The 60,200-nt window shown below is 49.1% G+C and overlaps 1 protein-coding gene across 1 annotated transcript; it reads left to right on the top strand.

The window, feature by feature from the left end:
- Positions 1-6,690: 6,690 nt before the first annotated feature.
- On the top strand, positions 6,691-29,167 carry XKR5 (XK related 5). Its single transcript, XM_029226729.1, has 7 exons — positions 6,691-6,748; positions 8,761-8,944; positions 15,951-16,135; positions 17,004-17,213; positions 19,504-19,673; positions 23,899-24,010; positions 27,546-29,167. Exons 1-7 carry the CDS (start codon positions 6,691-6,693, stop codon positions 28,673-28,675), a joined length of 2,049 nt encoding a protein of 682 aa, XP_029082562.1. The 3' UTR covers positions 28,676-29,167.
- The last annotated feature ends 31,033 nt before the right edge of the window (positions 29,168-60,200 follow it).

The raw sequence follows: 60,200 nt of genomic DNA, 5'->3' as shown, positions 1-60,200 counted from the left end.
TAAGTCCTTGGAAACACCAAATGAAAGTTTTATGAAGTGAGCGATATGTTCTAAACTGGAAGTGAGGACATTGGGCTGAAATTCTTCATGTTGTTATCACTCTTTGCATCTAGCAATGAAAATTCATATTACTTCCTGCCATTTCTATTCTTTAGGGAAAAGGGTGCTCGTGGACTCACTGCAGTTAAACTTTCACACAGTGATTTTGTCCTGATCGCCCCATTTAATGTGTTTTCCATCATTTGCTGACCCAATGTCTCTCCACCACATTACATTTTTATATTTTAATCCTCTTTTTTTCTAATAGACAATGACTTTTAAAGTATTTCTATTACCTTGAGTATTTCTTTATTATACACACTCTCTCCATCAGAGTGCCAATTTTTGAAAGATACTCACATGGACCTTGGTGTTTGTTTACATTTTTATTTCCCTAATTTCATTTTAAAACTTATATTTTTTCCATTTCTTTAGGCAGTGAAAGTCCGCTTATACAACAAGAAATGATATTCATGCAACAAGTGTACAGGAAGCACATATCTCACACCATGCCAATGGTAAGTTTCATGGGTGGAACACCAGTCATCCAAATGAAAGACCTGGCAGTGAGATAAGTTGGTAATTGAGCAAAATTTGCCTGTATGTAATTAAGTGGAGATTGAGCTCCTTCTGGGAATATTTTTGGATAGGCTGAAGTCAGTTGAAAAATTAATATGAGCACAAAACCACAACATGAGACCTAAGAAAAAGTCAGTTGCACAAACATTGCTCATCTCCTAGTCTTTAGAACAAACTGAAGTCTTCAAAATTAATCTGATATCTGGGTTGGGAAACTGTAAAAGAGAATGTTTGTGCCTGTAGAGGAGTAACACAACATGTGTATGCAACTGACACAGGAAACATTTTAACAAGAGACTATAACTGGCTGATCCTATAGGGTGTAAATGTAGAGGAATGAGTGTCTGTGTAGACGTGGGCAACCAGAAACAGCCTCCTATCTTTTTCCCAAAGCAGGTTTCTCACACACGAGGGGATCCTGTTGGATGGACTGATTTGAGTGATGAATTTACTCCTAGATCTTCACCTCAACATTCACCAATTCCCTTAGGAAGGAAATGTAATGTCAGCAAACAGCATGGAAAATCACTTAGTCAAGGGTCATCCCTTGACAAACAGGATCACATTCACATTAGAGCTAAATCATATGAATGTCCTCTATGTGGGAAAGTCTTTAGTAGATGCTCTACACTCATAAGACACAAGATGATTCACACTGGAGAGAAACCATTCAAATGCAATCTGTGTGGGAAAGTCTTCAATCAAAGTTCCTCCTTGAAACAACATGAGAAAACTCACACAGGAGAGAAGTGCTATGAATGTCATCAGTGTGGTAAAGCCTTTCTTCAAAGCTCTGGCCTTAGTTCGCACAAGAAAATCCACACTGGAGAGAAACCACACGTATGTCTTGAGTGTGGGAAGGCCTTCAGTCACAGTTCAGGGCTTAGTTCGCACAAGAGAATCCACACTGGAGAGAAACCACATGTATGCCTTCTGTGTGGGAAGGCCTTCAGTGAACATGCTAAACTGAGAGAACATGAGAGAACCCACACTGGAGAGAGGCCCTATGAATGTCAGTGGTGTGGGAAATGCTTCAGTCGAGGCTCTTCCCTGAGACGACATGAGGGAACTCAGCACTGGAGAGAAAGTCAGGAGGGCCCTCAGTATACATCCTGACCCGAGATGACATGGCATCATACATGTGAGGAATGTGGACGGAACACCAGCATAGCTTTAGCATTTAACCACACCAAGGTTCACACCCAGTAAAGACACTCTGTCTGTAATCAATATGGACACTTGTTCAGGCATCACACTCCTCAGTCCAGAAAGGCATCACCTGTGGACGTGGATCCATATGTGCCCTGTCTCTGTGGCAAAGCCTTTAGTCATTGGCCTGACCTCAGGTAACTTAGCAGAACTCACTCTGTAAATACAATATGGGTATTTTTAGCAACAGCTCCCAACTCTAAAGACCCTAGAGGACTTGAGCAGAGGATAACCAACCCCTAGTTCTTCTTTGATAATTATTGTTCAACACGAGCCATCTTCAGGTAGAGAACCACTAAGACTGTAATGACTGTTAACAAACATTCAGCTGATCACCAGGCTTGATGTGCACGAGAAACTCAGCGAAAAAAATAAACACTAAAACAAGAACAAAGATGTGAACTCTTGAGAAATACCCAAGTATGTTGAGCAACACCAAAGCATACTTATAAATAATTCATCCTGAAGAAGTGAATCAATGTAAAGTCATGAGAAATTCTTTCTTCATAGAGCAACCTCTCTGGAACACGTGTGCTCAGACTGTACAACACACCCTCAGTGTCGTGAAGGTAGGGAAGTCTTCAGTGATCACTTATTTCTTAGTCAACATTAAATTCTCACACTGAGGATGTAGCAATCCTAAAAATCAAAGTGGAGCTACAGCTAGATTTCATATCAGAAAAAACTGACCCTCTGAGTGGGAGGGGGAGCCTCTAAAAGAATCCTTTAACACACATTCAGGCAAATTGTGATTTACGGAAATACCTCTTCATGAAAATGTGGCATAAAATGGAGAGTGAAGTGATCTAGCAATATAGAATGTAGAGTTTGGAAGAAATTAAAATTTGTGTATAGAATAATAGTTGCAAATATTCAAACAATAAAGTCTGTGGCTAAAGGAGCTAAGTATTGGTGTCTGGTTCTCTTTGTGCCCCTGTAAGCACAGGGATTCAGGTCTGCACCCTCGGAAAGTGGGCGGAGACTCAGCCCCACTCTCTGAGTGTCCGCTTTCTCCATAGCTCTTTCCACACAACTCAGCTCCACTCATTCCAACATCCCTCAACCCCATCTACCCTTTCAGGCCCTGGTGGTGACACAGCTCTGATCTTCAGCTCCACTGGTCATGTTTCCCAGAATGTCACGACCCTGGTCAGGCAAGGTTATGGGAAAGTCTCAAAGACACCTAGTCCTACACTTTTTGAGTTCCCTCAACATATTTCTGCAGATGGAAACCACCGGGGGCTAAAGAGACAGGCAACTCTGCCTTCCCAGACCTCAGAAATCTCTTGTTATTTTGTCCCAAAACCTCTGAATTGAGCTAAGTGGATGAAGAGTTCCTTCCAGGATTGTACTCTCTATCTTATTCAGCTGATTCCTGAATTATGCACCCAGCAGTCTCACTAAAGAGGAACACATACCCCTGCATAAGCTCATGGAATAAATCTCCAGGAATGAAACTATCATCGATAACACATTCCAATTTTTAAAATACTTAGTGCAATATACTTTCCGCTAAGAAAAAATGAATGTTCTCACAAAGCGGATCTCCCTACTTTGTCTGCAGGACTTGGAGTGTTATCCTTTGACACACATCAATATTGAACCTAAATCTCGAGGGAAATTCTTCCAGGATATCCACTGGGATGACTTGTGTTCTCGTAGCACAAAGTAGCACAATTCCCAAACCACAGGCCTTAGTCTCCTTACAGGAACACACACAAGGATGATATTGATCCATCATTACTTTTGAAATTCCCCACAAGGGATGCTGGGGGGCAGTCAGGGTGGAAAAACACATCCTGTGTGAAGAGGATACGCAACCAATTCTATTGTCGGCCTAAGAAAAAACGTGGTTTACCCACAAGCTGTATTCGAATTTAGCCATAATTATGGGCAACCACCTTATCTGAGACCTATGTGGTAGCTTAGCCAGGAATGCCCTCTTCTGCCCAATGTGTCTCCAGGAGGGAAGGGCCCAGTGCTGCTGGGGGTGAGGCCTGTGCAGGTGCTGGGACCCCCAGGAATGGTGATGTGCACACTCCCTTCCCAGAGGAGTGCACGTCCCACTGGGATTTATCTACGCTGACCTATACATGTGCCTGTGCTCGGCATTCCTAGCTAGACAAGGGATTTCAGAGCTGTTCCCCTACAATGGTGACCACAGGGGGGCAGCATCTCACAAGGAGGTGTGTTTGGGGGCACCTTGGCAGCTTGTCTGAGTGGCGGAGGGGCCTGGAGTCGGGAAGAAACCTCTCTGAAGCTTAGTCACTGGGGGGAACTCAGGGCTCTCTTGGTCGGGCTGACCCAGGCTTCTTCACAGGCTCGGGTGCTAAGAGTGACAGGCCCACAGAGACAAAGTGAGAGGCAGAGGCAGAGAAACTCCCAGAGAGAGAGAGACAGAGACAGAGACAGAGAAGTAGTTGCAGGGCCACTGGGCTCGGCTTAGAACTCCTACCACATAACTTCTCCCACATTCTGTTGCTCAGAGCAAATGGCAGGCTGGCCAAATTCTGGGGGTGAAGAGAAAGGTCCAGCCCTTAATGAGAGAAGTGGCAAAGTCACACGGCAGAGCCGTGGGCCCGAGAAGGTGGAAGGAATCTGTGGGGATTTGTTTCAATCGAACTCAAAAGGCTTAGATATGGGGTCAGGTGTTTACACTTTAGTGATACATGATTCTCTAGTTTCCAAGATTTCTGCAGATTCCTCCCCCTCACACCACATCATGATATCTTTCATCCCATGGCTCTGATGCAGAGTGGGAACCACTATTTTCTGAGCTGAGGCTATTCTCCTGGGACAGTATAAACCCCTTTCTCCATGAAGTTTTCTATTTTCTACCTTTCCTTCCAAAAACCCTCCCATAGGTTCGAGGCAGAAGACATCGACTGTAGCTCCTATTCAAACTGCTGCTGTCCCAGGAGAAAGACCCTCCTCCTAACCTTTAAATCACTGGGTTCTTTTTTAACATATGAAAATGGGATACATGTTTATTCTTCAAAGATACCTAGGGGGCTTCCCTGGTGGCGCAGTGGTTGAGGGTCCGCCTGCTGACGCAGGGGACACGGGTTCGTGCCCCGGTCCGGGAAGATCCCACACGCCGCAGAGCGGCTGGGCCCGTGAGCCATGGCCGCTGAGCCTGCGCGTCTGGAGCCTGTGCTCTGCAACGAGAGAGGCCACAACAGTGAGAGGCCTGCGTACCAAAAAAAAAAAAAAACCCCAAAAACCTAGGAATTCAGGAAACATTTTTTTCTAAAACTTGAAACTTTGAGCAAAGTGTGGAATACCACAACGATTCCCCCTTTACTCTCAATCGCAATTTCTGTATGTGACTTCAATTTTCTATTCCTTTACTAGTGGAGGAGGGTCCTTCTCCCAGTGGGTCCACGTTATGATGTACTCTCTTTGCAGGACAACCAGGAGAAGAGGGTCTGGGGACTGGAAGTCAGTAAAAATGGAGGTTCTAGTACACCAGAGGGAGTGGGCCTCTTAACAATGAGGTATGAACCCCTGAAGGTATGGAAACCCAGACCTTAAACCTGCTTCCTGGTATTGATATAGAGGGAAGAGACTCAAAAGGTTTACAGAGGGTTTGATCATCTGTATCACAGAACTGGGACTCTGAAATGGGGAGAGACGTAGAAGATCAGAATTCAAAGTTCTGACCAGAAAACCAGAAATGCATTGAAAAGTGAGTGGAAAATTGGTCGTGGGGAAGGGAGGGAAGGAAGCCTCTTAGGATAAATCAACATTACCTTCAATGAAATAAAGCATTTTGTAAGAATCACATCGAAAATGCAGGGAAGAGCCAAAGATGTCTGACTTTGAGGTTTTACTTTGGTAAATGAAAAATAATCATGAGTTTTGTAGCTTCACTTGATTTATAGGGTCACCCAACTCTATATATTTTCCTTCAAGATGTAAGTTCTTCAACTGTGGCTCTTTCTCCTGCAGGGCTTTTGTAGGGAAGGAGGGGGTACTCCATCTCATTAAACTAGTGGGATCAGCGCAGCAAGGTGGTTTGGACGTGGCAAATCCTTGATGGAGGTGGAAAACTCCCCCCAAATCAAAAGGAGGAATAGTTTGGATAATTGTCTGCTTTAAAAGTTAAAGATCTCAACTTCATCTCAGCATCACCATGACTAAATACCACTTCTCCTTTACACCATAGTTAGATAGGTGGATGGATAGATAGATAGATAGATAGATAGATAGATAGATAGATAGATAGATGTATGTTCTGGAAGAAGGTTTTCCAGTGGGCAGGTTTACTTCTTGTGCATGGGAATCTTGATTAACCCTGAAGCCCAGGTGGAAAAAAACCTTTTGTGAGGACAGAGATTGGGATGGAGTTGAGAGTGAGATACAGGAGAAGATATCAGTTTACATGCTCTCTAAGATTTTGAAAAGACTAATGAACGGTTCTAACTCAACTCCTTCCATAGACCTACATGTGCTCTCTGCCTAGTGGTTGACCAGACTGCCTTTCAGCGGCTCCGGAGGCGGTGGCCAATTTAACTTCCTGCTGACCACCGACCTGCGGTCCTAAGGTTCACGTAGTACTTTTCCAGGGCCCGTTATAAGGTTGGGGGACGGCACAGGAACTGCTTTTGCACACATCTAGAGGCCGGGTGTAATCGGTACTTTCCCTGCTTAGGAAGCAGACAACTCTGCCCCCCTCCCTGCCTCCCTCCGACCCGTCTAGCTACTCGGGAAAACCCAGGACGAGACACTCTGCGCCTAAAGGCTCAGCCGAAATGCATCCTGCAGTCGGGTCTCCGGCCGGAACCCTCCCCGACTCGGGGCGGCCGGAGGGGAAGGGGCGGGGGCCCGGCAGGCAGGCCAGCGGCGCGGCGGGCGCAGAGGATGCACGCGGGGGTCCTGGGCCTCTCCGCCCTGCTGCTGGCGGCCGAGCAGAGCGCGCGTGAGTGCCGGGCAGGCCACGCTCACCCCTCCCACCCATCCTGACGCCCGGGGACCCACACGCCACCCCGGCCACGGCGACGGCCTCTCCCCGCCTGCGCCCAGCACTGCGCGCCAGTGCACGCACGGTGGCACCCCACCCGCCCAGTCCCTGGTAGATCCCCGCGAATGCACGACCCTCCCGGGGATGCGTGATTGCCCCCGAGGATGAATGCCGCACCCCCTCCGCCCCCTCCCCCTTGCATGCGTGGTCCCCGTGTATCTGAGGCCACTCCGCGGCGGGTGCACGATCCTTCCCCCTCCCCCTTGCATGCATGGTCCCCTTGTATCTGAGGCCCCTCCGCGGCGGGTGCACGATCCTCCCCCCCTCCCCCTTGCATGCATGGTCCCCTTGTATCTGAGGCCCCTCCGCGGCGGGTGCACGATCCTCCCCCCTCCCCCTCCAGCGGGTGCATGATCCTCTGCAGGAGTCGCGGCACACGTGGCCCCCCCCCCTTCCCTCCAGAGAGGCCTCCAGGCAAAGTGCCGCAGGTGCCCGAGGCGCTGCACGCGGGCCTGGGGGCGCCCTGCTCTCCCCACTATCCGGCCGGCCTGGGGGTCTGGGCGGCGGGGGAAGCCGCTTGGGGCCAGGTTGTGGTGGGACTGGGCTCGGCTTCCGCGGAGCTCTGGAGGGAGGGCCGTCTACAGCTGGACCGGAGGCGGCGGGCGCGGGACGCGGTGGTCGAGTAGGGAGCGCGGTCCGCCGGCACAGGCGGGGCCAGAGGGCGGGGCGGTTCAGCGCCTTTCCAGTTTGAACTTGTAACTCCTTCGGTGCCGGAGCGGAGGCCTCCGCCCGCTGCCGCCCGGCTCCCTGCAGCCGCTTCTTCCTCGCGGGGCCCCCGCAGATGGGGGGAGGGGTGGGAGGAGTGGAATTCACGGGGCTTCAGCATCCAGACCCCCCCAGCGTTCCTCGCCACTCCCCAGCTCGCAGGCACTTGGGGACCCCGGCGGGCTCTGGCTCTGCACTTTTTCCTGGGAGGGAGTTGCCCCCGCGCCGCGTCGGCGGGTCCCTTGTTTGAACCGCGGTCCACGAAGGCCCCCCGGGGTCGTCCCCGCCATGAGGTTTCAGAGGCGCCCAGAGGAGGTCCCACGTTGAGATCGGCTCCAGAGCTCCGGGATCCAGCGCCGCCACTGAGCAGGGCTAAGATGAGACAGGACTCCGGGTCTCAGCACCCACCCCAGGTGGCCCCGCGGACGTGGGGTCCTCCTTCCCTCCCAGCTAGGAACGCCTGGGCCTCAGCGTTCCTCAGACTGGGCAGGGCGGTGACTCCCCCAGAGGCTTCTGGTGCCTGGGGCTCCTGGTTTGCCTTGTGTGCCGGGTGATTAGAGCAAGAGACAGAGCCTGGGCACCAAGGAATGGCTGCCCAAGCCCTGGCTTCTCCGGGAACCTGCAGGGTTCCTGTCTGTACCTGGGGCAGCGCTCTCTTACCGCTGCAGTTCACAGCTTTACGTGCCCATAAATCCATGTTAAACTCTAACAGTGGGAAACCCAAGCGATAGTCCTGTAAAACAATTACTGTGAGTCCCGAGCACCTGCTAGTACTGGACAGAGGTAAGCACCCACGTCTATTGTCATTCATCAGGGAGGGCAGATCCTAACCTAGATTTATCAAGCTCTTTCCATTCTCTGACCCTATCCTACAACCCTCAAAAATAAAATAAATGAAGCCGCCCCCAGAGAGGAGGTTTTACATTTTTGAGCCCATACTAAGTGCCAGGTGTTTGTGGGTTTTTTTGCACGCTGTCCTATGCGATCCAACAGCCCCTTTGTACAGCCATGGTGTCTGGGCCTTTGGGATCCTTTGGGAAGCTCTGGCCCTTTCATTCGACCTCATTCCGGTCTAGACTGCCCGCGGGCTCTGCCCACTCCAGGCTAGGTGTAGCAGGCAGCACTGCTGGCTGTAGGGACACAGCGTTTGCTGGTCCCTCCCTCCTGCCTTCCACTAACCCTCTGGTCCTTCCTCTGGTCCCCAGGCCTCTGCACCGTGGTTTACTACTTCACCACAGGCCGGCTTCTCTGGGGGTGGCTGGCTCTTTCTGTGCTACTACCTGGCTTCTTGGTCCAGGGCCTGAGCTACCTTTGGTTCCGAGAAGATGGACATCAAAGTCACTGCTCGTTGGTGGTGCTACACCTCCTCCAGCTTGGCGTGTGGAAGCGGTAAGGCAGCCCCTTTCAACCCTGAAACGTGATTTCACACGTGCGATAGGAGGGTTCTTCTGCGCATACGTATTCCATCCTTAGGGTCACAAAAGTGCAGGCTTGGGAGAACGTTGGAAGCCACCTCTTTGAACATTTGCTCTGATATTGGTCACCTCACTTCCTTGAGCATCCTCAAGGGACTCCTACCGGAAGGAGCCGTGACCCTTCAAAAGTTTTTCTTGACTTGGGCCAAATCCTATGTGCTCGTGTTTAATTCAGTTGGTCTCGCCTTTAGAGCCATGGAAAGTGACTCAGTTAGGGCTGGTCCATGTAAACACCTACTCCCTCACTCCAGGAGGGTGACACAGATTTAAGCAGAAGCAGCAGTGGGGTCGGCCTGGTAACATTTGCATTAAGCTTTTATTGCAAGAAGAAGCCATTTGGGTGCCAGGGCCACATTTTTCCATAAAAAGGCATCCTGGGCAGGCCTAGTGTTCAGCAGGCTCGGCTTTGGCCCACCAGTGCAGCAGGTAAGGTGTTGTTTTCCCTGGGATACCTGGATTCCCAGAGGGTCAGGAGAGATGCGGCAGTGAGCTTACACTGGGGCAAATTTCAGCTCTCAGCTGCCTCATAATCCCATAGAGTTGCCAGGAATTTTAAAAGGGAGAAAATTGGGAGATCAGATCGGTGACGGCCTCCGGCTCAAGAGCACATGAACTTGTAGACGCTGAGGATAGAAAGGCTCTCAGGAGTCACGGCCAAGTCTCAGATCTCGGGCTGCGCTGCTGGCTGTCCTGGTTTATGCCTTCAAGCCATGCCCAAGGCTTTCTTTGGAGGCGCTGAAGCGAGTTTTCTGATTTCCCAGCTGCGTCTGAGACAGAGGGCTTGGAGACAGAGGGTACTTCTGATAAAGACATCACCCAACCACCCGAATTTCTCCTGGCCCCTCGGAGCTGGGACCCTACATCTCTAAAGGCACCAGAAGCGTTTTCAGCTACAGCAGTTTTGCCTAAAGCTGAGCCTTTGTGTTTAAGCCATGTGGTTCCTCTGAAACGATAGGACTCCGACCAGTGGGAGGAGAGCAGAGCTGGCTTTCCTGTTGGACTCGGAGGATCGGAGCCTGTACTGGGCGCTACCCACATGCACTGACCCTTCTGTCTGCCCAACTTGGTATGAAAACCATTAAGGGCTCCGGTCCTTCCAGGGACCACGTGGTACGTTATAGTCATCAAGTTTGCGACCTCAGGGACAGAGCACCTATTGAAAAAAAATGAATCAACTCTCCCCTAAGGGAACATGTCATAGCTCAAAAGAAGATTGAAGTCAGGGCCGGTCGCTTGAGAGAAGCCTCCTGTATAACTGTCAGATAGATCTGTCTTCTGGGGCTCCGGGGGGACCCTTGGTCCCATTTGATCCAGTGCCTTCTTCAGAGATGGGGCAGCGTCAGGCTCACATGTATCCACTTCCATGCTGGTGTCCAACACTGACCCCCGCTCATCTTCCCCAAGTTTCTCAGATGATGTCATGAATACTAAATATATTTTTTTTAAAAACTAAAATGGGTAAATGAAGAGAGACAGGAAAATTAGAAATTAGGAAAAACGACTAGTCATCTATATCTCTTCTTATTTAAAAACAGAAGTTAGTGGGACTTCCCTGGCAGTCCAGTGTTTAAGACTGCGCTCCCACTGCAGGAGACACAGGTTCGATCCCTGGTCAGGGAACTAAGATTCCATATGCTGCTCTGTGCGGCCAAAAAAAAGTTAAGGTGACTAAAAATATATATGTATGATTTAAAAGGACAAAAAAAAAAAAAAAAGGCACGAAAAAAGAAAAGAAGTGAAAAAAGTCAGGAAACGGAAGGGAATGTCGGAAAAGAAGGTAACGCCAGAATGTACTCTTGCTTACGGTGAACCACAGATTTGTCTCTCAGTTTTGTAACAAGCATAAGAAGCTACATGGTTTTGCAATTCTTCTGCGATAGAAAATAAACCAAACAAATGGAAATCTACTTCCTTAGAAGAAAACTTTGAAAGTTAAAGTAGAAAACAAGAAATCTATTCCTTATCCTGCAACCAGCTTATTGGGCTTTCACAAAGAAGACACTGGGTAATGGAGTGTCTTTCAGCACATCCACACGGAACTTCGCAAGACTGATTCCCAGTCAGGGCCAGCAAAGAAGCCGCTCAGAAAACTGCAGTTCAGCGAAAGCACCTGTAGGAGGAGCCAAAACAGTTCTGTTTGCACAGCCCTATACAAACAGCATTTAGAAAAGGGTCGTAACGCGATGCAGAAGAATCTACTGACAACAAAAAACCAATTAAACGCAAACCTCGTGAAGTGGCTTGTTAAAAAGGCAAGGACTAAAAACATAAACGTAGGGCTTCCCTGGTGGCGCAGTGGTTGAGAATCCACCTGCCAATGCAGGGGACAGAGGTTCGAGCCCTGGTCCGGGAAGATCCCACATACTGTGGTGCAACTAAGCCCGTGCGCCACTACTACTGAGCCTGCGCTCTCGAGCCCGCGAGCCACAACTACTGAGCCCACGAGCCACAACTACTGAGCCCACACGCCTAGAGCCCGTGCTCCGCAACAAGAGAAGCCACTGCAATGAGAAGCCCGTGCACCACAAGGAAGAGCAGCCCCCGCTCGCAGCAACTAGAGAAAGCCCCTGGGCAGCAACGAAGACCCAACACAGCCAAAAATAAATAAATTTTTAAAAAAAAAACAAAAAAAATAAACCACAGGGCTTCCCTGGTGGCGCACTGGTTGAGAACCTGCCTGCTAATGTAGGAGACACGGGTTCGAGCCCTGGTCTGGGAGGATCCCACGTGCCGCGGAGCAACTAGGCCCGTGAGCCACAACTGCTGAGCCTGCGCGTCTGGAGCCTGTGCTCCGCAACGGGAGAGGCCGCGATGGTGAGAGGCCCGCGCACCGTGATGAGGAGTGGACCCCCGCTTGCCACAACTGGAGAAAGACCTCGCGCAGAAACGAAGACCCAACACAGCAAAAATAAATAAATTAATTAAATAGGTACTGGAATGATTGCATAATCTAAGTTCCAGATAACAACAACAACAAAAAAAGTTCTATTCAACATCAATCTGTTTAAAAAAAAAAAAAACCCCAGGAAACAAGTGTTGGCAAGGATGTGGAGAAATTGGAACCCTTGCACACTGACGGTAGAAATGTAAAATGGTGCAGCCACTGTGGAAAACAGAATGGTAGTTCCTCACAAAATTAAACATAGAAGTACCATATAATCCAGCAATTCCACTTCTGGGTATATATCCAAACAAGTTGAAAGCAGGGTCTGGAAGAGGTCTTTGTACACCCATGTTCCTGGCAGCATTACTCACAGTAGCCAAAACATGAAACAAACCACATGTCTATTAACAGATGATGGGTAAGCAAAATGTGGTCTGTACATACAACGGAAAAAAGGAATGAAATTCTGTAATATGCTACAACGTGGATGACTCTGGAGGACATGATGCAGTAAGCCATGCAATAAGACAAATACATAATTCCACTTACATGCGGCACCTAGAGTAGTCAAGTTCATAGAGTCAAGTTCATAGAGACAGAAAGTAGGATGGGGGGTGCCAGGGGCCGGGGGAGGAGGGAACGGGGACTTATTGTTTAATGGGGACAGAGTTTCAGTTTTATAAGATGAAAAGAGTTACAGAGGACGATGGTGGTGATGGTTGCACACCGTTATGAATTATTGCAAATTGTCAATAATCTATTCAATTATGGAATTTAAATTATTAACGTCACTGAACTGTACTCATAAAACGGTAAAGATGGTACGTTTTATGTTATGTGCATTTTACCGCAATTTTAAAAAGTTGAAAAAAATGTACAGTCCTAGCGGAAACCTCCACCGTTCACTGTCTCAGCTTTCACGTCACCATAAAGTGTTAAGATGGAGAGGAGCATCACTAATTCTTCACCTTGTGGGGCTACGATAGACTATTCCGGGGGAAGCGGATACGTTTGGTTTTTTATTTAAGCTGTTCAGTGGAGCTTGCTGAGAGACATCATTCCAAACACCAAGTTAGTATAATTAAACGTGTTAACAGACATCAATTTTTAGTGCATGTTGTCCTTAGTGCAACGAGAAATCTTAGACCATCATCAACACAGCTCAATATGCTCGGTATTTATTCGTTCATGTTTACTAACCTTGTGTGACCAAAGGGACTGGAGACACGTGATTAAGGCACAGTCTGAGGCCAAATTGTGAACAAAGCTGGAACAGTGAATTAGAAGAAGAGAGAGATGTTCACAGGATGCTGGGAGCCCCAGGGTTTGCCACGGTGCATCTCTGGACCAGAGACGTCTTCATCACCCGAAACTCGTTAAAAATGCAAATTCTCGAGCTTCACCGGGACCCACATGGCATCACGGCAAACTCCTCATAATTCTCCAAACGCGTCTGTTTAATCAGAAATTCTAGGCCTGGGCCCGGGCAACCTGTCTTTCAACAGCCCACCTGGTGACCCTGATGGTGCTCACGTCTGGAACCGCCATCCGGACACAGGAGCCGTCGTGGGAGGGCTGAAGAATGAGGTGGACTTGGAAGCACGTGGGAAGGGGAGGCACTTCGGACCCAGGCAGCAGCAAGGCCGCTGCAGAAGGAACCGCTGGAAGCGGGGGTTGGGAAACTAGAAGTCTGTTTTGCTGTGAATGCGGGGTAAGGATTTTCTGGACGAGAGCAATGTGGACGGAGACAGACTGGGCTGGACCATGAAGGAGCTTGTCCAGCAGGTAAGGGGTTTGAGAGCCACTGGAAAGGTTTAAGTAAAGGAGCAAACTGGTCAGATAAGGCCCTTAGAGACGGCACAGGAAAGGAACTGAGAAGGGAGAGTCCAAGGGCCAGGCGGGCGGCCAGAAATCCGGGCAGGAGCTGGTGAGTACCTGGAAGGAGAGCATCCATTCCCACCTCCGCCCTCCTCCTCCCACTCACCGCCCCGTACCTCCGCTTTCACCTGGGCCCCCCGAAGCCCCCTACCAGCGATCTCAGCCTGAGTCCCTCCCCCTGCAGCAGGTTCCAGAAACGCGATTCCGAAAACCAGGTGGATCGCATTCCCACTGGTTCTCCATTTCCCACTGGTCTAGGAGGGACACCCAACTCCTCAGCTGGGCTAGAAGAGGCTTCTGCTGCCCCAGGATGGACCGCCGTTTCAGTGGCCCTTCTCCTGCCCCGCTGGTGCCACCGTGCTCCCTCAGGCTTTGTCCCTGTCCTGAGTATGCCCGTCCCTCCTTTCCCTGAATATGTTTTCCTCTCTCCCCGGGACCCCTTCCGCCCCTCTCGTTTTCACACGTCTTTCTTCCTGCTTAAAACTTTTCGCGTGTGTATGGCTTGTTTTCCACAACTGAATCTTGGGCTTCCGGAGAAGGTCTTCAATTTCGTTTGCACCCTCTGCAGTCTCCAGCAGGTGGGAGCAGCCCAATAAGGATGCACATGGAATGAATGGAGGCGGCTGGGAGGGTAGGAAGGGAGATTGGCACGTCCCCAGAATGGAGGATTCAGGACTGAAAGGGAAGCTACCGTATTCAGCTTTATATGCTTTTTTTTAAAAAAATAAATTTATTTATTTTTGGCTACGTTGGGTCTTCGTTGCTGCACGCAGGCTTTCTCTAGTTGCGGCGAGCGGGGGCTACTCTTCGTTGCGGTGCGCGGTCTTCTCATTGCGGTGGCTTCTCTTGTTGTAGAGCACGGGCTCTAGGCGCGCGGGCTCAGTAGTTGTGGCTCACAGGCTCTAGAGCTCAGGCTCAGTAGTTGTGGCTCGTGGGCTCTAGAGCTCAGGCTCAGTAGTTGTGACACACGGGCTTAGCTGCTCCGCGGCATATGGGATCCTCTGGGACCAGGGCTCGAACCCGTGTCCCCTGCCTTGGCAGGTGGATTCTTAACCACTGCGCCACCAGGGAAGCCCCATGTGCTTTTTCTTAACATTATATTTGGGTCAGAGATCACGGCTTCAAAGACTCAGTAAGAAATCAGTTCACTCCAGGATCCAAATCATGAAAGAGGAAAGCTGTCTTTCTTAAGTGTCTTTCCTGGGCCCTGTGTACCCTGAACAAAGCCATTTCAAAGAGGACCCCCTTCTGCTCTGGCCGTAGAAATGTTGGCCGGAGATCAGAGGTGGGGGCGTTCGGGGTAACTTGAAAGGCGCACTCAGCTCTCTTTCAGGAGTCGGTAAATTAAAACGATTCCTAGTTTTTCTGAACTTGGACAGGACAGAAGTTCGCAATTGCATGTGGACTTGGCAGGCATGCCAGCCCCTGCTGCAGGCAGGTGTAGGGATCACTGTGTTCCTGCTTCTGGGCGCGTGAGTGGGAAACTGCTGTGAAAACCCGAAGTCCCCAGAGCCCACACGTGCCTGGGGAACAGTGTCCTTTTTATACGTGCACGACCCTCCTGGGGGCGCAGGACAGCGACCCATGGCACCTCCAGATGGCTTTCATAAGATGGAAGCATCAGAAAGGTTTCTAGGGTGGGTTTTGGGGGAAGTGGAATGAAACAGGCGCATTTCCTCCTTTTTCTTCTCTTGCACTTACTCCTGTTCCTGGATGTGTGTCCCTGCAGCCAGGGCAGCCCGTCCTGCACACCCCACGATGGCGCCCCGCCCTTCCCGCTGTCCAGCAGGTGTGGATTAATTCCCCTCCCGAGAGGCCCTGGGGCCAGGGAGGTAGTTCAGGGTTAGCTCTAAACTGTGAAGGGCGCAGAGAGAGCCCACAGCCAACCTGTGTGGTCCAGGCTCCCGGCCTAGCACCCCTTCCACATGTGGCCAGAGGTGTTCCGCTGGCCGGGCCTTGCTGGGCAAGGTCACCTGCTGCAGCACTTGGGTCAGACGTGCCACCTTCACTCTGGAGTCAGAGCTCAGGGACTTGGGGTGTAGCTGCGATCAGTTAACCCCTGGAAAGCTATCGGTCTCTACGCGATAAGCCAGAGAAGGGGGTTCCTGTTTAAGCTATCACGGTGTGGTTCTGAGTCCTGGGCTCTCCTCTTCCTCAGGCACTGGGACGCCGTGGCCCCTGTTCTCCGGAAGGAAGGGGAGGCCTCCGCCTGGGGCCAGCTGCGGATGCAGGAGGCCGACCTGTCGGCCCTGCGCCTCCTGGAAGCCCTGCTGCAGGTCGGGCCCCACCTGCTGCTTCAAACATACGTCTTTCTCGCCTCGGACTTCACTGGTATCGTGCCGGGTGAGTGTCTCCTACCACTGACCTCAGACCGTCCGACTTCTCAAGGCGGACAGAAGGAAACCCCTTATTTAGCAAAACCCGGCAACCTAAGATTTCCTGTTTGGGAGAATTAGGGCAGCCCAAGGGAATGGTTAATACTGGCTTTTGTTTGGGGCGATGAGTTCCCGGGGGTCGGCTTCCTTCATGGGGCTCAGTCCATGGGACAGAAATAGTCAGATGACCCTGAAAGCACCTTGGGAAGGTACTGCGTGCTGCCTCTTGTGAAATCAGTGTGTCTGTTTCCCCCGGGACTAACTCAGCGCAGTCTGAGCCTCACACCTCGAGAGCCATGGAAACAGAGCAACTCAGGCCCCAGCAAATGTGCGTCTTCTGCTGACTCTCCCTCCAGGGTGCAGGCTCTCTCCTATGGGCTGGAACCATTGGAGGTCCTGGTCTCATTTCTCTGATTGAACCTCCTTTATGTGGATTGAATGGCAAAGCAGGCTCTCTCCTATGGGCTGGAACCATTGCATGTCCTGGTCTCATTTCTCTGATTAAACCTCCTTTATGTGGATTGAATGGCAAAGTGTGTTTGGGATGAAATAGCACGTTCAGAGCCGTTAGGAGCTGCTTCGTCATAAACCAGAGGTGCTGGAGGAGCAGTGACTGGGATGCTTTTCTTAAAGGGTGAACACGGAGAGCCCAGCCCACCTGAGGGGGCAAGCGCCCATGTGTTAAGCAGAGGAAAGCTCTCCTGCACGCCCTCATTTCTTCAGAGCGGAGAAAGATGTGCGTTTGCACGGGGGTGACGATGCCCTCTGAGAAGTCAGATTTTGTTAAGGGTTAACGTCCTGTAAATACTAGGTTGTCCTGTGCGCTTCGCTTCCAGGGATGAGTGCGCTGTGCTCCTGGCCTGTGCTGTCCTGGGCCCTGGTGTGCTATGCTCGTGCCATGGGCGCCATGAAGCCGGGTCACCTCTCCATGCCGTGGACGGCCCTCGGCTGCCAGCTGCTCTGGAGGATGGGCATGGTGGGAGCCCGCGTTCTGAGTCTGGTTCTGTTCTTCCAAGTTTACCGCGTCTGGGTTCTGGTTGTTGCAGGTGAGCTGAGCGTACGTTCCGACTATCTATTGGGGCCTGACAAACCACCCCGAACTTAATGCCTTACAAGAACCATTCATGGGGCTTCCCTGGTGGCACAGTGGTTGAGAGTCCGCCTGCTGATGCAGGGGACGCGGGTTCGTGCCCCGGTCCGGGAAGATCCCACATGCCGCGGAGCGGCTGGGCCCGTGAGCCATGGCCGCTGAGCCTGCGCGTCCGGAGCCTGTGCTCCGCAACGGGAGAGGCCACGACAGTGAGAGGCCCCCGTACCGCAAAAAAAAAAAAAAAGAAAAAAAAAATATATATATATATATAACCATCACGTTTGTTTTAGAAATTGTTGCGCATTTCTTGTTACCAGAGTCTAAAGACGGGTTTTTGGGTTTTCTAACATAAGAATGTGATCGTTCCTTCTATTTATCGAGCGCTTATATTGAGCACAATATAACTCATTTATTATAATTATTGAATGTTTTTAAATTATAAAATATTTGCTAAAATTACAGATGATAATGTAGCAGACCACCATGTAGTTTTCACCTAAAACCGACGTAGACTTGACTTTCTTATTCAATCTTTTACTTAATCGTACTTTGCATGTGTCTATAAAAACAAATCAATAGGGCTTCCCTGGTGGCGCAGTGGTTGAGAGTCCGCCTGCCGATGCAGGGGACACGGGTTCGTGCCCTGGTCCGGGAGGATCCCACATGCCGCGGAGCGGCTGGGCCCGTGAGCCATGGCCACTGAGCCTGCGCGTCCGGAGCCTGTGCTCCGCAACGGGAGAGGCCACAACAGTGAGAGGCCCACATACCGCAAAAAAAAAGAACCATTCATGATCAATAGCCCCGGTTCTGAGGGCTGACTGGACTCCGCTGGGGGTTTCTTGCCTGGGGCAGGGCGTCCTCGCACCATCGCAGTAGGTTAGCAGGTGTCTGGATTCATAGGGAGGCTCCACTGGGCTGGCTGTACAGACGTCTGGCACCCAGGGCTCCTCCACCCTTTCTCTTCGGCAAAGTCATCTGGATTCGGACATGTCAGCTGAGCATTCCAAGAGAAAGGGGGTGGAATGGCCCGGAACTGGATCAGCATGGCTTCTGCTGCATTCTGCCTGGCAAAGCGGTCTCGGCCAGCCCAAGTTCAAGAATGTGGAGGAAAAGATTCAGCCCACGAGTGTCCAGGGAGAGGAGGAATGCATGCAGGGTCTCTTTGGAGAAATGCGCCCGCAGCTCAGAGAGCCCAGCGCTCACAGGACCAGCCAGCCCCAGAGCGCAGCTTTAGCTGCTGTGAGGGCTCCACATTCTGTATCATGGGCTGAAAATCCTTAGTAAAACTGACACTTAAACAGGAGGGAGGCACAGGGTCCCACGTGCCCTGACGCAATACAGAAACGTGCAGTACATACTGTGCTGTTACTCATAGCCTCCCAAAGCCCTCCATGTTATTCAAATGCTGAGTTTTAGCCGTCTTCTCTGTTTCAAACAGGACATCTCCACTGAATCCAAAGCCCCCCTCAGCCCTCAGTCTAGCTGCACCTGGTTTGACCAGTGATGACAGGGAGTCTGCTTGATGATGCAGGATGCCTGCAGGGGGCCTGTGTGGCCCTGCCCAGAGAGGAATCTCTTCCGGTCATCAGGGAACACCCTCTACAAGAAGGAACAAGAAGCACTGAGAGATATTTAGACTTGAGCCTAGAACAAGCACGGGTACATTTATTGGCAGAAAGCAGACATCTATGAAAGAAATTGTGTTCCTAAAGAGACATTAGCTTTTTTTTAATTCGTTTTTTTAAAAAATTTCTGTTCAAACGCCAGTATGACATTATTCCTCCTAAACTATAGGAACAAATATCACAGCTGGACTGCATACAGATCTTTCCCTTGGATGTGGAGGGTTTTAGCCCTTCGAGCAGGGATTAAAAAACAGTGAGCAATCAGTTTTGTCACTGCCTCTTTAAACACTTTCTGGAACTAAAAAGGCCTAAGTACGCAATATTTAGTGAGTGTTACTGAAGCTAGTTTTTGTTTGCTCATCCCCAAATTAGGTCAGCTACCCTTTATGAGGATCAAGTGAGATAATACTTGCAAAAATAAAAAGTGTGGGTTTTCTGTGACCCTTGAATCTCTTCTGGGTTTTCATTTGTTTTCTTGGGTGCCGAGTCAGATGCAGTCAGAACAGAGAGGAGGGCTACAAGCCCTGGTTTCCGAGTTCCTGCCCTACCCCCTCCCCGTCTCCTCCCTCAGCCCCCCCCCCCCCCCCCGAGGACCCTGACTTCCAAGGCCACTCTCTGCAGGTGCCCACTGGCTGGTGATGACGTTCTGGCTCGTGGCTCAGCAGAGTGACATCGTGGAGAGCACCTGCCGCTGGAGGCTGTTCAACCTGCTCATGGGTGCCGTGTACATCCTCTGCTACCTCAACTTCTGGGACAGCCCTTCCCGAAGCCGGATGGCCACGTTCTACACGGCAAGTGGCGATGACGGTTTTGTTTAATCCCAGCTTTTCCTGTATACGTAGAATGTGTGCGTGCATGCGTGTGTGTGTGTGTGTGTGCACTTGTGCACACATATCTATTAAGAAGGAATAGCTTAATTTTAGGAAAAAATCTAAAGGGCATTATAGTCTTGAACAGAGATGATGGGCTCTGAAAATAGCAACCTGACGTCCAGTCGTTTCCACGTAGTTACTGTGGCAAGGATTGTGGCGCCTTTGGCAATGTTTTTCAGCCACTCTCTACGTCAGCCCGTCTGATAAATACGATCACAGTTCTATTCTGGGTCATATATGCGATGCCCTTGTTAGTCAGCTCAGTCACTGAGTTACAGCTGTGGTCCTAGATAGTGTGAAAAACACAAAGATGACGTAATGCCTGTCTGCAGGCCGCTTCTGGTCCCATGGAGGAGATAAGCTTCTACCCAAACAAGTTTTAAAAAGAGGCAGAATGTGGACAAATGCTGGCAGAGAAAGCAGCGTCTGAATTCCACAGGAGTGTCACTTCCCACTGGGATGACCGGGGACACTTTTGATGAGAAGGGGGAAGTTGAACTGCATTGCAAACGGCAAAGGAGAGAGGACCAGCCAGGGCTTCGGAGCACAGGCTCTGGAATCAGACGGGCTTACGTGGGACCCTGGCTGTGCCATTAACTGTCACCAAATGTTGTGGCCAAGAATTTAAACTCTCTGGACCTATTTTTTCATCAGCACATCAGGACATAGCCACCCACCTCTCGGTGTCCCTGTGACAGTGATGTAAGACCTACCTGCTTTTCAGGGTCCCTGGGAAGATTAAATAATAAACACCTTGGGCTGAAATAACGAGCAAATAGTGGCTGTTACTGATACAAAAAGTTGAAGAGACTTTCAGGGGTGCAGGCGCTCTAGGATGGAGGGGGGAACAAAGAGAAGAGCCCGGAGGTGCAGCTCCTGTCTAGCAGCAGGTGGGCGGCGTTGGTCATCTCCTGGTTTTAGGAGAGCACCGTAGAGCTTGGTGACCCCATAGACCACAGGGCCCACAGACCAAAGAGGACCTGTGATGTTGAACGAGTCACAGAGCCCCACCAAGCCTCAGTTTCCACATCTGGAAACCGGGAGTAACAAGGCCCATCTCACTGCGGGGGGTGAGGGCTGAGTGTGTGGCAGGGCCCCGCCCCCATGCGCCGTGAATAAACCTGAGGGTCACTTCTCCATCGTCCGTTCGCCGGAGCAGTGTGTTCACGTGCCGATGCCCATGGGCGCCCTGAGAAGCAGTACTACGTAAGGAGACGTTTCACAGTTGCTGCTTTTCTTTCTTTGTTTTTGGCACGTTCACACCCCTTGTGCCAGGAGTTCTGGGGGCTGTTACATAAGGAAGGGAAACAAATGCTTAATTCTTTGCAGCTGTCCTAGTCACCGGACCACTGAGTTCAGAGTGATTGAATAGGAAAAGACAGAACTTAGACGCTACGGAAGTTTCAAGTGTGGACTGGCAAAGATGCAGAAGCACAATGAAGGCCACAGGGTGCGGGGAGGCCATAGGAAAGCCAGTGTGGACGGTACTGAGTTAAACACACCCGGACGCCAGTTGACGGCGATGAAAACAGATTCTATTAAGTCAGTCGCAACAAGGAAAGGGGTCCAGCGTGGACTGACCCCGACCTCATTTTGTGCAGAGGTGACTGCATATTTTAAAGGGAGAATGGCGTGGGACAGCGTGTGCTCCAGCGGAGTCGGGGAGTGAAGGGGTGTGGTCAGTGCGACCTCACCATCTGGGGTGTTAGTTGGTGCTTTCGGGATGAGAAACACACTTCCCGTCTCTGTCGTGAAGAGTGTTCACACACCTTAGAGCAAGGAGCTCACAGGCTGGGAGAGTCGTCTCCTGGGATGTGTGGGTTTCAGAGAGATGGTCCTCAGGTCCTGGAGAAGACAGCTCTGGGTGGTAAAAGATGTACATTTCAAAGGGACAGAGAAAGGATTTATAATCGCAGACTTTCTGAGGTAACGCCCCCTAAGAGGAGGTTCAGGGCCTATCTGCCTGTGACCAGATGTTGGCTGGAATGAACGGTAAGTTCTCCTGGCAGCCCTGAGCTTTCTTAAGCAGGGACTTAACTGCTGCTGGGGTCATCGTGCTAGGGGTGCAGCCTTGAGCTGTTAGAAACTATGGTAGTGTTGCTTCGGGTCTCTTAATGTGCAGAGGTGGGCAAAATCGTTTCCGCTACGAGTCTGCAGTTTTTATAGGCCAAGGCTGAGGCCTTGTCCAGAAGAGGGCTTAGGGGAGCCTGTCTGAGTCGTTTGGTCAAGAAGAGGGTCTTTGTCAGTGGAAAGTCATTGCATTTGTTAGCGTCCTCCAGACAAACAGAACCAATGGGATGTGTATGGATGCGTAAGAGCAGATTTGTTATAGGAATTCGCTCATGCAATTATGGAAGCTGAGAAGTCCCACGGTCTGCCATCCACAAGCTGGAGAACCAGGGAAGCCCGTGGTAATCTAGTCCAAGTCCAGAAGACCAAGAACCAGGAGGTCGGTGTCCAAGGACAGGAGAAGATGGATGTCTTAGCTCAAGAAGAGAAGGAGAATTCCCTCTTCCTCTCTTTTGTTCTATTGGGACCCTCAACAGATTGGATGGAGCCCACCTGCATGGGTGAAGGTGATGTTTACTCAGACTACTGATTCAAATGCTAATCTCTTCCCATCCTCACGGACACACCCAGCAGTAATGTGTTACCAGCATCTGAGCATTCCTTGATCCCGTCAAGTAGACACATAACATCAACAGTCACAGTCCTTTAGGGGGCAGCCTGTAGGAAGGTGACCCTGGACCAGAGAGTCAGGACACGCTGCCAAGAGGACCGCTGCGTTGTCAAGGAGTGGACACTCGACACTGGGTGGAGGTGGGGCTGTTTCCAGGTGTGTTAGGGAGGATGACAAGGCCTGATGTGCAGGTGAAATGGGTCACCCCGACAATGGTGGGGAAGAGAGACTGCAGTAGAACTCTGACAGGAAGTAGCAAGTTAAGAACTGTGAAATGACAGTAAGGACGGGAAAAAGGAGATGGATTTTTTTTTTTCCACAGTCTGCACTACCAGTTTTTTTGTTTTGTTTTGTTTTGACATATACAAACTTAAGAGGGCCAGACAGGTGATGAGATGTGGTTGATTTGAGGAGAGAGAGTACCTCCAAGTTCTGCAGGCTGGGCTGCTGGGCAGTGCCGTTTAGAACCGAAATAACACCTGCTGGACCCTTGAAACACAGCTGCCCAGAGCCTAAGGATGGGGAGGTGGGTATTCTTAGGATTTTTAAGCAGCCCCTAATATCATTTTTTATTCTCTCCTTATTTGACCTTTCTAGAGTTAAAATGATGCCAGTGAATGGCTATGGCAAACCTTGGAAGACTTTTAGCATAATAGTATGACAATTCAGGGGTTTTAAAACATGTCTCCTACACAGTGTTTAAATACATCATCTTTGAATTACGTCCCGTTTATTTACTTATTTTAAGAAATATATTTTGTATTATATTGATATATTTCATATTAAAATATTTTTATATTAATTTATATTTAAAATTATTAGCTTTGGAAACCTTAGCTAATAAGCCCGCCTGGACGGGAGATACGGAGAGCCTTCTGTAAGAGCTGTCCTTATTTCAGGCCCGGGAGGAAGGCTCCCTGTTCGGCCAGCAAGAGTACCTCCCCTGCTGCCACCTGGTGGCCAGGGGCCAGATTTACCTTTAAAGAGGTAAATATTCGAAAAAGAAATTCTGAAGTTGTTACGAAAGTGTGTTGAGTATGGCTTACTGGAATTCAGTGTCACTGTGAGCTCTGCAGATACTTTTAATTATTGCATGGTAAAGCCAACAGGTGCATACAGTTAATTTAACATGAGAATGTGGAGCATATAAAGCAGGAAATAAAAGTCGCTATCAGCCCCACCTGAGTCACCGAAGGGAGCCCCCCCAAGCCTCGCGAGCTGTGCCCTTACATTTCCTGTGCGTTTATGATCCTGCAGACATTTTAGTGAGCTGCACTGAGAACAGGGAGAACACCCCGCTGCTAGAGAGGCTCACTCGACCCTGACCCTGCTTCCAGGAGGGCCCCGTGGGCACGAGGACAGAGCCCCCAACCCTGAAGGGAGCTGCGGCAGATCGCAGGATGGGAGCGTCCCGAGGCCGCCTGCACCCGACCAAGCGTGCTGACTCTCCTTCTGGTGCCCTAGGTCATGCTGCTTGAGAACACCATCCTCGTGCTGCTGGCCACGGATTTTCTCCAGGGAGCGTCGCGGACCAGCCTGTGGACGGTAGCCGGAGTCTTGTCTGGATTTCTGATCGGTAAGACCCCACATCTCCTTCCTAGCCCCTCCCTCCCTACCCCAACTTGCTTCTTTACAATAAGCGCCCTCCAAGGGTAGGAAACGGTGCTCAGAAGCAGCTGGATGGAGACCAGGGAAGCTCCCTGCCCTGCGGGCGGCAAGGCCACTCCCATAGGGGCGCAAGAAACCGGATCAGCCTCCGTCTGCCTTGCTTGGCTGTGCTCAGAGGAACTGCTGGTGAGGCAGGGGCTGCCTCGGGGGTGGGACCCTCTCTGGTGCGCTGGCAGGGGTCAAGGACGTAAGCTCCCGCTCTTTTCCCAGCATCGAGGCACTGGGTGCGGAGAGGGCAGAGCAGGGGCCTTCCTGGCTCTACACACGTGCGGTGTCTCGACGAGAACCCTAGGAGAGGGGCTGAGCTCCCCCCAGCCTGGGGTGAGGCAAAGGCGAGGTTAAGCGATGCCGCGAGGTCAGGCGGTCTGGGAGTGGCAGAGCCACAGGGCCTGGCGGTTTAAGATGATCGGTTACGTCTCGTGATGAGGGAACGGCTCCAAGGTCCACGCTGTGCCCACCACGCTGACCCTTAGCAGATTAGCAGATCGGGTGTGAGATCCTCTCCTGCACTTGGAAAATAACAGAAGACGCACCCCTGCTGTCGGCCTCCTCCCCGCACTCCTGCCCCAGCACGCGCTGGCCCGGCGATGGCGGCGCCCTCATTCTGCAGCCTTTGCCAGAGCTTCCAGGACAACACCCGAATGTCCCACGCGGGTCCTTGCGCTTCTGAAACACGGTCCAGGGCAGAGGCTTCTCCTGCTGTTCGCAACAACTCGGGGCCCGAGCTCCCGCGCGCCCCAAGGCCTTGCCTCTGGCCACCCACGTCCCGGGGGGAGCGCGTGGGGGTCGGGGCACCACCGGGCAGCCCTGACCCCTGACGCAGGAGGATGGGTGGCGGGGAGTAGGGTCCTTTTACTGGCCAGCAGCCGGGGCTTGGACTGACCCGTCGGGGTAGAACTGACCAGGGAGAGGAAACGCCCCGGAGCTTCCAGCGTTTGGAGACATGAAGATGACTCTTCCAGGGACGGAGCAGATTCATAAACGTGGCCATAAAACAAGTATTTGAGGGCCACGAACCAGAGGTGGCCTTTAAACTCGACCCCCTCCGTTGTCAGGAACCAAGGCTCGTTAGAGATGCCGGTGGCCAAGTCAGCCCTTCTTTTTCAAATTAAACTTTTACCTTTGAGATGACTGAAGTTTTCAGAAATAATACAGAGATCTCCACATCAATAACTGTTTTTTAAAAAACATTTTAAAGAGTGTAAAGTGAGAAATGATGCAAGGATGGCTAATGTGGCTGGAGATGCATGAAAATAATTCACCGAGAAGATAACTTGAGAGTCGGATCTAGGAGGATGGATGGAAGGTATTATAGTAAAGAACAGGGAAAATTTTCAAAATTGTGCATGAAAGAGAGAGTAAAGAATAGAAGGAAGGAAGGAAAGAAGGAAGAAAGGAAGGGTAGCAGGGAGGGAGGGAGGGGAAAGAAAGAACGCAGAGAGATCCCTGCATCCCTCCCCAGTCCCCCCAGTGGTGGCTTCCCGCAAAACTACAAGCAGAACATCAGAACCAGGATGTTGACGTGACACATTCAACATGCAGAGAGAACCCTTCCGTGGCCATAAGGACCCTTGTGTTACTCTTTTAAAACCATATCCACTTCCTCTTATCTCCACCTCCTCTGTAAGCCCCGGTGACCGCTAACCTGTCCTCCATTTCTATGATTTGGTCACTGCAACGATGTTATGCAACTGGAATTGTACAATGTGTGGCTTTGGGCATTGGTTTGGTTCACTGAGCGCCATTCCCCGGCAGTTCTTCTGAGCCCTCGTGTGTATCAATATCCCTTCCTTTGTTGCTGAGGACTGGTCCGTGGTGTGGATGAAGCTCATTGTGCCAACCATTTGCCTATCGTAGGACAGCTGGTTGGTCCTTTTTAAAATAATAATATCTATGCCAGGCGCCAGGGTGCAGGGAAGTGCCCGGGGTGCCCAGGCATGAAGCGGCCGGGCTCTCTCACATGGCAGCTCCCAGCACTGCTCGAGCCATCCTTCCTGGGGGCGTGGGCACCGTGACACTTGGGATGAAGGGACGGTGAAGCTGGGCAACCCAACCACTCATTCGGATTTTCCAGTTCTCACTGAGTCCTGTGAGCACAGCGGGGGTGGACGTAAAAAGGTCCCCCCCGGCCAATCTGCTTCACGCTCCAGTTGGAAAAGAGATGTCGGACACCATTCCTAAAATGTGTGGGGCTCCTGGGGCAGCCTGAACTGATTCCCCTGTGGTGCTGGAGGGAGTCCTCAGTGGGAACATGGGGCGTGAATTATAGTCAGCGGAGCACAGGCTATACAGCAGCAACTCTGGCTGCCGTCTTGAACTCCCTTGATAAGCATTTATTGAGTACCTACTGCATGCCAGCCTGGGGCTGCAACCAGGAACCCGGTGAAACACGCTGCCTCAAGGAAAGTCTACCTTCGCTGAACACATGTACCTGGGACTTGCAGGGTGGGGGGGAAGGGGGTCAGCTCCCATTTCTTGGCCTCGGGTGGCTCACTGTAGAAGGAGAGTGACAATACCTCCCTCACGCTGGCTGTGAGAACTTGGAACAACGTATAGAAACGGCCGGAGCCGTGCCCCCTGCAGAAACAACACTCGGTCACATCCCATAGGAATTCTGTCTCCATTCCCCCAAAGGTACCCTGAGAGGATGCAAGGGGACGTCTGTTAGGCTCCTTCTAGCTCCATCCTTGCTGCGATTTCCTGACCCCTCTGATGCTCTCCCCCCTCCTTCCCCGCCTATGTCAGGTTTCATGCTGTTTATACCCAGCGCCCTGAAACCAGGCGCTTGGTCCAGTACAACAGGAAGCTGGAAATAACGTGGGAGGATTACTGGAAAGCTCTGTTAAATGAATTATTGCCGTAGCCAACACTTCTGATCAAAATAAATGAACCTGACAACAATGTGATTAAGATGTTTATGCACAAAGGAAGTATTGTTGCTGTTCGTGGAAATTCCTTGATACGAGGTTTTTGATGCGTATGTTTAACCTCTGCTTGGGTCTTGTTTTTGAAATGATTCCTTACCTCCCCCTCCCCTCGCTTTGGAATCCATCAACCGGTGAGTAGATGGTTGAGTTCTGAGTATCTGACCCAGTTTTCTGAGAGTAAAATGATCATTTCTACCAAACCTCTCTGTCTCTCTCTCTCTCACACACACATCTAGAGGACTCAGTTGGAGCATCCCTCAAGGAAGAAGCCATAGAATCCACAGGACTTAGACTTTGTTCTTAGATTTTCAAGTGTAGACACAGTTGCAGCTTATGGGAGCTGGAGAAGACTTAAATTCCCCCCAAATATCCAGTTCTGATGCTCCAACGAGTCCTGTTTTGGATCCCAAGTTGTATGACTCCACTCAGAATTCCAGAACCTGGATTTCTGCAAACCACAGCGAGGACGCAGGACTTCAAAGAAGATAACCTTGTACTCTTTTTCTTCTTTTTCAGGCAGCGCCTCGCTGGTCATTTATTACAGCCTGCTACATCCTAAATCCACAGACATCTGGCAGGGCTTTGTAAGGAAGTTCTGTGGCGTTGCAGGGGGTGATAAAGCAGAGGGAGACTCTCCTCCCCGGGCCTCGGGGCCTGCTGGGGAGGGGCCGGAGAGCCTGGGGACCTGCCAAGAGGAAAGTGATGTGCTAACAAGCCTGGGGAAGCCCCCCAGCCCACAGTGGGGTCCCCCACAGTCTGGGATGGAAAGCCAGATGGCTGGGGAGGCCTCTTTCCTCAACCATCACCACTGGCTATTGGTGAAACTTGCCCTGAAAACGGGAAATGTGTCAAAGATCAACGCAGTCTTTGGAGAAGACAATCCTGGCTTCTTTTGTTCCCCTCCATGGGGGTTGAGCCAACACTGCAACCAGGAGAGGAAGCCCCCATCCTCCCAGCAAGAGCCCCCATCGTCACCCCGCAAACCCCTAACCTCAGAGGAAGGCTCTGAGCTTCGAGTTGTCCCCAGAGCAGAGGCTGACGAAACTTCAAATTACGTCTCTTTTGCCAGCGATAATCATGACAAAACTCCTGCCCAGAAGCCGTCAGCCATGCAGCAGGAGGGCAGCCCGAAGGAGGGAGACGGCGCTGCTTCTGGGGTGCAGGGGAGGGGTGCAGGTTGGTGGCTGGGTGGAGGGGAAGGACAGGAGAGCTCCACACTCTACTTCAGTGCCACCACTGAAGGGGCCATATCCTCACACCAAGACGGTGGGAGGGCAACTCTGACGATGTCCCTCTCTGGGAGGAGATTGGGGGAAGGCAGCCTTGCCCGGCCTGCCTCACCTCTGCCGGCCACCAAGCCCTTTCCCGCCACCATGGCCAACATCAGCCCGATCTTAGGCACCGGCCCAGGTAGAAGCTTCCATCCTAGTGGCAGAGCCCTGGGTGGCTCAGGGCATGGGGCTCAGCAGGAATCCACGAGGGACCAGAACCATTCTGCCACTGATGGCACACAGATGCCATGGCCGAAGGTGAGCCCGAGGCCCGCTGTGGAGCCCTGCCTCACGTCCACCCCCAAGTCTGAGTCCACCCACAGGGACAGCAGCTGGAGGGAAAGGCTGAAGACCGAGACAAGTTTCTTCATCTGACCACAGTCACTGTGAGATAAAGCAACAGACCAGCTAATCAAGCTGGTCATTGGCGTCGGGATAGGAGGAATCCCACTTCTGACACCTACACCCTTGCGTACATCACATCCCCTCTGGACTTCTGTCCACACAGCTAGAGAATGAGAGAACCAGATTAGATTAGATAAGATCCCCTGCAAACACCACATGCCACACATATACACAGGAGTCATTCTCTAACACAGTGTAGAAGGTGGTAGAGATAAAACTTCCAATCAAAATTGACTGCTGGGCTTCCCTGGTGGCACAGTGGTTGAGAGTCCGCCTGCCGATGCAGGGGACACGGGTTCGTGCCCCGGTCCGGGAAGATCCCACATGCCGCGGAGCAGCTGGGCCCGTGAGCCATGGACGCTGGGCCTGCGTGTCTGGAGCCTGTTGCTCCGCAGCGGGAGAGGCCACGGCAGTGAGAGGCCTGCGTACCGCAAAAAAAAAAAAAAAACGGGAAAAAAAAAATGTGACTGCTTCCATTTACAAACTCTATGATCCTTTTGTGTCTCCCACTGTGGTTCCTAGGAAGCTCAAAGGTAAAACCCAGAGTCCTATTTTTTTCTGGGTTTTCATGATACACCAAGCTCCTGACACTGGTTATTAATCCAGTTTTTTAAAATGTATTTTAACTGCATTATTTTATGAAATTCCTTGGTAAACTTCAGGACATCTCAGGCCTCTGCCCAGTGGAAGGAGAGCCAGAGAAAAACCAGAGCTGGACAGAGTTAAAGTGGTGAAAACAGATTTTATTCAGGAGCTATTGCAATAGAGAAAGAGACCTCAGTATAAAACCAGCACAACTCTGAACTCATCGTGGACAAGTGGGGGTTTATAGCCAAGGAGCAGGTGGAGCTTAGTGGATGGAAATTACTAAGAAGAAGCATCGGGGTAAAGGGGGATTCCGGCTAAACTGACCTAACAGATTCTCTCTGAAGGCAGGCCAGGAAGGTCAGACATCACCTGCGGGCTGGAAAAGGGTGAGGAACCTGATCAGATATGGAAGGTAATCAGATACGGAGGGTGAGGGTTTCTGGTTAAAATTGACTTAACAGAATTCCTGCTAAAGTTGGACAATGCAGGGAGGAACATGGAAGTAGACTTGGTTGAAAAGTTCAAGGGAGCCTGAGCAGGGTTTGGTCAAGGAGAGACTCTGTCAGGAGGACGTGGAGAACGGCATCGGTGGCTCTGACCAGGGCAGGAGAAGAGCCTTGTCTGACCAGGACGTCTGGCCTTTCCCGTCCACGCCAAAGGCTCACCAGGAACTGCATGCTCACTGCAACCTTGAGAAAATGGTTATGGGATGAAGCATCTACATTACTCCTTGTCTGAATCTCCATGGCCGGGACCCTCGGAGCACAAGGGTGACATTTGGAGATGACAGTGCCAGTGACCACTGGGAACCCACTGAACTTGAACCAGTTGGGTTTATGACATCACAGCGAGGGAGAACGCACCCACGGGGCGTCTCAGGACGAGGCTGTGAGGAAGGTCCGAGGATGGGGACAGTGGGGGGTGAAATTGGAGAGGACCTCGGGCAGCCGGGGCTCGCTCTGGATTGGGTGCAATTCTGTGACTGAGCCTCACAGTCATTCTCACCTGCAGAGGGCGGACCAGAGTGAGAAGGAAGCCCTATTTGGTAACAGCAGCCATTGCCCCCTTGGGTAGAAGGGGGTGTGGGATGCGAGGTGACCTTGCTTTAGTCTCTATCACCATTTCCACGTGGCCTCTTCTGAGGATATTCTGCGAGAGCCTCTGCGTCCAACAGAACACATGGCCTGGCTGGGGGCATCAGATGAGTTCCCAGATGTCAGGGGCTGCTCTTTTCTCCCTCAATATTAGTAGTAGCTGAATAGCTGTCTGTTAGGCTAAGTGTCATTATGTCAGATCTATCCTATTGATGTTACTGCTTCAGTAAGTGGCCTTCACCCAGAACTTCAAAAGTGTCTGCTACCCCCATGGTACTTACTCTAAGGGCGTTTATCTTATATTTGCTGTCACACCTGCTTTTCTTAATTTTTTTTTTTTACGGCTACCTCACTCCCTTCTTCTCCCATGAAGCTACATAGGAGGCAACAAAAGGACTCCTAGTATCCTTCAGTGCTACAGACTGTCTGCACATCGCCTCCAGGCCATTGACACAAAAGAGGGAAAGCCGGCTGGCCAGCACCTGCAGGACATTAGGGTCGGTTTCCATGAACGTTTCTATAATGATTTTTCGCCCCTTGCGGCAGCCCATTTTCTTCAGCTGTTTGCCTGGTGAGGCCTGGCTGACGGACAGCTCACAGCAAACTCTCAGTGAAGACGCGTAAGTGGATTGCAATTCTAGATTTTTCTGAATGACTAGGGATTTTACCTCTCATAAGCAGAGCATCTTAATAACCATTTGGGGAGTGGGTCTTTGTAAGACAATTGCACATGCCTGCCTTTTTAGCAGAGGTCTCTGAGATCTCAGCACCTGAGCACCTCTGTGTCCCGCTCACAGGGTGATTGACAGTGACAAGGAGACTGTTGGCAGCATTGTGGATGGAGTTCCAGGAACCAAGGAGGGGTTGCAGGGCGCCCCAGCTTGCTGTCGCTGCCCCTCAGGGCAAGAGAGGGGAGCTGCCACCAGATCCAGGGGGGACATGTAGCCGCAGTGGGGTCCTGTGTCTGCTGTGCTGTGGGTGAGGACCGATGCCAACCCGCAGTGACCGGGCAGGAGGAGGCCAAAGGGACGAAGGCCTCGTCCCCACTCTCCACTGGCACTGCCAGAGCCGGACCCACCGGGCAGGCAGCGGACTCGGACTCTCCATGCAGTCTCTAAAAGTGGGCGCCCCTAGCCCGGCAGCGAGGGAGGCCAGCCTTGGGCGGGACCAACCATAACCGCCCGGTTGCCCACAGCAATGCCCTCAGCTTCTTTCACAAGCTGTAGAGCACCTGCCTCTAAACCCAGCACCCCCGAGCTGTGACGTGGCCATTTTAAATGTGCGCCTGCTTTTCGCTGTTTTCCTCACTCCTCATGCAAAAGAAAATAAAACAATTTATTTTTATATGTCTAGTTTACTTAGACTCTGGATCACTGGTTAATATCTTTCTATGGCCTTTGCAGGCACAGTGACAAAGTTCATTGCAAGTTCTTCTGTTAATGAGTAGGAAAAGCAGGAGAAAAATGTGGAACTGTGTGTGGTGATGGGGGGTATCACTGTGGTGGTCAGCTTGCAATATGTACAAGTAGCGAATTGTGATGTTGTACACCTGAAACTAATATAACGTTATTGTCAGTTATACCTCAATAAAAAAAACAGAAGCAGATAAATAAGAATGGAAGCTTTACATCTCCTGCCACCTCTGACATTAGAAGAGACCCTAGAATGAAGACAGCTTTGAAGACCTGACACACACGGACTGGTCCGAGGGGAAGAGAATCAGACGTGACGTAATGAGGCAACACCTTCTTTAAAAGCAGGTGTATTCGTCAGCTTTGGATGCAAAGCAAACAGCATAACATCTCAGTGGCATAAAACAACAAGCACTTATCTGTCACTCAGGTCTGTGGGTCATCTATGGGTCCCCCCTTCAGGCTGCAGGTCAAGGTCACGTGTGCTCCACATCCTGGGGTTGAGGGGCATTGGGCACACCAGCCAGGAACTCCCAGAGGGGCAGGGCCTCAACAGGCCACACGGCCAAACCCAAGTTCTGTGGGGCGAGGGTTGAGTAGCCATCTCCCCAGTAGGTCAAAATCCTCCCTACACTCCTGTCCCGTTTCTCCATCTCACGATCCTGGACCTCATAGCTACAGAATCTGTAACAGCAGAAAGAGTTAACACACACCTACCAAAGGCTCTGAAATTATAAATCCAGAAACAGCTTCTATTCATAGAAGTCTCGGCATTTATAACTCCAAAGATGGATTTAATATTCATGCCCTGAGACACCTGTTTTTACAAGTCCAAAAAGAGCTTTGACGCACATTTCCCCTCACCCCCGTGCAGAAGTGTCTAAAGTTTGGGGGTTTTGTGTTGGCCATTTTTGCCTTAGTTTTGATTCCATACTCATTCCTTTCTTCCTACCGCAGTCAGCCTACCAGTTCCTGAAAGTCGGAGGTTTCCACTCTGATGGCCATCAGAGTGACCAAAGAGAAGACCTAGAAAGCCACCCTCTGGGGCAGGGCACTGTCACCCCAGCTCACATCTTGGCCCCTGTGCTCCTCTCCTGCATCCTTTTTGTCTTCCAGCAGAGAGAAGGGTGTTTGCCAAGCAGTCGAGGGCCTGCAGGACAGGCTTGGAGGAGAGGGGCCCCGGCAGCAGCTCCTGGGAAAGCCTGCACACCAAGAACTGCCTTGTTCTGTTCACGCCTCAAGAGACCTGAGGATAGACTAGCGTAAGAAATTGCTAGGCAGAGCAGCAGTGTCTTTGGTTTTTTATATTATATTCCGCTATGCCAAGTGTGAGATTTCTACATTCCTTCTGAGACTGCCCTGAATCAGTTCTCAAGCTAAAGGCTGATGACGCTGAAGTTTTTTCTTTTTTTTATGGTTTATACTTTTGTTTTTTAAAACATCTTTATTGGAGTATAATTGCTTTGCAATGGTGTGTTAGTTTCTGCTGTATAACAAAGTGAATCAGCTATACGTATACATATATCCCCATATCCCCTCCCTCTTGCATCTCTCTCCCACCCTCCCAATCCCACCCCTCTAGGTGGTTAAGTTCTTTTAAGCACCAAGAAAGGACTTTACTTTAAAACTCAGTCTGGTTGTTCTCTTTAAAATAGACTATAGGGACTTCCCTGGCTGTCCAGTGGTTAAAACTCCACCCTTCCGCTGCAGGGGGTGCGGGCTTGTTCCTTGGTTGGAGGACGAAGGTCCCACATGCTGCGCGGCGCGGCTAAAGAATAAAAAAGTTAAAAAATAAAATAGACTGTTAACTTTTCTGTCCTCCAGAGTTTGATTCAATTTTCCATACTTTTTAAGATGACCAACCATCCTTGTTTCCCCAAGACAGGGAGTTTCCTGGGATCTGAGATTTTAGGGCTAAAACCCGATAGTCCCAGGCTGATCAGGATGGCTGGTCACCCTGATACCTGTTCACCTTAGTCACTTTTTCTATTTTATGTAGCCACTCGGAGAGCAGAGAAAACAGTCCCTGCTTAAAAATCTGGGCGACAATGCAAGTTTGCCGAAATAAGGTCCTCCAGCACCAAACCCCTAACCCACACCCCCATCAAGCTTGCAAAAATCAATTTGACTACTGTCCCCCTTGCTCATCATGACTACCAAAGCCAACATAATGGTCAACTTTAATCTCTACCAATGCCAGGAGACGTCCTGCTCTGAAGTCAAAGCTCTAATCCAGATTTTAATTTAACATCTCTCAGGAAGGAAATCTCCAGTGGAAAAATACTATGGAAAAATCCATGACTTTGACCACTTCATTATGGCAAGACTATACTTACAGCACTGCCCATCGGGGTTTCCATTATAAATGGGGTCTAAATCTTGGTGGAACGCAATGCATTCTAGCTGGAGCAAACCGTGGACAGGTTTCCAGCCCATCGGGGATTTTTCTGATTTGTTTACAAATTGGCTGGGGATGGGGGAAGGGAGAGAGAGGAAGAGAATAAGCAACATGGATTTGTGTTTTTAGTGTGTCCTTTCAGCTGGAACTAGGAGAACAGAGACCAACAAGGAAATAACCACCCAGTGTCAACTGAGGAGGTCATCCAGATCTGAAAATTCTGGATTTCAAGGTGACATTTTGTCTTTAGTTCACCTTAAAAGATGGAGCATTCGATAGGAGAATAGAGATTTGCTTTTTTTTTTCTTATACCTGAAGTTTGGTCAGTCGCTGAAGAGACGAGCTTTGGCCGACTGTGCCTTTGAGGGAAGCATTGAGCTGGGGAGATGGTGGTGGGGGCATGAGACCTGGCTCTCTTTCCAGCTAACTCTCTGACTTTATGGAAATCAATTCATCATTCTGAGGCTTAGGTTCCTCTTCTGTAAATCGGGGATACTGTCTGTTGGTCTGGCTAACTTACAGAGTTCTTGTGTATGGCCTCAAAGCCAATGGGAGATGAACTCTCTTACCCAAGGGACAGGGTCCTTCTGTTTGCTTGTCCCATTTCCCAAGCCGAGTGTCCCAGCCACCCTCCAGAGAGAGTGGAGCCTGAGTCACCCTGTGTGGGTGGAGGTCCTCTGTTCCTCAGACCGTGGAAGGAGGGAGACACCACCACCCCTGGGATACTGTGTTACCCCAGAACCAATGCATCCTGGATCCTGATGGAGGCTTAAGCTTGTTTTTACGAAAAAGTTTTGCAGTACTTGCTCCAAAGCCACAAACTCATCTCGGGGCATCTTGCCACAGTTTTGTGACCTTGCAAGGCACAAGGGGTAAAAATTTCCTCCACAGAGTCCTGCTGGGTGGGGGCCGAGACCCTTCTCAGGCCTTGTAGGCTCATAGGGTTATCGTCAGGACCAAGATAAAATGGCCCTTAGGAAACGACTAACAAACAAAACAGGAATTCCCAAAATGTTAGGTCCCAGCCTTCCCCTCTTATAACCCCAGAACTTTTAGGAATACTGGAGGGAAAGAGATTGATTCTGGCTTCCAATCCTGTGTTTGCTTTAAATCACAGCCATTGCAAAGTGAATGATAAAGTTTTCCTTAGATATTCAGACCCTACCTTCCTTTCTCAAACGTCTGAAGAATTTGGAGGTCAATATTTTTTTTCCCAGCAGTCAGGAAGCAATGTGATTAATCTGAGTAACAGAGTGAGGTGGACAGAGGTCCCAGTTGCATTTTGTAAGGTTATAAAAACTTTCAGGATTTGGGTCATTTATTTTAGATAGCTATCAGCTAAAAGGCTTAATTTGGCTTAGTTTTGACTTGGGTTTGAAATAAATGGCCAACTGCCTTCTTCTCTCACTTAATTCATGACAAAGCTTAGCCATAATTCTAAGTTGCAAGAAGCCCGTTCTATGCAGAGATCAACATCCCATGACATGTTAATGCATTAAGCGGCCATAGATCTTACTGACTTTTGCAATGAACACGTGCTGTGCCGGGCTGTTTCAATAGGTGTATGTTATGAATTTAAGCATACTGTACATCCATGTTCTGTTTTAAGAGTGAACGCTCTTGTAATCTCACATGATCCTCAACGCTGGGTAGAAGGGGCAGCGGACAGAGGACTTGTTAACTGCAGCTGCAGGCTGGCTCCCCGCACCTGCAGGGCAGCGTGGGCTCAGTAGGTGGCGCCCTTGCCCCTCCATCAGCCCGCATCCTGGCCTGGAGACCCTGTTCTGTTTAATGCTCCATCTTTCATCCCTTAAGTATAAGTTTAGTTGGTTGATTTTTTAATCCATTGCTTTCAGTCAGGCACACAAACGCCCCGCCTGGATGGTACCAGCAGCTCTGAAAGGCTATGCAGGACCTTTGCATTTCCCAGCTGGCTGAGGCCCTGCCCTTGTAAGTTGTAGGCTTGAGGGTTTATTGAGATAATTAAGTGTTAAGGGCAGAGCCATTTCCCATAGAAGGAGTACAATAAATGTCCATTGTCAATAGCAAGTGGCCTTAACTTAGAAGTCAGCACTTACGAAATGACTTATTCATGGAGTTCATTCATGGGACAGACGTACACAATTCCTCACCCGCATTTCATATAACAGGGCCAAATCATGGGGACCCATGAGTCAGGCTCCCATTGCTACGGTCATTAAGGAAAAAAAAGTCATTTCTGTGTCTCTTCAGGGACAGTGAGTTCTGTGATGTGCCATCGGTTCTGTGGTGTCCCCAGCTCCCAGGTTCAGGCTAAATCCCATGGACCTAGAAAGGACATTTCATTTCTATGCAGTGAAAAGTATGCTTTTCTCAGGCAATGGAATACTATTCAGTACTAAAAAGAAATGAGCCAGCAGGCCATGCAAAGACATGGAGGAACCTTAAATGCGTATGACTAAGTGAAAGAAGCCAACCTGAAAAGGGTACATACTGTGTGATTCCAACTACGTGACATTCTCGAAAAGGCAAAACTATGGAGACAGTAAAACTATGGAGATCAGTGGTTGCCAAGGGATGGGGGCAGAGGGAGGGATGGATAGGTGGAGCACAGAGGATTTTTAGGGCAGTGAAACTATTCTGCATGATATCATAATGATGGATACACGTCACTATACATTTGTCCAAACCCATAGAATGTACAAGACCAAGAGTGAACCCTAATGGAAACTATAGACTTTGACTGATTATAATGTGCCCGTGTAGGTCCATCAGTTGTAACAAACGTACCGTCTGGTGGGGATGTTGATAACACGGGGGGCTGTACATGGGTGGGGGCCGGAGTTAAATAGGAACTCTCTATACCTTCTTCTCAATTTTGTTGTGAATCTAAAACTGCTCTTTAAAAGAAGTCTATCTTTTTCAGTTTTAATACTTTTTATCTACAAAAGTTGATTTACAATGTTGCATTAATTTCTACTGTACAGCAAAGTGATTCAGTTATACATACATAGACATTCTTTCTTTACATTCTTTTCCATGATGGTTTATCACAGGATATTGAATATAGTGCCCTGTGCTCTACAGTAGGACCTTGTCGTTTATCCATTCCATATATAAAAGCTCACATCTACTGACCCCAAACTCCCAGTCCATCTCTCCAAGTCTATATTTTAAAAATTCTTAATTATTCTCTCTTCTCAGCCATGAAGCAGAACCTATTTTTATCTCTCCAAACGTTTCCTCAAGTACCTGTATGTGCCAGGCTCTCCACCAAGTGCTCGAGTACTGGAGTCAGGCAAAGAGGGTCACCAAAAAGGCGGAGGGCTTGTCTCCTTTGTAGGCTGTGAGCGTCGGACGCGGCCCACCCGTGGATAGGTCAGTAAAATTTTTAACCGATTACAGATGCTTTGCAAATGTTAGATCTGAAAACCTGCCAGTTTGTTTAAAGAGGACTTTGGGGCAAGTAGGATAAAACCTGGAAAGTGTCCCAGGAGTCATGCCATCTCCTTGGTGGGCATCCCCTCCAAGTCCAGTCTGGTGGTTAGCGGTCAGCGTTGCAGTCAGCCTAGCTGGGTTCTAGTCTCTGCTCCATCCCAGAGAGCGTGTGATCCCTGCAACTTAACCTTTCTGTGTGACGTTCCCTCACTCTGAAACAAGGGTGATAGTAACAGCCCGTGTTAAAGGATCGTGTGTAGAATCGAGTGGGGTAAGACCCGTCAAGCTTCTGGCCAAGTATTTGGCACAGATGAAAAACACAAGGTTATTAAAGATTACTTTCCCAGGTGGTAGGCATGTGGGGAGAGCTGAGTAAGCCACGAACTCATTATTTTCTTGCCTACATTTAAAACTACACCTTTTCTCTGAGACGTTTGAAATCCCTAGAAATGTGCAATACCCACTTGGCAGACTTTGTCTGCCATGTGCTCCCAGGAGGGGTGCCCTGGAGGGATGCCCCAGGAGGGAAGCCCCAGGAGAGGTGACCCAGGAGGGATACCCCAAGAGGGGTGGCCCAAGAGGGATGCCCCATGGTAGGGAAAGGACACCAAGACTCCACCCTGTGCCTTGCGGGCTCGCTGTCAACCATTCAGACTCCCATAAGGCCAAGGTGAAACTCCTACAAGGTCTTTTGGGCCAAAGATAAAGGCCAGGAGTAGCTCACATAGAACTTTCTTTAGGGGGAAAAGAAAGATTACAATTTTTTCATGGTTCAGAGTTTTTGACGTGCTTCTTCTTGTTTTTCTTCATACTTGGGGACAGCAGAAATGACACACGGCCACCCCATAACCGTGGTGTGCTCTCCAGTGGACCATGATATATTTACTGAGAAATTTTTAATAAATAAACCACAGGCTTGAACCCATGTGCCCTTATAAACCAGCCGGTTCTCATGGGGAGAGTTCAGGAGTTTTTATGGAGCAATACTATGTTCTCATGAGAATTTTATTAGAAATCAGAGACTTGAAATGCATCAAGTGGGAAATTTATGAGGTTACATGGGAACCATCCTTTCATTTTGTCATTCTGGGTTAATTTACTTCTTTACAGTGTGTTGATTTACTTTGTAAATTTCAGTCATGAATTCTGAACTTTTCAGCAACTTTAAGCCAGCTCGTTGATTTCTTGAACTTTTCAATTCCCATTTTTATCCTTAAAATAAGATAGGTAATTATTGATAGCCTATATAAGAAAGTCCCAGCATCTATGGGAAACACATACTCCTGGTCAGAAGTATGTCCAAGCAGGTCTTTCCAGATGCCAAGGAATAAACAGAGCTTAGAGAAAAACATTTTTATAACTGCATGCAATTCTTTACGTCTCGAACTGTTCCACTTAATAGTTTCTCCAAATAATTTTTTAAATTGTGTTTTGCAAAGTACCCAGTTAAAGTTTCACTCACCAAAAAAAAAAAAAAAAAAAAAAACTTGTTTATTATCATGTAACCTAACTTGGAAAATAGCCCAAACCCAGAATAGATGTTTGTACTGGTGAAGTGGGGAGGAAGTGTTCTAAACAAGTTTTTGTCTGGGCCTGTTCCAGCATTTCATTAATTGTGTGTTGATGGTGTGAGGAAAGACGCCAGGCCAGGACTGGCCTTGGCTGGAGTCGAGAAAGTGAGCGAGGGATGCGGGAACTAGTCTTCTATTAACCCCTTCTATTAGCCCCTTTACTGATATCTGAGCTTGACTCCTGGGTGAAGTCCCCAATAGGTATTTTCTCTTAACCTCTAGATTTCATTCTCAAGTCATAACTGTGTTTTTCCATCCAAATATGTGCTTCAGGAGTTGGAGTTTACTGAGCTGTGGCCATGGCATAATTATGCTTTGTCTTAACCTTTTCTATCTACTCATCACCCCCAAACTCCTAGGCACCCATTTTAGAACAAAATATTCATAATGAAACAACACAAGAAGGAACCCTGGTTGCCGGCTTCAGATTTCCTGGAAAATGATTTCAGCTCCCTTATCGCAGCTCAGCTATTATTTGGACTAATGGAATCCGGTCATTCCTCCAAAATGCAAACTGAATAATCCTCATCACCATCCACTAATCTTTCCTAGGGTCGCCCATGTGCCAGGCTCCGAGCTACGCTATATACATCAGCAGGTTTACCACTGGAAACAACCCTCTAAAGAAGGTCCTAGGGGCTTCCCTGGTGGCGCAGTGGTTAAGAATCTGCCTGCCAATGCAGGGGGCACAGGTTCGAGCCCTGGTCTGGGAATATCCCACATGCCGCGGAGCAACTAAGCCCGTGCGCCACAACTACTGAGCTTGCGCTCTAGAGCGCGCGAGCCACAACTACTGAAGCCCGTGTGCCACAACTACTGAAGTCCGTGTGCTTAGAGCCCATGCTCTGCAACAAGAGAAGCCGCCGCAATGAGAAGCCCGCGCACCGCAACGAAGAGTAGCCCCTGCTCACCGCAACTAGAGAAAGCCCACGCGCAGCAAAAAAAAGGAAAAAAAAGAAGGTCCTAGGCTTCTCGCAGGCTCAGGTGGGTGAAGTAGCTTCTCCGTGATCACACAAGCAGACATGCTCTTACTTGCCCTGAGGTGCCCAGACTCTTTGGGACCAAGCTCCGACCTAGGAGACGTAGACTCTGCCCTCAGTAAGCTCTCTTCCTAATTTCAGGAATAAGGAACGTGAGACCAAGGCCAGTGCTCAATCCCAATGACTGCCCAGTACGATGCTGTCATTGTGTGGGAGAAACGAATCTCTGATTGCAAATAAGCACATGAAAGAAGATGCTCTGCACATCATATGGGAAGTGCAAGTTAAAACAGCAGTGAGTAAAAAAAAAAAAAAAAAAAAAAGCAGTGAGATACCCCACACACCTATGAAAATGGCCAGATCCAGACACTGACATCACCACATGCTGATGGGGATGCGAAGCGGCAGGAACTCTCATTCATTGCTGGTGGGAATGCAAAATTTCTTTCTTACAAATTAAACACACTCTTACCTCGTGATCCAGCAATCACACTCCTTGGTATCTACCCAAAGGAGTTGAAAACTTATATCCACCCAAAAATCTGCACGTAGATGTTTATATCAGCTTATTCATAGTTGCCAAATCTTGGAAGCAACCAAGATGTCTCTCAGTATGTGAATGGATAAATAAACTGTGGTCCATCCAGACAATGGGATATTATTTAGTGATAAAAAGAAATGAGCCGTCAAGCCAAGAAAAGGCATGGGGAACCTTAAATGCATAGGACAAAGTGAAAGAAGCCAATCTGAAAAGGGTTCATACTGTCTGATTCCACCTCTATGACATTCTGGAAAAGGCCAAACTATAGAGATGGTAAAGATCCTCACAGGTTGGGGGTTGGAAAGGATGAAGGGGTGAAACATAGAGGGTTTTTAGGGTGATGAAAATACTCTGTAGGATGCTATAGTGGTGGATACGCAGCGTTATCTATTTGTCCGAACCTATAGAATGTACAACCCCAAGAGTGAAGCCTAATGTAAACTACGGACTCTGGGTCATGGTGATCTATCTGTCAGTGGAGGCTCATTGATTGAAACAAGTGTAGCACATGGTTCAGGGTGTAGCTGGTGAGAAAGGCTGTGTGTGGATGGGGCAGGGGATCTGTGGGGAATCTCTGCACCTTCCACTCAATTTTGCTGTGAACTTAAAACTGCTCTCAAAAAATAAGGACTATTAAGAAAAAGAAAACAAATGATCAAAGATGCCCTGGACTCAGGGAACGGTGACCCCAGTGGCCTGAGAGCAGGCACCCTGAAGCAGGGTTTCACCATCTTAACAAGCATAAAAGTAAATCAAAATGAGCAATCCAGCTCATTGCTGTGGAGGATGCATCCTGCAGGGCAAAGAGTGTTGGTCACAAGATGGAGACAGGCAGGAAGCCTTCCTGGTGGAGGAGGCCTTGCAGGGCGTGAGGGCCCATGGCTGGATAGGAGGCAAAAGCCGGGCCTGGACCAGGGCCTCTCACTCATCTGGCTGTGGTCTTTGCCCTGGGATTTTGCCTCTAGATTCCTCTGCTATCTGCCCTGGCCTCTTTTTTTCTGAGAATTGTTAACAAATTGGTTTCTTCCACCTCCAGGCAAGCTGTGTTTTGGAGACGAGCCAAGGAAAATACCCACTGAATACAAACCAGTCTCACAGAACATGCCCAGCAAAGTGCACAGGAAACCCTTTGTTCTCAGCCAGCACTGCAGATGGTCTCTCCTCCCTCCTTCCTCAGAGGCCTGAGGGCCTGGGTGGCAGGTATCGAGGGACCACATTCTCCACGGGTCTGCAAGGAAGGACAAACGGGCCCTGGGCGGGGGGGACTCCTCCCACCTCAGTTGGGATGTTTCCAGCATCACACACAGAGGAAAGACTTCCAGCCCTGGGAGAAAGCTCGGTCTCCTGGGAGCTGCTCCAGAGAGCACAGCCTCCAGATTAGAGGCTTCCGGGGGTGGGGACCACAGCGGGGTTAGAGGAAAACATGATAAGTCCAAGTGGCCCCGGCTGGGGCTGCAGCCTACCCCGTGTCCCCGCTCCCAGCTTGGATGGCACTGCTGCTGCCCAGACAAAGGGGTCTCGGGCATCACAGTTGAGATTCCAAACCGGCTTCCACTGGGGCTCTCTCTGCGGCCCGTCCCCAAGGCCCTGCTCCAGTCTGGGCGGGAAGGTGACCCCCTGTCCACTGTGTCCTGCTTTTAACCAATTGCCCTGTCAGGGGTTATGGTGATGAGCGTGCCTGGTGTCTTCCTTTCTTTCCTCCTCCAGAGAGTTCCCCAACATTTGGAGAGGTTCTGTGCCCAAAGCAAAGGCACTGAGGCTGGGCAATGGTCCCCTTTCTTCAAGGGAAGGCGTGGACACCCTCGGTGGCATGTCTGTTCCAACAGCTGTGACCCACCACCTGCCTGTCGTCCTCACCTACAAGGCTGAGCTGAAAGCAGGACGCAGGGCAAAGCCGCCGCACCTGCACGTTCGGGAGCCTCACCCGCCGGAAAACAGCTTCGCCTGGGGTGAGAGCAGAGCCTGGCTGGAGCCCAGCTGCTGAGCGAGGGAGGACCCGCTGGCCTCCTGGAATCTGTTCCTCCTGCACACAGAACGGTAACCAGCTCTCAGTGCAGGGCCGGGGGGCGCGGCGGGTGAAGGAGATCCGCTGGAGGTTCTCCTTCCTGTGAGCTGTTTCCCTGCACAGGTGGTGACCGTGGCCTCTGTTCACTCCCATCAGACGTGGGCCCGGGGTGGCTTCGCCCCGCACTGCACCCCGGGGCTTAGGACCCTGCCTGGTTCTAATACCTTAAGTACTCAATATGCATTTATTGAATAAATGACTTTTCGATGTCTTTGTCTGTGCAGTGAAATAGCAAGGAGACCCTAGCTGGTCCTCTTTGGCGTGGTGAGTCTGGAGTGAGGGGCATCTCCAGAGCCTGAGGAGACAAGGCCCTCACCAGCAGCTGTTGAGGGGTCCCTGTGCTCCCCTCCCCACCTCCCCTTGGTCCCCACAGGCCAGACCGTCGCCCAGAAGTTCGAGAGATTTGATGGCAACTTTTAACTCACCCTCCAACACTGATAGCCGTTATCCAGGCTCTGGGAGAAAACCCGCAAAGCAGGAAACCAGCTTCACTGTAAATCCCCCCTCTTCACTCTGAGGGGGGCTCTTTGTGCTTCTTCTTCGGAGATGCGTGACCCACCTCCCCTTCTCCCCTGCGATGTCACCCACGGCACTGACACTGACACCCTCCCCTGTGCCTCAATCTAACCGAGCTGGGAAGATGGACCCCATCAGGGGAGCCTCTTAACTTCCCATATTTTCCCCTGGAAAACGGTTGGGAGTTTCATGCACCCTCTCTTCTATCTCCTGTCCTCTTCCTTATAGGATCCCGTCTCCCACCCTGGCACCTCCATCCCTTCCTGCTTCCCCCGACCTCCCTCCATGAGTTATCCTCACCACCTCTCTCTCTAGATGCTTCTGCTAAGACTCAAAACACACCTGAGTGTCCACACAAAGAAATATTGCTTCTAACCCTTCCCCGGCCGTGCCACGTCCTCAGGCCAACTTCTCTCCCTTCCCTGCTGCGTCTCCAAGTCCAGCCCAGCCCCTGAGGCTGCCCCCATCCTCGGGCTCTCCCTGAGGCTAACCCTAAACCTAACCCTAACCCTAACTCTAAACCTAACACTAACCCTAACCCTAACCCTAGCCCCCATCCTCGGGACCTCCCTTAGGCTAACCCTAGTCCTAACCCTAACTCTAAACCTAACCCAAACCCTAACCCTAACCCTAAACCTAACCCTAAACCTAAACCTAACCCTAGCCCCCATCCTCAGGATCTCCCTGAGGCTAACCCTCACCCTAACCTGATGCATGGCCTCCAGCTGACACAGAGAATGTATTTGGTCTCGAGGAAGCCTCAGGGGCCATCGAACCTGACCCTCTCCTTTCAAGGCTGAAAGACAACAGAGGTGACGTTACTGGCCCAGAGTCGCAGGAGTTAAGGTGGACTCAGGATCTGGACCCTGACCTCCCCTTTTCCGTTCAGAGCGCTCTCCACTCTCACTCAGCTCCGCATCCCGGGACCACACACATTTTAGCACAGCAGACTTCCCACTCCACAGCTCACCGGCTTCTCTTCCTGCCTTTCTGAAGGCTCCTGCTTGGGCTGGTTCCCTCCCCCGCCCGCCCCTTCCCCACTGGCCCACAGATGCTGCCATCTGGACACTAACTCTTCCCTAACCCCCAAGCTCCCCCTTAGCCAGCCCTTCCAACCCTACACTTCATCCTGATGCCAGCACTCCTCTCCTCCTGTGATTTAACACAGGGAACCAATTTTCTGCATTTACTTCTCCAGGCTGTGCTCTTGAGGTGGGGAGTCTCTCCCATCTCATTGCGTTTCTGCAGTAATGACGAAGACAGTGTAAACAGACAGAGCCCGTGTTCCTTGGACAGTGGGGAAAAGGGTTGAGGCAAAAGACATTTTAAAATAATTTACTATCCAATGATCAGTTTGTTAAGTGTGAATATTTTCATAATTTCCTTTAAACAGAATATAGTTCCCTTTCCAGAGGGCAGATTTACATCCTCAACAAATTCTTTTCGCATCTGTCTCAAGTCCTGAGTTAAAGCACCACCGTACGTTTGTCCGGTAGAAGATATGCTGGATGCAGTACCACTGTACCTGCTGCATAAGACTTAGACATCCTCTGTTTAGAGAGCTAATCAGGTAAATGTTTGTTTTTTTTTTTTCTTTCCCTCCCCACATATCCCCAAGACAGTCCTGCTGAAAAAAAAGAATTCTAGGACTTGTCCACTGCACCCTAATAATAGAAACAATAACACTTTGTGCAGAAATGTATAATGAGGTTGTTTAAAATACCTTCTTTGTAACACTTGGCAATTTTCAAGATACTTTCTCATCATGCTTTGGCCATCTCCCAGAAAGATTCTATTTTTATCTGAAAATGTACACAACATCTATAAACTCAGGGTGGAAAATAAATGCATCATTGAGCAGCAAGACCTGGACCTCCAGGAGGGGCAGGCAAATGCAAAGGGCAGTGCTCGGCTCTATGTCAAGCGGGCCTGCCGTGACCTCAGCCGGGGTCCCTGCCTCCTGCCTCAGTCTGCTCCTCCAGGAAGTGGGCTGAACGCTAGTGCCTGTTTTGCAGGGAGGTTGTAAGCCGTTTTGAGGTCACACAAGGAACGGGCCTACCATGGTGTTTGGCATGTGAGGCTCGCAATACATACTAATTACCAAAAAAGGAAGCAAGAGAGAACCTAAATTGAAATACTGTAGCAGTAAACCTCCGCGATGTTAGTTTCTTCCTCTCTCTGGATTGTCAGCCCTTAACTTGGTTCCATGTCCCCCGCCCTCACCGCCACCAGCTCCCGTCGCCCCGTCCTACACGGCAGGAAAGTCTGCCCTGTCTGGTTGGGTTTTAGCTTGTCCTTCACCCCAGCCAGACGCTTGCTGCAAAACACAGCTTCCACAGTGATGCCCGCCCACCCCAGCTGACTGCTGCAGCCCCACCTGGTCAGCATCAAGACCAGGTGTAAATGGATTTGTGTGTTCGGTTCTCTGATCAATGGTCTAGCTCTCTGCCAGTAGGTAATCGCTTTCAGTGTTGCATTTCCCGCCAGGTCCCCAGTTTAAAAGGCCTCCCTGGGGCCTGGGATCTTTGCCAGAGAACCACACAGACAGGCCTTTGAATTCGCCTCACAAAACCTAACCAAAAATTCCTGCTGGTGGGGGTCTGGGTGTCTGCTGGAGCACAGCCCTGCACGAGCTGGGAACATGGCAGCTTCTAGAAAGAATGACATCAGCTGGAGGGGCCGTCGCGTTGCCTGCATTAAAACCTTGCAGCACTTTTTATCATAAATGGGTGTTGAATTTTGTCAAAAGCTTTTTCTGCATCTACTGAGATTATCATATGGTTTTTTATCCTTCAATTTGTTAATATGGTGTATCACATTGATTGATCCAGGTATACTGCAGAATCCTAAAGTAGGCATAGAGGGAAACTACCTCAACATAATAAAGGCCATATATAACAAACCCACAGCCAACATCGTCCTCAATGGTGAAAAACCGAAACCATTTCCTCTAAGATCAGGAACAAGACAAGGTTGCTCACTCTCACCACTATTATTTAACATAGTTTTGGAAGTTTTTGCTATGGCAATCAGAGAAGAAAAAGAAATAAAAGGAATCCAAATCTGAAAAGAAGTAAAACGGTCACTGTTTGCAGATGACATGATACTATACATAGAGAATCCTAAAGATGCTATCAGAAAACTACTAGAGCTAATCAGTGAATTTGGTAGAGTAGCAGGATACAAAATTAATGCACAAAAATCTCTTGCATTCCTATACACTTACGATAAAAAATCTGAAAGGGAAATTAAGGAAACACTCCCATTTACCATTGCAACAAAAAGAATACAATACCTAGGAATAAACCTACCTAAGGAGGCAAAAGACCTGTATGCAGAAAACTATAAGACACTGATGAAAGAAATTAAAGATGATACAGAGAGATATACCATGTTCTTGGATTGGAAGAATCAATATTGTGAAAATGACTATAGTACCCAAAGCAATCTACAGATTCAATGCAATCCCTATGAAACTACCAATGGCATTTTTCACAGAACTAGAACAAAAAATTTCACAATTTGTATGGAAACACAAAAGACCCCAAATAGTCAAAGCAATCTTGAGAAAGAAAAACAGAGCTGGAGGAATCAGGCTCCCTGACTTCAGAGTACACAACAAAGCTACAGTAATCAAGACAGTATGGTACTGGCACAAAAACAGAAATATAGATCAATGGAACAGGATAAAAATCCCAGAGATAAACCCATGCACATATGGTCGCCCTATCTTTGATAAAGGAGGTAAGAGTATACAATGGTGAAAAGACAGCCTCTTCAATAAGTGGTGCTGGGAAAACTGGACCGCTATATGTAAAAGAATGAAATTAGAACATTTCCTAACACCATACACAAAAATAAACTCAAAATGGATTAAAGACCTAAATGTAAGGCCAGACACTATAAAACTCTTAGAGGAAAACATAGGCAGATCACTCCATGACATAAATCACAGCAAGATCTTTTTTGACCACCTCCTAGAGAAAGGGAAATAAAAACAAAAATAAACAAATGGGACCTAATGAAACTTTAAAGCTTTTGCATAGCAAAGGAAACCATAAACAAAATGAAAAACAACCCTCAGAATGGGAGAAAATATTTGCAAATGAAGCAACTGACAAAGGATTAATATCCAAAATATATAAGCAGCTCATGCAGCTCAATATCAAAAAAAAAAAAAAAAAAAAAAACAGGGCTTCCCTGGTGGCGCAGTGGTTGAGAGTCCGCCTGCCAATGCAGGGGACGCAGGTTCGTGCCCCAGTCCGGGAAGATCCCACATGCCGAGGAGCGGCTGGGCCCTTGAGCCATGGCTGCTGAGCCTGCGCGTCCGGAGCCTGTGCTCTGCAACGGGAGAGGCCACAACAGTGAGAGGCCCGCGTACCTCAAAAAAAAAAAACCAAAAACAAACAAGCAAACAACCCAATCCAAAGATGGGCAGAAGACCTAAATAGACATTTCTCCAAAGAAGATATACAGACTGCCAACAAACACATGAAAGGATGCTCAACATCACTAATCATTAGAGAAATGCAAATCAAAACTACAATGAGGTATCACCTCACACCAGTCAGAATGGCCATCACCAAAAAATCTACAAGCAAGAAATGCTGGAGAGGGTGTGGAGAAAAGGGAACCCTCTTGCACTGCTGGTGGGAATGTAAATTGATACAGCCACTATGGAGAAGTGTATAGAGGTCCCTTAAAAAACGAAAAATAGAACTACCACATGACCCAGCAATCCCACTACTGGGCATATACGCTGAGAAAACCATCATTCAAAAAGAGTCATGTACCACAATGTTCATTGCAGCTCTATTTACAATAGCCAGGACACGGAAGCAACCTAGGTGTCCATCGACAGATGAATGGATAAAGAAGATATGGCACATATATACAATGGAATATTACTCAGCCATAAAAAGGAATGAAATTGAGTCATTTGTAGTGAGGTGGATGCACCTAGAGTCTGTCATACTGAGTGAAGTAAGTCAGAAAGAGAAAGACAAATACTGTATGCTAACACATATATATGGAACCTAAAAAAAAAATGGCTCTGATGAACCCAGGGGCAGGACAGGAATAAAGACACAGACGTAGAGAATGGACTTGAGGACACGGGGTGGGGGAAGGGTAAGCTGGGACAAAGTGAGAGAGTGGCATGGACATATATACACTACCAAATGTAAAATAGATGGCTAGTGGGAAGCAGCCACATAGCACAGGGAGATCGGCTCCGTGCTTTGTGTCCACCTAGAGGGGTGGGATGGGGGGGTTGGAGGGAGACGCAAGAAGGAGGGGATATAAGGATATATGTATACGTATAGCTGATTCACTTTGTTATATGGCAGAAACTAACACACCGTTGTAAAGCAATTATACTCCAATAAAGATGTTTAAAAAAAAACAACCTTACGGCAGGAGAAGTGAGGAAGCAGCCACTCGGAACTCGCTGAGTCCAGGGGCAGCGGGTGTATGGAAACCCTCTGCACCTTCCCCTCAATTTCGCTGTGAATCTAAAGCTGCTCTAAAATATAAAGTCTATTTAAAAGGGGAAGAAAGGCTGGAGATGGATAGTGATAATTGAAGTAGAACAACGTGAATGTATTTAATGCCACTGAGCTGTACCCTTAAAATGTTTGAGAGGGAACTCATACAACTCAATAGCAAAAAAACCAGACAATCTGATTTTTAAAACGGGCAGAGGACCTGAATAGACATTTTTCCAATGAAGACATACAGATATCCAACAGGTGTAAAAAAGGTGCTCAATATCACGAATCATCAGGGAAATGCAAATCAAATTCACAATGATATCACCTCACACCTGTCAGAATGGGGATCATCAAAGAGACAAGGGATAACAAGCATTGGTGAGGATGTGTAGAAAAGCAAACCTTGTACGCTGTTGCTGGGAATGTAAATTGGTGCATCCACTATGGAGAACGGTATGGAGTTCCCTCAAAAAACTAAATACAGCACCATATGTACCAGCAATCCCACTTCTGGGTATTTATCCCAAGGAAAGGAAAACACGACCTTGAAAAGATACACGCACCCCCATGTTCATTGCAACATTCAAGACGTGGAAACAAACTAAGAGTCCGTCAGTGGATGAATGGAGGAAGAAACTTATCTATCTTTCTATCTATAGATATGTACAGAGATGGTACCCAACTCTACTTAAAAGGTTTTGACTTTACGATGATGCAATAGCCATAGGTATTGAGCACAAACCGCACCTCGTATTTTGAACTGTAGTCTTTTCCCAGGCTAATGATAAGCTGTCCGATAACCTCTTATGACCCCCGGCATCGCCTATTAGTCACTAAGAATAACTATTTCGTCCTAATGATGACAGCATCTGTGAGAATAAAGGAGTTAAGGCATCAGACTGAATTGTGGTTTTAAAAATCTGTTTGACGAGAAGAGTTCTAGCGGGATTGGCAAATCACAGTTTTCTCGGCTGGTGAGGGACCTGTGTTGACTCTGAAACAGGGAGAGAAGAGTGTGAAGAAGTGAGATAATGGATAGTGCATGCCCCATGGGGTGTGAGAGTGACTGGGAGTGTGTCTGTGTGTGTACATGTTAGTGTGTGCATGAGTGTGTGTGTGTGTGTGTGTGTGTGTGTGTGAGTGTGCGTGGCGGAGATAGTCCAAAGCACAGCCCAACGATGAGTGAACAGGAGGGACTGAGTTTTTTTAAAGCTTTTATTTTATATTGGGATAGAGGTGATTAACAATGTTGTGTTAGTTTCAGGTGTACAGCAAAGTGACTCAGTTATACATATACATGTATCTATTCTTTTTCAGATTCGTTTGCCATTTAGGTTATTACAGAATATTGAGCAGAGTCCCCTGTGCTACATAACCAACAAGGAGGGACTGATTTTTTTTTAATTTTTATTTTAAAAAATTTATTGGAATAGAGTTGATTTACAATGTTGTGTTAGTTTCAGGTATACGGCAAAATGAATGAGTTATACATAAACATATATCCGCTCTTTTTTAGATTCTTTTCCCATGTAGGTCATTACAGAGTATTGAGTAGAGTTCCCTGTGCTCTACAGCAGGTCCTTATTAGTGATCTATTTTGTGTATAGTAGTGTGTATGTGTCAATCCCAATCTAAGGAGAGACTGGTTTTTGAAGGAAGACGGAGTGACTAGATCTGCAGAATTTCACTACACTGGGACCGAGGGGGCAGGGCATGTGCTAACAGCCCACAGATATGGGAAAGGTGTAGCAAGCAGGAGGCATCGCTGTACAAGGAGCTGGAAGCAGGAGTAAGGGGTGTCCTCAAGGAGAAAACTTCCTGCCAGCATCACACCTGCCCACTGGCCGGCACGTGGGCTGCAGAGGAAGACAGGACTGGAGACCATGTGCTCATCCCAGCACTACCCAGGGCCGTGGCGGTCCCGCTTCTCTCCTGAGGCCAAGAACGCAGGGTGAGAGGGATGGGACTGAGGGATGCTGGGGCCGTGCGGGCGCTCATGAGGTGGGCGCTGGTGACCCCAGAGGCCACCCTCCGGAGCCAACAGAGACTGGAGCTGACCTTCCGGAGGACCCCAGCCTGCGACTGAACCTGAACCTGGCCACATGGGTCCTGGAGGCTCAACGGTCCCCAGGGGAGAGACAGCTGGGAGGGAAGAGACCCCACAGACCTCCCTGCTCCACCCACCTGCCACTGAACTCAGGGTGGTCCCTTCCCGAAGCAAAACTAGGTGAACTTCAGCCAAGTCCGCCAGTCATTTGTACCATTTACATCTCACCTCAGAGCCAATGTGGAAAATTACTAGCCTGGAGAAAAATTTCCTATATTACTGCTTTTGTGTTTGATAGAGAAAACAAGGGTGTGTACATAATAGTGATCGTGGTGAGGCCACTGCTTCACCCGAGAACTAGGTCATCGCTACCCACTAACACCCATCCCACTGCCCCCCACCCAGACAGGACTCCACTCACAGACGCTGGGTTTATCATTCTCTTGCTTTGCACCTGTTTCTAGTTTCACGAGCTAAAGTCATTTCTAAGGAAAAAGCATTGTTTGTAAATATGGCAGGTTGACTAGTAACTATACGTGATGATTTGTGAAAAGGATGACGTACCCTAGAGCACTTGGTCCTGGGGTGAGTGAGGTCTTTAAGGAAGATACACAACAGCCAAGAGGTGGAAACAACTCAAGTGTCCACCAAACGATGGGCAGATGAACGAATATGGTCTATCCATACACTGCAATATTAGTGAGGCTTAAAAAGGAAGAAGATTCTCACCCACGCTACAACACGGATGAACCTCGAGGGCGTTAAGCTAAATGAAATAAGCCAGACAGAAAAGGACAAATACTGTATGATGCTACTTACGAGAGGTCCCGAGAGGAATCAGATGCTCAGGGACAGGAAGCAGAGTGGTGGGGGCCAGGGGCTGGGGGAGGGGGAGGGCAGTTCGTGTTTCATGGGGACAGAGATTCTGTTCAGGAAGATGAAAAAGTTCTGGAGAGGGATGTGGTGGTGATGGTCGTACAACAATGTGAATCTAACTGATGCCACTGAGCTGTACACTTAGAAATGGTTAAAAGAGTGAATCTTACATTGTGTATGTCTTACCATAATTTCTTTCAAGTTAAGTAAGGAAAGAAAGGTACATGGTTACTGGTCTTTGGGGAAGGCCTCCTCCCATTCCCAGAGCAGGTACCACAGGCGGAAGGCTGTGCAAAGTTCAAAGTGGTACCAGCCCCAGCTCACCGCACACCACCCTCTACCTGGCTCTGGGTACCATGCCTCCTCCGGGCGTGTGTATGCCCTGTGGTCCCTCCCCTCCCAACCCCCTTCCTCCCTACTGAGCCATTCCTCCCCGCCCCGGGAAACGGAGCAAAGAGGGGGACACTGGAAGCTTTATTCAGGGTATACACTAGATGCCAGCCGGCTCTGCACACCGCTGCCTGAGGTCTGTGCAGCAATGGTTTCTGAGTCCTTTCTACCACCCTCTCCGGACAAATGCTTTTAGGTATATGGTTGGATGTGAGTTGGGGTAAAAACTGGGAAATTGTTTCACCTGTTACCCTCCCTTTACACTAAAATGCAAAGGGCTTTGGCAGCTCCAAGAGTTAGTAACATTGTGATTCTGTGCAAGGTCTTTAATCTCTCACAGCTTCTCTGATGTCATTTACTTAAAACAATGGGGAGAGGGGGAAATGAGGTGCTGGCCAAGGGGTACAAAGTTTCAGTTATGCAGGGGGAAGGAGTTCTTGAGATCCTCCAGCATGGTGACAATGGTTAGGATGGATCTTACATCATCTCACCTCACGCGCACACACACACGGTAACTATGCAGAGGTGATGGATAAATTATTTAGCCAATTTCGAACGTTTTCAAAATTCATACATATGTCAAAACATCAAGTTGTACACCTTAAATATTCACAATTTTTATATGTAAATGACATGTCAATAAAGTTATTTAACAATAAAGTAATAAAATAAAAACGATGGGGGAAAGAGTAACAAATACTAAGATAATTGAATGAGATAACCTATACCACTTGCGGGGAACGCTAAAGAAATGAGTTTTTAAAAAAGTTTCTGCTGTTGTGTGAAGTCCAGTCTATCCTCTGTACACTGGCTTATATCATAAGAAAATATGATCTCCTTTGGGTCAAAACAGCAGCATCAAAAGGCACATCAAGATGCTCCTGGAAGCAACATGGCAGGGTCTCTATAGCACTCAAGACACCAGGAGACCTGCTTCCAAGAGAGCTGGACCCCAGCCTTGTCTCAGCTTCCATCAGCTTCTCTCTGAGAAAGTTTCCTGCACGGAGCAACATTCCTGTCACCCTCCAGGATGGCACTATCTCTCTGATCTTCCTCTAGACCATCTTTCCATAACAGTTGCATCTCCTCCTGAGCTGCCTCATAAAAAATGTTGTGGCCTTTGGTGCCTTCCTTGGGAGACAAGTAGTCTGGAAGCAGTTTGACAAGTCTCTTCCGACACTTAGAGAACCTTGCCAGACACCTTTGGGGGACCCCGTAAGGGGTTCCATTTTTCTTCATCCAGACAGAATTATTTAAGGTGGTGAGTGGAGAACTTGAGGAAAAAACATCTCTGCTGAAGCTGTCTGGTCCAGAGTGGGCAGGCAACTCAGTGGCCAAAAGACAGTTCACTCTTTTCCACAGGTGCCCAGCAAGGACTTCCTCCGTGCTGACGAAGAGAAAGAAATTATCTGATGGTAAGAAAGTATCAGGCACAATAGAGAAATTGCTTAAGAAATGCCAACTGGATGGATGAATGGATGGATGGATGATTGGATGGCCAGATGGATGGATGGATGGATGGATGGATGGATGGATGGATGGATGGATGATTGGATGGCCAGATGGATGGATGGATGGATGGATGGATGGATAAATTGATGGATGGATGGATGGATGATTGGATGGTCAGATGGATGGATGGATGGATGGATGGATGGACGGATGGATGGATGAGTGAATAGATAGATGGATAGATGAATGATTGGATGAGTGGATGAATGTCAGGTGAACATATCAATAGACTGACATCATTAGCAACTTCCCAAAGCAGAGACAGTATGGCTTTCCACCGCAAATCCTCTCCTAGTGTTTGCTCAGTTATCAGCACATGACGCAGGTGGAAAGAGCAGACATCTGGCTTCATAATCTTCTATTTCAACTTTTCTCTCCACATGGACACAGATAAGAACAGGCAAGGCTGAGTCTCCTCAGTTTGCTTTAGACGACTAACAAGAAATTGATGCATCGTGACCACTTTTGTCTCCAGGTATGGAGCTACTTCACAGCCTGTACAAAGCACGCTTGCGATCTGGGGGCAGGGGGGCTATTTCCAAGGGGTTTCCTGCTACACGTTGGCAAATTCTGATCTAGCACAAGGATCCTGTTTTCACAGAAAAAGTCATAACTGAGTGATAAAGCGTTCTGTTCTCTGCGATTTATAGGAAAGGATTCAACATGCCAGCTGGAAGTTCAAGCAGTTCTACTGCCTGTCCTAATGTAATTTCTTCTCAGTCTGTATCAAATGCTTTTAAAAATGAAGTTTTATGATTATTGGTACTCGTAATAGCTGGCACAATTACATGTTTCCTGAGATAAACACTTAATAGATACAGAAAAATTTAGAGTTACCATATTGAATGAATTCTGCTTTTTTCTCTAGATGAGAGCAGGTGAAAGAGTCACCAGACACATTTGAGGGCTACAACAGATCCCTGCTGAACTGAACCACTGATATTCAGCACTTAATATACTAGACATGTACCACAATGTTCATTGCAGCTCTATTTACAATAGCCAGGACACGGAAGCAACCTAAGTGTCCATCTACAGCTGAATGGATAAAGAAGATGTGGCACATATATACAGTGGAATATTACTCAGCCATAAAAAGAAACAAAATTGAGTTATTTTTAGTGAGGTGGATGGACCTAGAAGACTGTCATACAGAATGAAGTGAAGTTAGAAAGAGAAAAACAAATACCGTATGCTAACACATATATATGGAATCTAAAAAAAAAAAAAAGGTTCTGAAGAACGTAGGGGCAGGACAGGAATAAAGACGCAGACGTAGAGAATGGACTTGAGGACATGGGGAGGGGGAAGGGGAAGCTGGGACGAAGTGAGAGAGAGGCATGGACATAAATACACTACCAAACGTAAAATCAATAGCTAGTGGGAAGCAGCCGCATAGCACAGGGAGATCAGCTCGGTGCTTTGTGACCACCTAGATGGGTGGGATAGGGAGGGTGGGAGGGAGACGCAAGAGGGAGGGGATATGGAGATATATGTATATGCATAGCTGATTCACTTTGTTATACAGCAGAAACTAACACACCACTGTAAAGCAATTATACTCCAATAAAGATGTTAAAAAAATATACTAGACATGCAACCCAAATATTGTATATAGATAAAATACTATTTGTAACAAGGTAATCTTGATTCTTTAGCAAACTTATGTTTAAAGGCATCCTTTATATCTTTTAAGTGGGCTGGCTAGTATTTTGAAAGCAAACAATAATTTTCTAATTTATCAGTTTTACTTCATCTAGAAAACTATGTATGTTCGAATCCTGTTCCCTTCTTCGGTCCAACAACTTTGCTACGTATAAGAATGGTTGATCAGACCCAAGGGAACCTCAACTTCTCCACCTAATTTTATTCTGAGTTAGAATTCCTCATTAAATCAGTTAAACCTCCCACCCCAAACCTGTATGCATTTCCTAGGGCTCCCATAACCGAGAACCACAGACTGGGGGCTTAAACAGGAGAAATGTAGGGTCTCTCAGCTCTGGAGACTGGACATCCAAACTCAAGGTGTCAGCAGGGCCACGCCCCCTCTGAGACCCCTCTTGATGGTTTGCTGGTGAGCTCTGGCATCCCTTGGCTTGTGGGCGCCAGTCTCCAACCCTCCGGCTTCACGTGGAGGATTGTGTGTGTCTCCTGTGTGTCTTCACTTCACCCTCCTGCTGCACGCGCGTTTATCATTATGTACATGAAATACAATCAGGACTTACACATTTTTCATATATAACATGCATCTAATGTTGCAGAGACTTTTCTGGAAGCCTCCAGGAAACAGACTTCCTCCTCCTGGACCCATACGGACCGTGTTGCCTGGTGCTGACCTGTCTTACTGGATAAATGACTATATGCCTTTGACCTCTAGTTACGAACGTTCTACAAGCTTTTGCTCTTACGGTTTCCACAACCCTCTTAACCTGAGCCTCACCGACACGTCAACCCTTCCCCTCCCACATACTCATATTCAACTAATATCTATGCATCGAGCATTGTATAACAAAATGCCACTTCCCTCGGTTTTATTCTGTTAGATGGTTTAATCACCTCCTTTACCGATGTATACGCAGGAGCTGAAAAAGAAGAATTTCTCAAGATCATACAGTTTGTAAGTAACCGTTAGGATTTAAGACTGGATTCGCTGGATCCAGCCCTCTTTCAACGAGCGGCCTGTGCGAAGGCCATTCCTGTTCATACCCTGGGCAGCAGCCCCCGTAGGAATAACGTTAAGGACGCTTCCCAACTTGAGGCAGATGGCTGTGGCTTGGGGAAAACTCTCGTTATATCAGGTGGACTTTCGTGTCTGCAACGGGGTCAATACCTTCTGGCGGTCGGACTCCAGGGAAATGAGCTAGGAAATGCTTCTGTCCATTGTGAGATGCAAAGGATTCCACGACTGTGATGTGATCTCTCCCATTAAATGCGGTTTTTCCAAGCGGAAAAAAAGCCATCACCTAGTCACAGGCCTCAGACTGGTCAGTGGCCAGTGGGAACTGTCCTCACAGCACTGCAGATGGAAAATTAGCCTGCATCATTTTGTCCAGTCCCGGGAAGGGCATTCTCGAATGATTCCATGAGCTGGAGCAATGGAGCAATGGCTTCTCCCCGGCCCCCAGGGAGGCCTTGAAATTTAATGGCTCATGCAGTTGTAAATTTCCTTCAGTTCATTGGCTCATTTAAGTTTGGGGAGAGCTTTTTTTACTTTTTTTTCATGAAAAACCAAACCAAAAAAGAAAAATAACACGGTTCTTTTTTTTAGCCTAAAGATGATAGCTTCCCAGTCACCGAAAAACACACCAGCTTAAAATTTACCATGATTTCCATGGACTTCTTTGAATGTTATACTGTCTTCAGGTCATAATTGCAAACATTTATCAAGCACTTATATGCCAGCCCCGATGCCCGTTTCATCTGATTCTCCCAACTAATCCAACGGGGAAGGGACTGTTACCTTCTGCATTTGCAAATGAGGAAACCAGGTCTCAGAGAGACCCTTCCCCAGAGCCACTCAGTAATGGCAGGGGGCCCAGGCTTATATGACCACCGGACACCAGACATGGGAGCAAAAGCCCGCACTCCATGACCCTCCTGTCTACGCCAGCTTCGTTCAATCTGGAAAGGAACGCATTTCAATAGTAACCCCAAGAATTAGGATCTGTTGCAGATTAGACATGGGGCCCTAAGCATTTTAATAACATTCCACAATGCATTTCTTCCCAAGACCTTCTTCAGACCTTGCCGTGTGCATTTAGGGGCACGATTTTCCACTAGTCTGTGGAAGGGGAATTACCGAGGGGTGTTTCCTCTGTGTCTCCTGGCCTCTGAAATCCCCGCGCACCGCAGGCCTCTGAGGCCAGGCTCTCTGTGATTCCCCTCTCTGCAGCTCTTGGAATCTGTCCCCTTGCTCTATGTTTGCAGTCAATATATTCCCTCTGGTGTCCAAAGAGAAAGCAGACATCTCTACTTACAGGTATTCTGCACAGAGGGAAAATCAGTCTCCCCAGCACGTGTTAGCTGGGCCTCCACTACTTACCAGCAACAGCAGCTCTCCTCCTGGGAGAAGGAAGCCCCCAGCCACCCAAAGGCGGGGTTGTATCCTAACTGAAAAGTGGGCTCCGCGTTACTGGTGTGCGAGACTGTGAAAGTGGGAGGTTCCGACCCAAGGTATGAGGTCCACAGTACACAGGGGAACTTCTGTCCTCGGCGTTTATCATATGAGCCATTTCCCCTCCTCCACGGGCCGCATTCCTACATCCAAAGGCCACCTGTGTCAGAATCGCCCGACAGGTGGTGAACAGAGTGAATTTCTGGGCTTATCTCAGACCTGCTGACCCCGTCTCTGGAGGATGGGCCTGGGAGCTTAAGGACCAGACCTCCCGGGACTCACCCCACCTTTCCCCACACTGCGAGACAGGGGTGACTGCTAAGGGCTGGGGAGCTGTCCTGCCAGAAGGTCAGTTCTGTCCTCCCAGCAACTGGGAGGCAGGAGGGAGACGCCGAAAGGACCAGGTTACCTTTGGGGCAAGCGAGGGCCCAGGAGAGAACCCAAGACCTGAGGCAGCTACAGGGTCGCTCCGTGTTAACAGGATGGCCTCTTGTTGTCACTGCTGTTGTTTTGTCCTCTGCACCTTCGTATTTACCTAACGACTTGGATTCAGGCAGACCTTCCGCCTCGAGGGGCCGAACAGTCGTCTCTCCGCTCGCCACTAGATGGCGCCCCACCCCGGTCTCTGCCCCTCGCCCGCTGGGAGCTGCAGGCCAGCGCCCACCCTGGCTGGGAAGGCAGGTTAGAGGAGAGAAAAGGGCAGGGGAGTCAAATCCAGGAGAGAATTTCGACAGCATCCAGGAAAAAAAAGGGCCAAAGGCAAATGTGCTGCATCTGGAAGCCCGTCTGGGAAAGAGTATGGAGCCAAAATAAATCCTGGGTCACAGAGGCCGGGATGCTCTCCATGGGAAGCATCATCTCAGGCCCCCAAAGGTGAAAATCTTACATGAAACGGGGGCCCCCCGCCGCCAGGAAGCCGTGGGGCGGCCCACGGGCCTCCCTGACTCCCTGTCTCCACCGCAGTTGCGTTCCCCCGGGCTCCGCTCGGAAGCAGGCGGTTGGTTTTGTTTTCCCATCAGCCTGGTCCTTCTAGCCGCTCCATCCCCCGCAGGAAACCCGAGCTGTCGGTGCCTCTGCGTCCACAGGACAGGCTCCGGCCTCCTGTGCTCACCAGGCTGGTTGTGAATCCCTTAGCACCTCGGGCAGGCTCATCCCCTGATGAGCAGAAAGCTACCACCTTTGTGGCCCGTCCTGTGGAAATTGCCTTTCCGGGCCGTGACTTTTGAGTAGGGCCCTCGGGAGCGGCAGGCGGCAGGGGAACTGGCTCAGGCAGCTGTGACTCCTGCATCCGGTGCCGTCAGCACCCGCAGGATGCTGCCCTCCCAGGAGGAACAGGAAGGCCTGGGCAGAGGTCTGAAGAAGCAACATTCCCAGCTTCCCTGAACTTCACCTTGATCACCTTTGAGAGTGGTCTTCTTATCATGGAGGGGATAGAGGCTTTTCCTCGCCTCCTAAAACATCACCAGTTTGTTTGCTTCTGCCTCTGAAGTAAAATGAACAGAAACAATGAGGCCCTAAGTTTATATAACATCACCTCCTAAGTTGCTCCAGGCTCGCGGGCGGGATCCCTAGTCCTGGCGACTCATTAATTCACTTCATGTTAATGGAAATCCTTCCAAGCCCTGTGCCCCATGCAGAGAGGAAAACTGCTTCCCCCCAGGGGTCCCCGTAGACTATCTCAGTCAGCCTGGGCTGCTGTAACAAAATGCAACAACGCACGTTTGTTTCTCCAGGTTCTGGAGGACGGAAGTCTGAGATCAGGTGTCTGGTGAGGCCTGCTTCCTGGTTCACAGACGGCCGCCTTCTCGCTGTATCCTCACATGGTAGAGAGCACGCCTGCTCTGGTCTCTTCCTTTAAAGGCACTAATTCCATTTTGAAAGCCCACCCTCTTGACCTTATCTAACCTAATGACCTCCCAAAGGCTCCACCTCCAAATACCATCACATTTTGGGGGGTAGGGGTTTAACATATGAATTTGGGGGGGGACACAAACATTCAGTCCAGAGCAACCTGGACCTGGTTTAACAAGGAGGGATAGTTTTAAGAGGTTTAACAAGGAGGGATAGTTTTAAGAAGGTACTAGTCAGCTCAACTTGGGGGAGACAAACCCCTGAGTTGGGTTTTGAGAGACGTGTAGGAGTTTGCCAAGGACATTACAGGCCAGGGGACAGGGGATCCCATCCAAGGGTGTAAGTAGTATCAATCTCTCTCAATTGTTCAAAGAGTGAAGCAATGAAAAAATCCATCCAATAAGTCACTCCTCCAAAAAGCATTTGCCTCAGCTCCTATGGGTGTCCCTCAGAGACCAGCACAGAAGTCAGTCCTTGGAGAACCTCCAGAGTGACTGTTCCCCTATAATGGACCTTAAGAGATCTCAAGACTGAGAGTTGCTGAATTGCTTTTAGAATGTCAACAATAAGACGTCTATAGATCTCAGCAATTTTAGGATGGAAGGGAGACGGAAAAGCCTCAAGGGCATCT

Source organism: Monodon monoceros, unplaced genomic scaffold (assembly GCF_005190385.1).
Source record: "Monodon monoceros isolate NGI ecotype Baffin Bay Population unplaced genomic scaffold, NGI_Narwhal_1 Super_Scaffold_17, whole genome shotgun sequence".
NCBI classification, from domain to species: Eukaryota; Metazoa; Chordata; class Mammalia; order Artiodactyla; family Monodontidae; genus Monodon; species Monodon monoceros.
The sequence above is the reverse complement of the archived record's forward strand: the minus strand, read 5'-3'. Positions and strand labels throughout refer to the sequence as shown.

Bases quoted from the DNA above. Each gene is read 5' to 3' on its own strand.
- XKR5 (XM_029226729.1), top strand. From the start codon at position 6,691: ATGCACGCGGGGGTCCTGGGCCTCTCCGCCCTGCTGCTGGCGGCCGAG. The intron at 6,749-8,760 runs GTGAGTGCCGGG...TCTGGTCCCCAG, and splicing joins GGCGGCCGAGCAGAGCGCGC to GCCTCTGCACCGTGGTTTAC. The intron at 24,011-27,545 runs GTAAGACCCCAC...CTTCTTTTTCAG, and splicing joins CTTGTCTGGATTTCTGATCG to GCAGCGCCTCGCTGGTCATT.